We start from the raw sequence: 72,089 nt of genomic DNA on the forward strand, positions 1-72,089 counted from the left end.
TCGTTCATTTTAAAACAATCGAGTAAAAACGCAGTGGAATAATGAAAAGACAGTGACAAAAGAAAGCACACCAAGATTTACTTGGTTCGGAGCCTGTGACGACTCCTACTCCAAGGCCCGCACATGAGAGTGCTTTCGATGGGCAATCACTAATTAATCGAAGGTTACAACAAGATTTATAGTTGAAGTACAAGTAACTTTGAAATACAATAATACTAACGACTTGGAGAGTTGAATCCTTAGCGCAATCATCGTCGGGGCAGCTTTCGAGCACGAGGAGGTATTTTCTGAGTAGCTCGAAGAAGCGGAACTTGTTCAGAATGTTGATATTAAGATCCTGGTTGAAAGCTGCTTTTATAGGCTGTTTTGGGCGCCTACAACCACTCCGAGCACCTAGACCATGTGGTTCGACTAACCGAAGCGTTCCACATTAGCTTAAAGATAATTTTGGGTTCCAAGCGCACGGACCAGCTTTTTTTAGCCCCTTATTTTCTACAAAATAAAGTTAGTCCAGGCAAAAAATAATATATATAATATGAAATTTGACAGTCTCTGACTGTCCGGTTCTGACTTTGAGTTTTGTCGAAACTCTAGATCCAACCGACGCCTAGTATTCCCTCTTCGGGGAACGCGTCCTCACCTACTCCTCTCAAGAGAAGTTACTTGTTGCCAGACCGATCTTCCAGACCGACTGGACTTTTATTCAACGCCCTAGGCTTCCGGTCTTCATGCTGGGCGTCCACTCCATGACCTATCCAGACTTCCACCTGGTCCGCGACCATTAGGATTTCAACCTAGAGTCCCCGACTCTAGGATTTTGCCTGAAGCGCTCGACCCGCCAAGACTTTCTGCCTAAAGTTACCTCCCCCTAGGGCCTAGAGTTACCGCCCCCTAGAGTTTTCCACCTATCTAACCGTAGCTAGGAATTTTCATCACATAGGGTTACCACCCCTTAGGACCTAGGGTTATCACCCCCTAGGGTTTTCCACCTGCCTAGAATCCACTAGGACTTTTGCCTAAAAAACACTTAGGACTTTTCCTACAAGCTCAATCAACCTTGTTAGATCACAAGACAACTTAACTTTGGATCCTTTGACATAATCAAAACTCAGGTTCGATCGTCTATTGCTCCCTACACCAACAACATCCTTTGATACAAATGCACTAGAATAGGAAAAGGCAAGATAGTTTTTCACCGCTCTTCTCTGTTTATATAAGATAATGATACTATCATCACATAGATATAAACATTATTCTACATCATCTCGTCTATTGACTACTCTCTTCGTCTGACTTCAACGTTGGAGAGATCTCATCAAGATTCACGTTAGCTCCCTTCTAACTTTCTTCTTGTGAGAGCAGAACATCAACTATCAGGAGGTCATCCTAATCCCAGTGTGACAGTTCACCTCTTTCTCAGTGTTGACCCATTGTTCTACAAGTGCCATTGATTTGTCCAAGCTCTCCGCTTGTCATCAATCTTATGATTGTAAATGAATTGAACGTTCATGAACAAGTTTGGTGTTCGACTTGATAAAAATTTATTTATGTTTATTCAATATATACAAGATCAATTAAATGAACAAGCATGAACAATTCACTTAACTAAATGAATAAGTTTGAACACATATGTGTTCAACTTATTAATATTCATAAATAATGTTCGTGAATAATATTCATGAATCATGTTCATCAATAAAACTATTATTAACTTGCTAAATAAATAAAGAAACTTTTAAAACGAACCAATAAATTTATATTATCAAGCTCAATAATTAATCAAATAATTAACTTAACATGTAAAAATTTCAAACAATCAAATAAGGTTAAATTAAGAGCTCAATAACATCTAAACAAACTAAGTTCAAACTCATACAAATTAAGTCAAATTGAATAATCATTTAATGGCTTGATTCATTTTGAACTCGGCTTGACTCAATTATCTTATCAAATAAGTTTGAATATCTTAAAATTTAGCTTAACTTGTTTATAGCCCTAATCAATCCATCTCGATCAATATTGATTCATTTTTTAAAATGTTTTAAGAATGCAATTTAATAATTCTCCCATAATCTATTTTAGTTATCAATAATTACTAGAGCGAGGTCCTCTAACTTTTCATCAAAACTTAATCGTTAGTGGGAGGAGAAGAGGATAGGAAGCTTCTCTTTAATTACCACGTGATGACTACATTTCAAGTTGTAGTAGATTTGTCTTAAATATATGGTTGTGCTGGCGTTATTCAATTTTCGATGGTTAATTCGCGTTCATGCTTCTAGAAGGTCTATTTCAAGTGGGCTGCATTTATTAACAATAACGTATCAAATCACACACTTAAATTTCAATTTCAAAACTTAGAAACATATGTTTAATTTTATTATTTACTAAACACATATTTATTTTCTAAAATATAAAAAGAGTATTTTAGAAAATAAATATCAAATCAAATGCAAATACATAAAAGATGAGAAAGGGTGCATCTAGAAAGTCTATTTCAAACTGACAGCATTTATTTTCGTCTGCCGGGAGAAATTGACCGAACAAAATTCATAGGGGGTTTACCGGCGGACGTTGAGAACTGTAATTTTCAAAAAAGCTTACCATAATTTCATTTTTCTGAGACGCTCTTAATTTCAAAAATGTTTTTCCACCTTTCAATTCTAAATTAAAGTAAAATTTCAATTTTTTTAATTAATTTTAAGAATCATATTTTTATTTTTATTTTTATTTTATGAGTCGTAAAACTAAAAATTAATATTCTAAACTATGAGGATCAAATACAATGTTTTTGTTTTGTTTTGTTTTTTTATAACAACTTCCGCGTTTCTTCCAACAAGTTGTCAATTTTTAAATAATGGAATCGCTATAAATAATCATCCATCTCCTTGTTGCTTCACATCTCATCCTCTTCTTCTCCGCTCAGCTCTTCCTCCTCATCGCCTTCTTGCTCTTTCTCTTCTTTGTTCAAGGCTACTTCGACCCAAAGCTATCTATGGGTTACTTCAGGGAAGCCACCGGCATTAAAGGCCCCAGCGGATTCGGATCCGGCGCCACCGCCGAGCAGATCACCCAAGGCATTGACGCCTCCCGTCTCACCGTCATCATCACCGGTTTGCCCTCCGTCCCTTCGGTTATCTTTTCTTAATCTTCCGCATTCCATCCCTAAATTTTGAGGAGTTGGTCATGAGAAATGATTACTAGTTTAAACAGATAGCTTTTGTGAAAGTTTTATGTTTGCTGCAAGGATCTGAGTTTTTTATTTTTTTTTTCACACCAGATCTTGTTTCCGGAAATAAAAAATCGATCTTGATGCACAAAATACCATCTTGAACATAAACTTCAGCATTTATGAGATTCTTCTTGAAATCCAGGTGGAAGCAGTGGTATTGGAGCCGAGACTGCGAGGGTGTTGGCCCTCCGAGGAGCCCATGTCATCATCGGCGCAAGGAACTTAGAAGCTGCCAACAATGTGAAACAAAGCATTCTACAGGGCATCCCATCTGCTAGAATTGACATCATACAGATTGATGTTAGCTCACTCAGATCTGTCAGAACCTTCGCCGACAAATTCCTTGCAATGGATCTGCCTCTCAATGTCTTGATGTGAGTAGCTGCATGGATCTCCCGCTCTGTGTTACATGGCCTGTCAATCTTTTGTGCTAAATTTCACATATCCAATTTGTTTTCAGTAACAACGCTGGTATCATGTACTGCCCGTTCCAGCTCTCCGAGGATGGTGTGGAGATGCAGTTTGCCACTAATCATCTTGGTGTGGCTCTTCACACTTCCCAGATCAGCTTTTCTTCCTCCCAAGTATTCATCAGGATTTTGAGTTTAACATGGTCCTTCCAATTTCAGGTCACTTTTTGTTGACAAATCTTCTCCTCGAGAAAATGAAAACCACAGCGGCGAGGACGGGGATTGAAGGCCGCATCGTGAATCTATCCTCGGTAGCTCATATTGGACCTTATAGGGAAGGAATCAAGTTCGATAAACTCAATGACAAGAAGGCGTAAGTGAAAACTAGCAGTCAGGCATATGGATTATCATGACTACAAGATTTTAGTGCTCTCTTCCATTCAATCAATTGATGGTTTCCATCTGGTTTAATTTCCAGATACGATGATAAATCGGCATATGGGCAGTCCAAATTGGCAAACATCTTGCACTCCAATGAGCTCGCCCGGCGCTTGAAGGTACTACTAATGGTCTAGAACAGATGTAGCTTGTAAAAAGAGAGAAGAAATTTATCTCATAGCATATATATACAAATTCATGATTAACAGGCAGAAGGTGCAAATGTCACAGCAAATTCTGTTCATCCCGGTCTGGTTAGGACAAACTTGGGAAAACATTCTCCCGTCTTCATGGGTATGCTACTTAAACTTTCAAATTCATTGCTGATCTACTACTCCATAGTGATTCTCTTTGAACTCAGATTTCAAATTTGTTGCTTTTCCTTTCAGCTGTGTTGAAAACTGTCACCTGCGTCCTGTGGAAGAACATACCTCAGGTACGTCAAACTTGCTGAATAACCTTGTATACTTCAGAATATGTTCCCACAATGGTTGAGCACCAACACTCTGCGTCTTCACAATTACAGGGAGCAGCAACCTCATGTTATGTGGCGGTGCATCCTAGCCTGAAGGGCGTGAGTGGTAAGTACTTCGCCGACTCGAACGAGGAAAAGCCGAGCGACATGGCCAGGGATGCAGCGTTAGCAGCGAAGCTTTGGGACTTCAGCGAGCAACTTGTGAATTCAAAATAAGAGAGACGAGTGTTGTTTGATTCCTACGGTTTTATGCGGCTATTACTCCTCTTCGTAGTTGTTTTCTAGCTGTGTGGCTTGAGAATATGTATTGTTATTGTTGTTTGCAAAATAAAGCCTGTGCTGCTATATTTTAAATATGAAACGAAGTGACCTGATAGTTTGAAGCAATCCTTACTACTTTCCTTTTCCCTTCAATTTCTCCGTGAAAAAAGTGGTCTACCTGCAACTTAATTCGTTTGAAATTCCACTTCTAAGAATTAATTTTCCCATACGGACGCTGCTCTGGACTTATCTGAGTTAGGCATAATGGCTGACCAGATTTTTGTGAAAATAAGTTTGCAGTTGGATCAAAATCTCAATTTGATACTTAGATTATGCTCCATCAATCTCGATGGAGTTCCTGATGGAAGTTAGTCATCAGTGTAAATCTAAATCCGGTCCATTATCACGAATAGTATTCGTTCAAGCACCATAGTGTGTCGTTGGAGAAAAGTAAACTTTTATTGCTCTTACCATCGCACCGTGCTCCGCGGGCGGCGACGGAGTTCCTGATGAATCGTCAAAGTGTTTTATCGGAAAATGAAGTATTGCTAAAGAGACGTTTCTCCTGTTGCCATTCCTCTTTGCATATAAATTACAATTATTTTTATATAGTAAAGTAGTTGATTGGTATCATCAATTAGGGATAAGATTTTTAATGTTTTTTAATAATTTAGGTAACTAAGCTTATCCTCTTATTTATTTTTTAAAGTATTTTGTCCCTGTATTTAATGATACGGATAAGCTTTAATTTCCAATGCCAAAAAAAAACAACAAAAAATCACTTGATGTGGTAAGACTAGTCAAATCTTATAGAATAATATTTACTTATTGTGATGGCATATATCGATCGACCGAGTCAACCCCTCAAATCTAGCTCTTAATTTAAAGGTCAAATTTAGCACAACCAATCCCTTTGCCAAATGCTATATTACGTTTCATACTTTTACTTTTCAATATGACTGCAATTTTTTAAAAAGCTATATCAATACACTCATTGTTGAATAAGTGAATGGAGAAAAAAATAAAAGAGAAAAAAAAATATATTATGAATGAGACTTTAATTCTATATTAAAAAGTTTCAAGGTAATTTTGTTGATTTATATTGATTCACATATATTGAGGACATGAACAAATGCATGGGGAGAGGTTTTCTCTCACGCGTGGTGTGCAGAGGGTGCAAATCTAGGATTCGGATTGTACTAAACCAAGTTAACTCGTGTGCGCACACGAATACCAAACCGGTCGAGGCAAAATTTGCTCAAGCGACCGAATAATAATGAGTGAAACGGTGATTACATTAAATTTGAGATTAATGTAAAATAAAACCGATCGAATAATAATGAGTGAAACGGTGGTCGTTTCATTGCTCGGCTAATAATATGACCATTAAGATCATCAACTCTGGCCATTGATCCAGACTCCTATATAAGGAGGCTCCGATCATAGGCAGAGAAAAACACAACAAACAAAGCAATCTGTTGGAGGATCAGTGGTCGGCTTGAAGGGAGGGTTGGATAGACGGCACCCCCAAATCGTTAGCTTCCTACTCTATTGTTAGCTTGTGCAGCGGAATACAAATACAAACAAACAAGCTAAACTAAATACAAGACAAAGAAAGGAAATGCAAATTAAACCGCTAACATGTTCGATGTAACGTGGTTCGGAGATGATGCTCCTACTCCACGACGTGTCCGTAAGGTGGACGATCCCTCAATCCGTCGGTGGATTAGTCCCCGGAAACTCCGGCTAGCTCAACCTCCATGTGGGTGGAGAAACCTCACCACAACACTTACCAACAACACTTGGACACAGGGAACCTTGAGCACTTTGGTGACTACTAATTAGGCTTTAACCAAGTCTAATTTCGTCACCTTGGCCGGCCATACCAAGCTCCTTCTTATAGAGCTTAGAACAAATCAGAACCTGATTTGCCCGTTACCAGTCGACTGGTCCTTGCACCAGTCGACTGGTGCCAGCCCAACGGCTCTTTCAACGGCTATGCTACAGTGCATCAGTCGACTGATCCATCACCAGTCGACTGCTACAGTGCGCTACAGTACTGCTACAGTACGCTACAACAACTTCTACAGTGCGACTACAGTAAAACCCTAAAACTATGATTTTACTCCGAGTACAATCTCTCATGCACTCGTACCCTCACGACTCATTTGACTCTTCTTTTGCAGCCTTGACCTTTTGCCTTCAAGCTTACTTCCTTTGGCTCTCGTCCCTCGGATGCATCCAAGCCCGCGGCTCGTCCCCAATGCCATCCTTCGCGTATGCCTCGAAGTTGCTTCCCTCGGCCCTTGTCCTCACTGCCTTGTCCACGGTCCCTCGGATGCTCCATCCTTCACCAGACCCGAAGCCGTCAACATGAGTCACATGTGTCACCTGCAGTCCTGCACAACTCAAGTACACATATCAAATAACAAGGGTAAACCTAACTTAAACCCTTTGCCCAAACACCAAAACACAGGGTCCCACGAACCATTGGGATTGCTCCAACAATCTCCCCCTTTTTGGTGTTTGGCAATACGTTTAAGTTAGGGAAAACAAATAGCAAAACAATATGCTAAAACAAATGTACTTACGATGCCAAGGCTACACACTTGGACTTACACCGCCAAATAGACTTACATTGCCAAGGCTACACACTTGGCAACCGCCGAAACAATGCACCAAGCATTGGAACCTATCACAAGGCTCCCCTACACCTAAGCTCCCCATTGAGCTAGGATTTTCCCACAGGGCTTTTTAAGAACCTATCCCAAGGCTCCCCCTACTCAAAGGCACTTTCAGGTTTTCCCAACTAAACCTTACTTCTCCCCCTTTGCCTAACATCCAAAAAGTTCTCCAACAATATCCCAATTGTTGAAAACTTGTCATCTAAATTGACCCTAAACTCATGTATTAATCCCCTTTGGATCCCATACATCTAAGCAAGTTGACATGGTCACAAACCAATGCTGAAAACAATTTCAGACCGGTATCAGTCGACTGCCCTAAGTGCCAGTCGACTGTCCCCTTCGACACAACTTTACAGAACCATTCTGTGGTCGAAATATACTGTTACCAGTCGACTGGTGTCAGTACCAGTCGACTACCCTCGTCAAAATGAGCTTACAGAGACATTCTGTGCTCAAAAATACTGTTACCAGTCGACTGGTATCTGTATCAGTCGACTGGTACCTTATTTCTGAAAAAATCAGCCTTTTCAGGCCAACTTCAGAAATACACCAGAAATTCCCTAGACCTCCAAAAATCCTAAAATTTTGTGGAGAGGTCTATTGTACCCTTGTCTACTTGGGAAAAATACATTACAAAATGTATCTATCACCAATCCCAAGATTGACACAAAATCCAAAACTAGCTAAATGGTTCAATTGAACCTCGACCTAAAGTCCTAGTTTTGGCTTCTTCTTGATGTATTTGCCCATACCAACCCACAATGCATCCCTAGCATTGGTTTATATGGCATCTATACATCCAAAACCATTTATCATGTTATATTAACCCAAATGTCATATTTCTTGCATGAAACACAAACTATGTGTGCCAAATCCCTAGGTTTGAGACTCAAGTCTGTCTTCAAACCATTTGGCACACTCCATGGCTTCTCTAGACTCCCAAGTAATACCCACCTGAAATCCATTGACCATGGGTCCCAATTTGACTCTTTGAGCTCCCCCTAGAGCTCTTAACCTTAGCCATCTTCTTAGATGCTTTCTCCATTATGGCTAAACCACAGTGCTGCACCTTGGACACATCATCCTTGTCATAATCATATGCAACCCTAGCTTATTTCTTCTCATTGGCTTTAGATGACTCTCCCTTGCCCTTATCATGTGCCACCCTAACACATGGTCTCCTTTTGGCCTTGGAGGGACTAGATCGGTATCCCAAACTCGATCTATCATTGTTGGGTCTTTGACTACCCAACATCATATTTAATCCCTTAGATCCAACACAATCCACTTTTCTTCCTCCTCCTCTGTCGTGCATCTCCTACTCGGAGTGTCCGTGGTAGCATTCGGGTACCACTGGTGCTTGGTCAGATTCACGGTCGGTCGTTATATCCTAGGAAACAGACAATTCTTGTAAGCCTCGAAGCACAACCGGAGATAGGCGAATCTGTTTCAAGGAAACTGCGATTCGCATGCCTCAGTCAGCTCGCCCGGTCGGTCTCTTTATCAGACCGACAGACTTCTCTGCCCGCTCGGGATCTTCGCCCGGCTTGCCAGCTTGACCTGTCTACTTCACTCGATCTATCTGCTCGACCCGGCCGGCCTCTTTGATAGCCCGACCTGTCTGTCATCCGGTCTGTCTGCTCGACCCGGCCGGCCTCTTTGACAGCCCGACCTGTCTCTCACCCGGTCTGTCTGCTCGACCCGGCCGACCTCTCTAACAGCTCGACCTGTCTGTCGCCCGATCTATCTGCTCGACCTAGGCCACCTCTCTGACAGCCCGACCTGTCTGCATTGCTCGGTCAGTCTACTCGACCGCTCGACTTTAAATCCTGATCAGTCGATCTACCTGCTCTGCTGATCTTCCTGCACAAACTGTCTGCTCGGCTGACCTGCCTGTCCTGCCGCTCAGTCCGCTCTATCAACCCGGTGTAACCTGCCTTCATCACTTGCTAGAAACTAGCCCCTGCTGACAGCCTGAGATTATTAGATCAGGTCATCTCAGCTGTAAGTTAAATTTAATTCGAGTATTTAAATTCAACTAATATCCTGTATATCTTCGATATTTGTGTCCAATAGTAATCTCATATTAACGCTAAGTACTTCCTATTTTATTTTTTACTCGATCATGTGACCTTGAAATTATACACGATAATAATTTTATCATTTCAAGGAGAAAAATGAATTATTGCAAAAGGAGGCGTATCTCCTATTGCTAATCCTATTTGCATTTAGATCACAATATTTTTATATAGAAAAGTAGTTGATTGATACCATCAATTAGGGATAAGATCCTCAATTTTTTTAATAATTTAGATGTTTAAACTTCATCCTCCAATTAATTCTGAAACTAAATGATTTTTCTCTCATTCATTTGCCGAATAAATCTAGAGCCTAATTTATAATTTCATCACTACATGACACATCAGTTCCTTTCTCATTTATTTAATGATAATGATAGGCCTCAATTTTCAATACCAAAAAAAAAAAACTTAAATCGCTCGATGTGGCTAAGACGTCGTAGTCAAATCTTATACATTAATATTGACGTATTGTGATGAAATATCTTGATCAACCGAGTCAGACCCTCAAATCTAGCTCTTAATTTCAAAGTCAAATTTTGGACAACCAATCCATTTGCTAAATGCTATATTACGTTTCATGCTTTTACTTTTCAAATGTGGCTGCAATTTTTTATAAAGAAAAAATAATATTCGTACTACAGAAAATTAAATATCTGAATATCGCTTTCTAATTGACAGACTGTTTCAAATAAAAATTCAATATTTTGAAAGAAACAGTGTCAGGTATTTTAATGTAACTGGAACGTGACCTAGTCACATGAACACTGTTAAGAGTTGAATTGGGATGAAGACAAATTAGAAAGTTATATGAAGGTAGCAGGATAAGCATGAATGCTACCATTCCGTGACCAGTGACCAGTGACCAGTGACCATTGACCATTGACCATTGACCCAAGCAATAATCGATGTATTTTAATCAAATCATACCGTTTTATCTCTATAAAATAAAATATTTTTTTTTATCATCAAATTTTGTTTACATAGACGAAAATGCCACTGTTTTTGTCTTCTAATGCTAAAGTTTGAGCTTTCAAACTTTAAAATAACAACGCAAACATTTTCCTAACTTTCACTTTTTAAATCAAAATTGCATGAGATATCGAATCAACTTCGAATGATAGACTAGAAAGACTTTGTATATGCAAGAGTATAAAGAATTTAAATTTGGACATTGGTTGAATTTAGTTTACAAAAATAATCCTCGTTGTAGGATATGCGTCATTTTTACGGTAGTAGATTTTTATTTTTTTATCTTTTTTTACTGTAACACCATCCCGTTAAATTTAAAATATTAAGTGTATTATAACAATTATGACTATATACATGTTATAATATTAAATCTCTATTATAGTAATTATGGACTCATAGCTATTGTAATATGATTGATTAAAATAATGATCACATTATAATAACTATGGATCCATAGTTGTTACAATACAAACTTAATATTATAGTAGCTCGTACTTGCAACAATATAAGCAAACAAATCATGACCATATTTTAGCAGCTACGAATTTGTAATTACTACAACATAAGTAAACAAATCATAAATACATTGTAGCAGTTACAATTTTGTAACTACAAGATAGACTTAATATTGTAGCAGTTACAGTTCTGTAGTTACTACAACATAGACTTAACATTATAACAACTACTAGTCCGTAGCTACTATAACACAGACTTACATCATTGCAGTTATGACAAACATAGACTTAATATTTAAATCTAACTGGGTAATTGCTATAGTAAGAAAAAAAAATTACTATTATGATAAATCATGCATAGTCGCACAACGTGAGTTGTCTAGTGTATAATCTCTCTCTCTCTCTCTCTCTCTCTCTATATATATATATATATATATACACACACACACAACACACAATTTATACTAACGATCTAATTTAGGTTTTGATGAATGACAAGTGAGTTAAGTTAGATGTTGTTGTGATCTAAGTGCTTTAGTAAGTGTGCAGAGTTGATAGGTCTGGAGGACCTGACACCAGGCTAAAACCCAGCTAGGTCCATGGGACCGGATAGCTAGTGCGAAGTCCAGATAGGTCAACGAGCCGACTTGATATTGTTGGATCGTGAAGAGTCGATAGAGGGGAGTGAATATCGATTCAAAATTAACGAACACGCAGCAGAAAAAAGTAAAGTAAAGAGAGATGACACAAGTAATTTTTACTTGGTTCGAAGCCTGTGTCAATTCCTACTCCAAGGCCCGCACACAAGGGTACTTTCGGTGGGCAATCACTAATAATCCGAAATGAGAATTACAACGAAAGTACAGGAATTATTAGAAAAAAAAGCCGACAATTATGAAAACTAAAACAGAGAGAAAAAGAAACTTGTCGGTGAGCTTTTGGTAGCATCGCAGGAGCACTGAAGATCTGATTGTCGATTGTTGTCAGAGCTCCCGCCTTTGACCCTCCTTATATAGGAGGCTCGGGGCGCCTGGAACCTTCAGGGTGCCTCGACCATGACGTAGTCGACCCAACCAGGAGGCTCCACTTGGCGACGATGCGAAGATGATAGAATTTGCCTCCGGGCGCCTGGGTACCTCCTGGGTGCCCGGACCCAAGTTTTCCACAGACTCCTTTCTGCAAGAAAAACTTTAGTCCGAGGCAATTATACCCTGCAACACAGATTCTTATCACAGTTTTATAGATAAGAAAAATAGTGATTAGATTCTGTCTCTCCGAGACCGGAATCTAGTCAAGATCTCGAGTTAGAGTTCCGAGATGGCTCTATGCCGGATCGGCGCCTAAGTTCCCTTCCCGGGAACGCGTCCTCACAGTCACTCCCCTCCAGTGACTTACCTCCACTTACCTGTCAGACGTCCGGTCAACCCTTCGACCCGTCTGGACTTCGTGCCAGCTATCCGGTCAACCTGTCGACCTAGCTGGACTTCGTGCCAAACGTTCAGTCAGCCTGTCGATCCATTTGGACTTTGTGCCAGCTATCCGGTCGGCCCGTCGACCTAGCTGGGTTTCATGCCAGACATTCGGTCAGCCCGTCGACCTGTCCGGGCTTCTCCTGCACACTCAATCAGAGTGTTAGATCAACAACAAAACTAACTTAACCTATTTTGTCATTCATCAAAACCTGGGTTCAACCATTAGTGCTAACCGCACCAACAATCTCCCCCTTTTTGATGGAATGACAACTTGGTTAAGTTAGTGTAAAATGCAAGTTAAAACAAGCATTGACAGGTTTTTAAGTTAGTTTTTATTTCAAATTTATTTTAGCTAACCTAACCACCTAACCCTCCCCCTTTGGCATTCATCAAACACAAACATATTAAAAACACAAAAAAAAATTCAATAAAGAATATGGACAATTGAAAAAAAATAAGTCAGATTGACTCGGGGGAGTTAAATAATTAGAAATTTTGCTTTAAAAAGTATCTCTTATCCTTTTCAAAATGGCTAAGTTATAAGAAAGATAACTTAGAAAGAGTAATTTTTAATAACTTTTTCAAAATAGCTAAGTTTTGAAAAATGACTAAGTTAGAAAGATAACTAATTTAGTAACATATCTTAATAGTAAGTTTGCAGATTAATTTTCAAAAGATAATTATTACAATCATAAATTTATAAAAGCTAATTTTTTAAGTATAAGTTAAAAAAAAATCTAAAAATTCAAATATAAGTTTATATGTTCTAAAATTTTCAAAATAAACTTGAACTTGAAACATTTTTAAAAGATAATTTTACAAAAGTAAAATTTTCAAAAAACAGGTAAAATTCAAAAATCTAATTTGTTAAGTTTGTGAAATCTAATTTGCAAAACTAAGTTTCTATTTTCTTAAATTAATTTTCAACATTAAGTTTGAAAAATCATAGTTTCAAGAACTAAGTTTATAACATACAAAAAAAAAATTAATATAAAACTTGGTTTTACAAAGGTTAGGTTTCTAAAACATTTTTAGAAGAATATTTTCCAAAACCTAATTTCAAGAAAATATTTAAAAAAAAGTGTGAAAATAATTATTGCTCCCCCTCAACCTGACATTGTTAAATCTGTCTAACCAGTTAGCTACTCACTGACTATTAGAGGATAGCAGCTTTCACTTGGTTAGTCAAGTTAAGTCTAAGCATCAGTTAGTGTTTAATTAAACTGAATGACTTAATTTGATTAATGTCTGTTTAGCATTTAATGCCCAGACTTACATCGATGCACTGACATAAGCATCTTAAGTCCAGGCAATCTGCCTATGCATCTCACCCCTTTCTATGTTTGGCAATCACAAACAAGGGAATCCTAGGGTGTTGGTGAGATGCTCAAATACTAGCCCTAGGGGAACATGATTTCTAAAAAAAATTTCTAGTCTAAGGCTAAAACTGTTTTGAAATTCTAAAAATAGGAAATTTTGAAAACATAAAAATATTTTACCTTAGAATTTGAAAGTGCTTATTTTTGAAAATAATTTTAAAATTCCTAATCTATTAGGCACAACAGACTAAATCATTTTCAAAGTTAATATACACCTAAGTAAATGTAGTCCAGAATATCATAACTCAAAGTCAAAGTCAAGGTACAATGATCATGATGAAATGCACATAGTGGTCGGGATGTCTATCAAGATGAGGAGGAGGGGTGTGATCCGGGTGGTCCGGCTCTGAAAGAACGGAACATCTCGATCAGCTCAGTGTGACGAGCCCGGGCATCCTCGCGGGAATTGGATAGATCACGTCGAAGGTCTGAAATATCCTGTCTCACGTCGCGTCTCAGGTCGGAGACCTCCTGTCGAAGACTCGTCATGGATAGCTCGAGTCTAGTAACTCGATCGCCTAGAGTGTGATGTGCAGGACGAGGTGCTCGGCCTGGAGGTGGAGGTGGTACCGGAGCCGAAGCATCCTCGCCGAATAGCGCAACCATAAACTCATCATGCTCTGCCGCCTCCTAGGCATCTCGGTCTGGCCGGTGTTGTGGCCCCCTCTGCCAAGACATGACGCCATCATCATCATCTATGTGGGCACCTGCTAATGAGAAACTCCTAGGTCCTATGACATTAAACTCAGTCATGGCCCGAACATTACCTCGGGTGACGTCAATATGTAGGTGGGCGAAATATGTCGTCAGAATATGACAATACGACATATGAACTCGAGCGCTGGTGGCATATCCAGCTGCGTAGATAATGGTCTGAAATATATGTAGACTAATATCTATATCTAATCTATGGGAAAGTGCGTACAAAAGAAAGGAATGGAATAGACGCATCATCGCTATGTCCCGAGTGGATAGTGGTAATATGCAGTAAACTAAGACCCTATAGATGTTGGTTGCTACTCGAAAAACCTAATGGTTCCACTGTACAAAATTTTATACAAAGGTCTGAACCTTTTCCTAGCTACCATGTGTTCTTTTAAATTAAACTTGGATCGTCTGCGGAACTTAACACATTTGATCCTAAGTTTAATTTATTTGTTCTTTTAGGTTTAGACTTGGATCTCCTGCAGAACTTAACACTTTCGATCCAAATCACCTAGGTTATTAATTCTATTAAATATTAATTTCCAAAATTGGCTTCCAGTACTGACGTGGCGAGGCACATGGCCTTCTTGGATATGGGAGCAACCACCACCGACTAGACAAAGCCTTTTAAGGAAAGCTAATATTTAATTTCCTTAAATAACTTTAGGTCAACCAAAAAGAACAATCAAATCACAAGGAAAAGAAAAAAACAAAAGAACACAACATCGAAAACAAATTCGAAATACTAGAATCGCATGCCTCTTGTATTTGGTATTTTTACAAAGAAATAAAACTAGCATGATGCGGAAAAACATTACTAGTTATACCTTTCTTTTTGAAGACAAAGATCTCTTGATCTTCTACCGTATTCCTCTTCTAACCTCGGACGTTGTGTGGGCAACGATCTTCCGAGATGAGAACCACCTTTCCACCTTCCTTCTTTCTTCTAGATTTCGGCCACCACCAATGCTCCAAGGGATGCTAGAGACGAGGCTTGCTTTCTCTTCTTCTTCTCCTTCCTTGATTCGGCCATAAACAAGAGCTCCACCATGAAGATAGGTTTCGGCCAACAAGAGGAGAGGAGAGAAATAGGGCCGTCCACCAAAACCAAAGAAGAGAAAGAGGAAAAGAATAGAGGTTGTTCCTCATGAAGGCACCCCAACCCCCTCTTTTATATTCCTTAGCTTTGGTAAATAAGGAAATTTAATTACAATAAAATTTTCTTAACTTTCTTTGACATGAATTAATTAAGAAAAATTAAACAAAATTTCTTAAAACTCCATGTCTTGGCCGGCCACATCAACAAGGGCAAACAAAGCAATTTCAATCAACAATTAAAATTCCTTATTTGTCTTCGGAAATTTTAAAAAATAAAATTCCCCTTTAAAATCACTTCATGGTTGATAAAAAGAAATTTCTATAATTTTAATTTTTCAACATGTGAATAATTTACAAAGAGAAAAAATAAAATATCTTTCCTATCTACAAATAAGGAAAGAGATCTAATCTCTTTTCTTAATCTTTTGTAAAAGAGATATTTTAATTTTAATTCTCTCCAATAAATTATATCTTCCACATAAGAAAAATTCAAAATTAAAATTCTTTTAAATTTAATGGGGGCCGACCACCCATGAATCAAGGCTTGGCCGGCCCTAGCTTGAACCACAAGCTAGCTTGGCCGACCCCTACATCATGGGTACGAAGGTGGGTATAGGTGGGTAGAATGCTCTATAAATAAGAGGTTACGATAGAGACCGAGAGGAGGAATTGGTTTTGGTCTCCCGATAAAATTAAGCATCCCGTGTTCGCCCCGAACACACAACTTAATTTTAAAAATAATAATTCATTCCACTAGAGAATTATTATTGAACTACCGCACCAATCCCAAATTACATTTTTGGGCTCCTTCTTATTATGAGTGTGTTAGTCTCCCTGTGTTTAAGATGTCAAATGTCCACTAATTAAGTGAGTTACTGACAACTCATTTAATTAATATCTTAATCCAAGAATAGTACCACTCAACCTTATCGTCATGTCGGACTAAGTCCACCTGCAGGGTTTAACATGACAATCCTTATGAGCTCCTCTTGGGGACATTCTCAACCTAGATCACTAGGACACAGTTTCCTTCTATAATCAACAACACACACTATAAGTGATATCATTTCCCAACTTATCGGGCTTATTGATTTATCGAACTAAATCTCACCCATTGATAAATTAAAGAAATAAATATCAAATATATGTGCTTGTTATTATATTAGGATTAAGAGCACACACTTCCATAATAACTGAGGTTTTTGTTCCTTCATAAAGTCAGTATAAAAGGAACGACCTTAAATGGTCCTACTCAATACACTCTAAGTGTACTAGTGTAATTATATAGTTAAGATAAACTAATACCTAATTACATTCCTTTCCATCTTGGTCGTGAGTTACTGTTTATAATTTATAAGGAACCGATAACATGATCTTCTGTGTGTGACACCACACACCATGTTATCTACAATATAAATTAATTGAGCAACTACATTTATCGTAAATGTAGACATTTGACCAATGTGATTCTTATTTCTAGATAAATGTTTATACCAAAAGCTAGACTTTTAGTATACATCCTAACAATAGAGTGCATAATCATGAACTCAAAGGCCAACTGACCTAAACATAGTGACGATGGGTACACGCTCCCCTCCGAAAAAATACGAATAAATCGTATCCAGGGTGATGTGTGAGTAGGGATCACCAAATGGTAGATCCCTAGGGGGGTAACACTGAAAACGACACGTAGATGGTCGTAATCCTAAGAAGTCCTGGATAATGGTAGGAGATAGTGTCATATCTATACCAGCTACCCTAGTAACATAAGTGAGATCATCTACCCTAACTAAGTTATTATAGAATTCAACACATAAATATATGTTTACTGAATTGGTATAGTAAACAAGGTTCCGTAAGTTATAGTGGCTAATAACCTCTATAACTGGAACACAAGAACGTAAGAAAAACTCTCTATCTAGACACTTAGTCCTAATAGCTACATAAATAGTTGACTCAAACTTAATCCTAAGTTCATCAGTAGGGAACGTAGGGTCTATACTAGCAGTCGAGGGCCCAGCACCAGATCTAGAACATTTTCTACAATAATAATTAAGAATAAACTATAATAGGCATAACTCAATGAAATATTTAAGAGATTAGGAGGAAAGGTTTTACCGAGGCATCGTGACAAGAATTTTTAGAGATGACGACCTTGGTTGATTCGCAGCAACGGAATAACCGTAGAATAAAATTTTAGATTTGATCACTCTCGCGGTAAATCTCAAAACAAGCCTTAACAAGAGCGAAGGGAGGTGGTGCAAAAGCTTAGGGCGCCCCTGCCCCCTTATTTATAGAGGGCTCCGGGCGCCCGGACCGTTCCCGGGTGCCCGGGGTTGGCTGGGGCGGGGCGCCCGGAGTCCCTTCCGAGCGCCTCGGAAGAGAATACCAGGGTCGCCCGCCCCTGGTTTCGGACTCCGATTTTTTTTATAAATAAATTTAATTTTAAAATAAATTTTTAAAAAATAAGTTTAATTTTAAAATGAATTTTTAAGTTTTTTAAAAAATAAGTTTAATTATAAAATGAATTTTTAAGTTTAAAAAATGAATTTTTAAGTTTTTAAAAAATAAGTTTAATCTTAAAATGAATTTTTAAGTTAAAACGAATTTAAGTTTTAATTTTAAAATAAATTTTGAAGTTAAAAAGAATTTAAGTTTTAATAAATTTTTAAGTTAAAAAGAATTTAAGTTTTAATTTTAAAATATATTTTTAAGTTAAAAAGAATTTAAGTTTTAATTTTGATGAAATAAATTTTTAAGTTAAAAAGAATTTAAGTTTTAATTTTAAAATAAATTTAAATTTTTTAATTTTGATTTTAAATTTAATTTTAATTGATTCCTTAGTCATCTCGCCCGATCTACGTTTTCAATCAGGGAATCCTATGATTTTATGAGATGAATTAGGTTCAAATTCAGGGTTTGGTTTAAACTTTGTGTTAGATTCAGGTTTAGCTTTGGGTTCAACAAATAAGCATTCTCTAGATAAACTTCTGGGCTATGGTGAGTCACTTGGACATTATTAGAGTAACCATGCCTTCGAGGTTTTCCAAATAGTCCTATCCACTGGACTTAGTACAAAATCTTGGTCTAACTGGTTAGGATCTATAAAGGGTAGCTTCGATCAGTTTCACTTAGCCAAATGCACCAGGTCGAAGTCATATCTTCCTAAACATGCATAGACTAAGCTTCCCTGACGTTCTATCATCCAAAACTTCACCAGTACCATTTTTCAAGTTAAACTTTAACCTTTTCTAATTATTCTTTATTACCCTGCCGGGTAGATTGGTTTTGGAGGTGTCAGCTATTCTGGAGCCTCCCTTGAATTATTGCCCTTTATTTTTGGTTTTTAATTCTTGGTTTATGTCTATTTCTTTAACTTCATGATATTCCGAATTTTGGTGGGTTTTAAAATGTTTAGTTTTTGAATTTGTTGATTAAATTTGTATTTAGATTTTTGATTTAAATTATCTGGTTTTAGATAGTATATTTTTTCTTTAGGTATGTAATATTGGTTAAGTCCTACTTGCGTGGTTAAGCACGCTTTCGAAACCTAAGCTTTTCTTGTTGATTTGTGTTGGGTTATTAATGAATTAAATGTTTTATTTGAACTTGACTTATAGCCAAGTCCGGTTTTGTTATAAATTACTTTTTGATTATTTAAGATTAGATCTAAGTTCTTAGATCTTGTTGTAAATTCTTTTAACATATCTTTTAATTTGTTAATTTCTAATTTTAGTGTCAAATTTTCCTCCTCAAGTCTTAGATCTTGAGTTGGATTATTATTTATAATTTGTTCCTTGAGGTTTGATTCTCCTCAAGGAGCATTTTGTTTTCATTTTCTAATTTAACTAATTTATTATTCAAACACGAAATAATTTTAAAGAATTTTTGATTTAAGTTAAGATATACCTCTTCGGGACCTTCGGAAATGAGTACGGACTCGTGGCTCGATTCGGGTTCGGACCCGTCTTCTGATTCGCCTTCCGACTCAACTTCGTAGGCCATTAGCGCAAGATGACTCTGGTGCTTCTGATCTTCGACCTCTGATTCGTCCGAGGAGGTGTCGTCCCACGTCGCTTTGAGGGCCTTCTTTTTGGTCCTCTTTGGTTTATCGTTCTTCAATCTCGGGCACTCATTCTTGTAATGGCCCTTCTTGTTGCATCCAAAGCACGTCACATTCCTTGATTCTGTTGGAGAATTGATCTTCTGAAGGTCCTTCTTGTTGAAGCTCCTCTTCCTCCTGGTGAACATCTTCCTTACCAGGTTCACCAGGTGCTCTTCATCTTCAGAGTTCTGGTCAGAATCTTCTTCAGGTTCAGGCTTGTTCTTCTTTACTTTGGAGGAACCTACAAACAAGGCTATACCTTTCTTGGATCTAGCGTTAGTTTTTTGTGCAGTTCTAATTCACAAAAAAGTTCATCTAATTTTAGTTTAGATAAATTTTTAGAAATTTTGTAGGCATCCACGATGGATGCCCACAAACTATTGCGTGGAAATGCGTTTAACGCGTACCTTATCAGATCTCTGTTTTCCATCTGGTCGCCTATCGCGTGAAGCCCATTGAGGATATCTTTGATCCTCGCGTGAAGATGACTTGCCGTTTCTCCTCCTACATTTTTATGTTAAATATTTTATTTAATAATAAATCATGTTTTGTTACCTTAGTGTTGCTGGTTCCTTCGTGCAGCTCGATTAGCTTGTCCCAGAGTTCTTTCGCGTTCTGATGCGGTCCTACTCGGTTCAGCTCTTCCCTCGTTAGTCCACATTGTAGCATGTTGATCGTCTTGTTCTTCGTCGACGCTTTCTTCTTTATGTCTGACGTCCATTGTTCTGGATCAAGAAGATTTCTGGAGTTGTCAACTGGTGGTCTGTAGGCTTTTGTGACGCTGAGCCATTGGTCCAAGTCCGTCTTTAGGTAGACCTCCATCCTTTTCTTCCAGTACGGAAAATCATCCCCGTTGAATAGGGGAGGACACACCGTACTAAAGCCTTCGATCTGAAACATCCTGCACACAAGAGAGTAGATAGACAAGCAAAGTCCCAAGACTTGATCTTGGATTAGTAGTGTGGGAGGAACTAGAAATAATAGAGAAAAAAACTAAATTGATGTTGCACCAATTTAGATTAACTGCAACGAGAAAATATTTCCAAAAAAGGTAATAATATCAGTTTGGAATTATGTGAAAAACTGAAAAATCGAAAAATAAAAATAAAAAATGTCACCCCCTTGTCTGACTGGTGGTTGCACCAAATCAAAGCGGTACCTGCTCTAATACTACCACTTGTTGGATCGTGAAAGAGTCGATAGAGGGGGGTGAATATCAATTCAAAATTAACGAGTACGCAGCAGAAAAAAGTAAAGTAAAGAAAGATGACACAAGTAATTTTTACTTGGTTTGGAGCCTGTGTCAACTTCTACTCCAAGGCCCGCACACAAGGGTGCTTTCGATGGGCAATCACTAATAATCCGAAATGAGAATTACAACGAAAGTACAGGAATTATTAGAAAAAAAATCGACAATTATGAAAACTAAAATAGAGAGAAAAAGAAACTTGTCGGTGAGCTTTTGGCAGCATCGCAGGAGCACTGAAGATCTGATTGTCGATTGTTGTCAGAGCTCCGCCTTTGACCCTCCTTATATAGGAGGCTCGGGGCGCCTGGAACCTTTAGGGTGTCTCGACCATGACGTAGCCGACCCAACTAGGAAGCTCCACGTGACGGCGACGCAAAGATGATAGAATTTGCCTCTGAGCGCCTGGGTACCTCCCGAGCGCCTGGACCCAAGTTTTCCAGCAGACTCCTTCCTGCAAGAAAAACTTTAGTCCAAGGCAATTATACCCTGCAACACATATTCTTAGCACAGTTTTATAGATAAGAAAAATAGTAATTAGATTCCGTCTCTCCGAGACCGGAATCTAGTCAAGATCTCAACTTAGAGTTCCGAGATGGCTCTATGTCGGATCGGCGCCTAAGTTCCCTTCCCGAGAACGCGTCCTCACAGTCACTCCCCTCCAGTGACTTACCTCCACTTACCTGTCAGACGTCCGGTCAGCCCTTCGACCCGTCTGAACTTCGTGCCAGCTATCCGGTCAGCCCGTCGACCTAGCTGGATTTCGTGCCAAACGTCCAGTCAACCTGTCGACCCATTTGGACTTCATGCCAGCTATCCGGTCGGCCCGTCGACCTAACTGGGCTTCGTGCCAGACATCCGGTCAGCCCGTCGACCTGTCTGGGCTTCTCCTGCACACTCGATCAGAGTTTTAGATCAACAGCAAAACTAACTTAACTTATTTTGTCATTCATCAAAACCTGAGTTCGACCGTTAGTGCTAACCGCACCAAGAGATATCTGACAGAAAGTCCAATTGGGTCCACAGGACCTGACAGTCAACAGAAGTCCAGTTGGGTCTACGGACTTGACAACTAGCATGATGACATGGTGGGCAAGTTGGAAAGTAAAGGTAAGTCATTGGAAGAGAGTGACTCAGTGAAAATACATCCCGGTTGAGGGGCAATAGGCATTAGTCCAGTTTAGGTCCATTTCAGATCCCTAAACTGAGACCTTAACTAGATCCTGGTCTCGAAAAGATAAGATCTAATTATTACTCAGTAATTATTATGCTAACACTTGTCTTGCAAGTTATTATTTAGTTTATTGGACTAATATGCTTTGCAGGGCAAGAAAAGCACAAAAAGCCTTAGGTGAATAGTACCCAAGGCGCCTTCCAGGGAATAGAAGACGCCTTCAAGCATTGAAAGTACCTCGGGATTGTTCATAGAAGGCGCCTTCAATGCATGGACAACGCCTTCCGTAAGATAAAGTTCAGATTTCGTCAAAGATAAGGACCAAGTTGTTCGGGATCAAACTTGCTACATTGGAGGCACCTTCAAGGCCTTTAAAGGCGCTTTCCATGCTCAATAAAGGAAGTGCTTGCCCAAGCCATGAAAAAACTCACTTATACGAACATATGCGCTTCTGATTGGACTTCCAAATGCTCTGGCTTCCTACTACAACTCTACTGCTATGCTCGTCTACTGCTAAGGAGCTACCCAAACACTGAGCTTAAGCCGACCATCTCTAGAAGAGTGTTTGGTAATTCTCATTTGTGTACTTAATTATTGCAAAAGCACAAGTGCAGTGTGTTGCACCTGTTTCAAATTTCTTTGTACTCAATTCACTCTTTCGGAGATACCGGAAGAGGTATTTTAGTGGATTACCCATCGATAAGTACGCGGGACTTAGGTCTTGGAGTAGGAGTCGTCGAAGGCTCCGAACCAAGTAAAATCAACCGTGTTTTCTGTCTTCTTATTTACTCTGTTTAATTTCTATGTTTCCGCTACACACTTTGTTTTTAAAATGAAAAATATTTATTTTTCAAAATTACGTGATTCACCCTCCCATATATATATATATACACACACACACATTGACGTAGAGTTTTTGTTTTCTTTTTATTTTTTTTTAAAAAATACAACATTTCCTTAAATCTTAAACTCTAAATATATATGATATACCGCGTGAGTATTTAAAATTTTTTAGTGTTCATTTTTTTTATCTTGAATACTATAACCCAATCCCTAAACCCTAGAGGTAAATTTAATTGTCTTAACTTCGGAGCTAAAAAAATATTTTAAAAGTACTATTATGGGCTTAAAATATATACCGTGTGAGCATCTAAAATTTTTTAGTGCTAAATTTTTTTTAGCTTGAACACTATAATCTAACGCCTAAACTCTAAAGATAAAATCTAAATGACTTAACCCCGAAGCTATAAATAAATAAAAAAAAATATTGATCGAATTAACGCGGCTGAATTTGATCCAAGCACTCTAGTCGCCTAGGAATGAAGCATGTAGCATATCAAATTCTTTTATATATATATATATAGAGAGAGAGAGAGAGAGAGAGAGAGAGAGAAATGTTACCCTACACACTCTTGGACGACCCTCACAGGTCCGAGCGCTCGAATACCCACCCGGGTGTCCTGATTCACTTTTGAGAATTCAGGTGCCTCAGCGGACATCCGAGCAGCCGGACTTGTGAGGGTCATCCAGGAGTGTGTAGGGTCTTAGAGTGAGATAGGTCGATTCGCCATCATAGCGGATTAGAAAATCTCTAATCTAATACAATCTAACACGAATTGCGGATTAGACGGGTCAACCTACGAATTACGAGTATATATATATATATATATATATATATATATTGAAAATTTTATATTTGGATAGTGGATTAAGTGAGTCAAGGCCGCAAGTCTATTGAGTTTCCATTTTAATTTTAAATTTTAGAAGAATTTTTTATCTTGACCCACAAACCAACCCAAGCCTACCATAGGCCGACCTATACGGGTCGTAGGCCAAGGCAAGTCGGCCGGCATAGACCCATTAATAAAATCTTGACTCAATTCACTTAAATTATTTAATAGGACAGATCAACCTAACGAACCAAATCCAAATTGATGGTTGTAACCCAATTCTTCCACTTCCCCTTCTACTTTAAACAACGCTTACCAATCTTTTAATGACTCTTGACCCCCAAAAAATTATAATTTCCATATTTTTTTTATAATTTAAATATCCAACTCATCCGACTAATTTTGAAGATAACAAGTTTAACACTATAAAAAATTTTCACTAGCTACTTGAATAAATCAAAAACTATAAATAAATCTTAACAAACGGTCAACCCATAAGTAACCTGAACTCCCAAGTCCTATAATATTTTTTAATAATTCAGATATCCAAGTCGGACGATCCTATTAATTCGGAGATGATTGAATTAACGTCATGAATGTTTTTCATCGGCTATCAAAATACATCGAGAAATATCAATGAATTGGTATTTCTCTTAACATACTATCTAACATCACAAGTAATTCAAACTCCCAATGTAATGTACATGGATGAAATTTGAATCCTCACCCCGGGACGTAATATTATAATTTCCCTTGAAATGCTTGTTCTCGATCAATCGTGTACAAAGTCCATAGATTGACCAACGCAACTATAATCCTTGATGATTTCAACTTTACTCGATTCAAATTCAATGGTCTTTTTAAGTCGACATGTTTCACGTTGATAGATGATGACTCACCGTATTAGCTCCATCTCAGCATAATGAACTTTCTCCCTCGCCATGAATCTGAGAAATATTCAACAGAAATATTTGAAACATAGCCTGTTTGATGCATTCATTGATAGGAAAGGCAATGTCGAATTATTCGACCACACCAACAACAATGGGCACATCCAATGAGAAACCTTTGGAATTGGAAATCTGATGAAATTGACTTCAGTCATAAACATCAAAGAAAAGGAGAAAAGATCTCTTATAGATCAAATAGAAACAACTGAAATAATACTGAATTTGCCATGATTCTTACACAGATAAACATTTCGTATCCACATCTTTCCAGAAATTAAAGTATCAATAAAAGCGTCACAAATTTGAGTATGGAACAAAATTCTCACTATGCTGTTTGAGAATCATAGCAGGACAAGTAGTTGATGGGAGGGCGACTCTGCCTTTGGTCATTGCAATGAATCTTAACTATAATGTTCTTAATTGGAGATTAATACCATGCCAGTGGAATTCAAGCAGCAGCACTGGATATCAGAAAGAGGATGCAAGACTCTCCCACAAAATAACAATGTAATAGATTAAGAAAGGCAGATAATTTCAGATGTCTAACTCTTTGATTTTATGAAGTCTAGAATGTTACCAAGCAGACCCTTATTATATGGATTAGTGAACCTGGTCTCCCCAAAAGGACTTCCTAAGAAATGACAGAAGAATTCAATCATCATCTAGTAAACAGATATAGTAGCAAATTATGTATGAGATAAAACAAAAATAAGAGCATATGGGGAACCTGGTTGAGGTTCAATCATAAGTTGGAATTCAGGATATCTCTTCCAATTAATCTACAGTAGATTTGCCTCAGTTAGGATGAGCAAAGTTATTGGTTGGAAGGAAAGCACTCTGAGATTGGAGAGAATTTACCCACTCCTCTGTTTTGATGTTGAAACAAATGCAGTAAATATGCCATATCAGGAACACAACCTAGTAATCAATTGAAACAATTTTCTGAGAAATACATAGAATGAATATTCCCAAAGATTTATTAAACACACAAAATCAACTAAGTTGGAAGATGAGCAGTAAACTGTACAAGAAACTTGAGGCAGAAGCATCCAATAGTGTAGAAGCAAAACACCAAAAACGCTTGAATATCAAATATATCCTCATTATCAATTAATTTTCTTTGTTCTCTCTTAATTGATCTTCTCAAAACATACTGAAATGGCAGTTGGATTGAAATCACTTTAAGATCTTGTTTGATTTTATTTTTCTGATGTTAGTAAATCAGAATGCAAACACCAGATATTATTGCAATTTCCATACCCTTCATTCTATCTTTTGCTGCACTTTTGAAATAAGACAACATGCTGATGCTAAATAGGACCAATGCATTCAATGAGATGGTATAGGAAAGTTTCTAAAAGCTTTTTAGTTTCTAAGAAAATAGAATTGAAAGTTGAAAAAGATAAATAAAATAAATATTCAAAATCGGCTTTTTTAACACATTTGAATTTATTAGAGGTGATGATGTAATAAATGTTTTTTTTCCAATTTTTAATGATGTTTATACCTTTAAACTGAAAATGGCAAAACTTTTATGAACCAAACATGGCCTTAATGATGAAGAGTACATGATATACACAAACAACAATTCAGACAAACATGACTTGATGATGGAGATGACAATGACGATTTTATATGTTGAAGCAAATAGATATTAACCCAAATAGATGTTAAATGGAAAAAAAAACTAGACTGAGATGGTATAAAAATATTCAAATGCAACCATGAGCTACTTATCAGTTATGTTAGAGTGAAGGTGTAACGGGTAGCTAGAAATCAAAGAAAGCATTGGTCATTACAATAAAAGGTTTAATTGATGTGAATCAAACTAGTGATATGGCCGTGTAAAAATCTCATTGGAGAGATGAGATTGGAGTAGCTGACCCCAAATATTTGAGACAAATAGCTCGATGATGACTATTATCTTGAGTATCTTCTCATTCTAGTTCTGACGCAAGAGAATTGATTGGCACTAAACAATTCTGTCAAGATTTTCTTGGTTATGCCACCAAAATTGTAACAAAATATGGGTAGTTGAAGAGCAGAAGCATGCCAATGTCATACAGATTCATAGGAAGTGCTAAGCTAAACAATTGAACTTTCACATTGCAATTGGTCCTTGGTAGAATCTCCAGGAAAATAATGCAATTTCAGTAAGGGTTAGGAGATGCCCTCTAATGTTCAAATATTCCATAATGTTAGAATTTAGGATGCTCCTCACTCATTAGTTTTAGATGGACAAGTGCGATAGTCTATTATGTCTAATAAATTAACAGGGTATCCCAGTGACTATCATTTTAAGATGGAATGATGTTCAATTCTAATTCAACACGCTATCAGACCTACATTGATATCTTTGAAATAAGATAGGCATGAAGGGGCATGTTAAGCTAAAATCTCACATTTTCATTTGTCCCACATGGACATGTACAATGGTCCATTATGTATATCTACTAGAAGGATATCCCCTCTCAAATGACTAGTCATTTTGGGATGGAATGAACTCAACCCCAATTGAAGATATACTTAGGTTCTTATACAATCCCAACAAGTCCACATGATACACCCATCATAATGGAACACATGACAGATGATTAAGGACAGTCATGTAGAGGCAATTCAGTTCATGAGGTTACTCAAATTCACTATGAAAAAAAGTCATAAACAGACTTGTAATCTGTGAGATTAGATTTCCACATAATTCAGAAAGAATGTTTTGTTGGTTGCTTGCAAGATAGGAAGTCACACGGAATTAAAATATAAAGATTAAAAAAATGATTATATCCAAGAAGCTAGCTTTGCAGAAAATAAACGGTAAAACAAATATCAAACTTGCCTCAGAGACAAACAAAATAAGGATGATGCCAACTGTGATTTGAGTTGGTGAACGCACAAGGACAACAATTACAAAACTAGGAACATTTAATCATCAGCAGAATCTTGACAAATGTTGTGAAGTATGGAATACATTGATGTCTATCTAATCGTGTTATGGAAGCAATAAGAAATATTTTAAAACAAGCCAGTGATAATATGCGGCATCAAACCTGCCATAGCACTTGGAGGATACAGAAAAGCATTGTACTGATGACCAAGCTGCTAGCAAGGATGTTCTGTAGAAATATAAACTTGATTACAAATAAGATATAATTGTTATAGTTGTTTTTACAGTAAGTGTAAATCAAATAAAAAAAGAACAATATAAAGCTCACATAATGATAAGGTAAGAGTATTCTTTCACATGTACATATATGCATCCCATTGTGGGTAAGATGACATTAAGTGGCATTCAACATTTTGCCTTTTTTCTTCATGCCATTGCATCAGAACAATACGTTTGAACAGGATGATTCCATGCGTTCAGAAAAATTGTGTACAAGCCAGCTACAAGTGGCTATGTTTGAATCAATGCAAACAAATACAGAAAAATCATGATCCAAGAGATACCTTTTGTCGGCATTAAAATAGAAAAGAGATAAGACCAGTTTTTTTCTAGCTATACTATCCATGGCAATGTACCAATAGGGGTCAAACCAAAGAGAATTTATACTATGTAACCACAGGATCCAGATTGTAGAAACAATGAAATATAGAAACAAGTAGATATAGAAAAGAAAGAATAGGAAAAGAAATAAAGAGAAGACAATTGCTTCATTATAATTGATAATTGTCATAGACTAACAAACCTATTTATACAGATTGTCAGAATAATATATGGAAACTACTATGATAAATATGGTAATAACAAATATGAAAATAAAGATACATATGGTTGAGATTGTAGTTCAAATATGGTAAGTCATCAATAATTTGAAATCAATTTCTTATTCTTATCTGGACTACCATCTTTATCCTCATTACCATCCTTATCCTCATTACCCTCGACAAATTCAACAGGCTGATATTGAACGCTGAGTTTGGCTTAGGGTTTAGGGTTGTGTGCTTAGCAAAACTCAGAAAAAAGTTTGTTGTGTGTTGTTCTCTGGTGACAACTATCGCCGATGCGGAGGGTGAGATTTGAGAAGGTGCAAACGAAAGGAAGCAAGCCGGAAATAGCCCAAAACCACGATCTAGATTCCAAGGTCTTTCTTCAATAATCTTGATTTCCCTCTAATGAAGGCGGTGGAAGAGGCCAACGAGGAGAACAAGACGGCGCAAAGCGCGAAGGCCATGAAGAAGGTGCATGCACAGATAGATGCAAACACAAGAAGGACATGAAGGTATGCAAGCAGATAGACGCGAACACCAAGCAAAGGCCAAGGCGGTGAAAGTCAAGCCGAAGGTGCTAGAGAAGTCAAATGTGCAACACCGACTGGTGTCCAACTACAGGCTAGAAGCCAAGCTGGAGGACGATGATCGATGAAGGAGGCATCATTGTGGAACCCCAAGTGAAAGAGTACTGATGTATAGAACATGATGGCATTAATGCTGGTGAATTGCTAGAAGATCTAGAAATGGATCTCCATGACGAGCGACGGACGCCTTGATCTCCACATCTATTCTCGATAGGAGAGCTAGTGAGCGGCGAACACCTTGATCTCCGCATCTATTCTCGATAGGAGAGTTAGTCAGCAGCAAGCACCTTGACTTCCGCATTATAAAAAAAAGGAGGTGAGAGATTTAGATGAGGATCTCAATGAGGAGCGGCGGTAACTAAGAAGCAGAAATAAAAAATAATATGGTAAACCAATAATCCCTCATCTAGTAGCAGTCCCGTTAGAAGAAAGGACCACATCCTAAACAAAGTGGGAGTGGTCGGTGAGGCGATGTCGAGCATACTATAGGAAGAACCCCCTCCGACACCCTCAAGGGTAGCGGGGGGGCGTCCTTGGTGAGATGCCAGATGAGGATGGTGTTGTCCCGAGAAGAGGACACGAGCTAACAGTTGTCAATGGAGGCAACGGTCCCATGGTGCACCTCCTTTGAAAAAAAAAGATGATCTCGAACAACATCCGATAGTCGACATGCTTGTTAAGGTACTCGCCTATGGCGCCAAAATTGTAGTGCTCCCCGATGTTGATGAAGAAGGAGAGCAAGGAGATGGCAAGCAGAGGATCTGCTTTTGGTCCTCGTGGAGTGTTGAGATTGTAGATAGCCCTTACGCAAAGTGAAGGGAGAAAGAGGGGTTGGGTTCCTCATGGAGAGCATAAAGTAGCAGTAGAGCTTCCTCCTATATTCATCATATATCATCTCGTACCCACCATGCAAGAACAACTTCCTTCAGCCAAGCTTGTCAACGGCGAAGATGGAGACAAAGATGCATAGTAGCCCAAGAAGATTGCATTCGGCTAGCAAGAAGAGCGAGTTCCTGATGTCGACTGAGTAGCCATAGTCGACCTTGGCCAGGTTCGGATTTTGCACCAAGTAAAGAGACCTGAAGGATCTGATGATCGCTACGAGCTTACCGATCGCTGCCAAGATCTCGTGGCATGTCAAGCGAAGGCGCGCCAGGAAGATCTCCACCAATAAGATGAAGGTGGTGCTCACCAGGTGCATTATATGGCGGTGCAAGAAGAGTCAAAAGGTGTTGAACGACATAATCGGCTCCACCTTCCCCAGCTCCTTGATCTCCGTCTGCAAAACCTTCAATATGTCCACTACTGCCTCCTTCACGTTCTTCGCCACCAACAGGGCGTAGCCCAAATTTAAAACAACCTGAGCTAGCCACTGACTATAATTGATACAATAAATTAATTAATTCAAATATATAAATAAAATAAAAAAGTATGTGAATATTAATTGTTCAAAAATATGGAATAAAAAAAATATTATTCAATACATTCAAAAACATGTTACAAAAATACTATTAAAATTGTACTCTTCGATTCTTTTTAAAATACATCAACACCCAAGCCTTATCCCACTAGATGAGGTCGGCTATATTGTTCCTTTTACACCATTGAGCTCTATCTCCTACTATATTATTGTCTATACTTAAATAAATTTTATCTTATTTTATTATTGCTAATAAAAATTTTTTGGTATTCCTCTTCTTCGTTTGATATGTGTGTTGTCATAATTTCACATCACCTAACTAGAGCATTTATTGGTAGCCTAAGTACACACTCGTACCATCTTAAACGTGTCTCTCGGAGTTTTCTCTCGATGCAACTCCGACTTTTTCCATAATGCTCTCATTTCTTATTCTGTTCATCCTCGTATATGCTCATCTCTGCAACTACCATCTTTTGCTCATGTGCTTGAGTTATAGTCCAACATTCAACTCCATATAACATAGCAATCTAACTGTGATTTTGTAGAACTTGCCTTTAAATTTTAGAGATACCTTATGATCACATAAAACACTCAACACTCTAGTCCATTTCAACCATCCTGCTTATATTCTATATAAGACATCTCTCTTAATCCTCTATCATTTTGTAAAAATAATCCAAAATATTTAAAACTCTCAGTTCCAGGCAACTCATCATCTCCTATCTTAATAATTATCTCATTACGTCTAATATTGCTAAATTTAAATTCAATATATTCTATCTTTATTCTACTAAGGCTAAAACTTTTTCCTTCTAGTGTTTCCCGCCAAGATTCTAGTTTAACATTTACTCCTTCACGTGTTTCATCTACCAAAATAATATCTATAAACAACATGCACCACAATACTGTGTCTTGAATGTATGTAGTGAGTTCGTCCATAATTAGTATAAAAAGATAGGAACTTCGAGATAATTTTTTATGTAATTCTATTTTTATTGAAATACTTCAGTTACTCCGTTTGAAGTCTTTACTCTGGTCATGACATTCTCGTACATATCTTTAATTAGTTCAATATATGTTACACTAACACCTAATTTCTCTTGAAACTCTATCATAAGCTTTTTCTAAGTCAATGAATACCATGTGTAGATCTTGTTTTTGCTCCCAATATTTTTCAATTAGTTGTCTAAGATGTATTACTTATATTGTCGACCTTTCATATATGAACCCAAATTAATTTTTAATCACCATGGTCTCCTTAATTTTTTCTATTACTTTTTCTCAAAGTTTCATGTTATCACTCATTAGTTTAATACCCCTATAGTTTGCACAATTTTGTACGTCTTCCTTATTCTTATATAAGGGAACTAAAGTACTTACCCTTCATTGATCGGACATTTTTTTCGTTTTCAATATCTTGTTAACTAATTTTGTAAGTCATTCAATACCTTGTTTCCTTAGGCACGTCTATTTCTCTATTGGAATATCATCTAGTCCAACAGTTTTTCCATTGTGCATCCCATTTAAAGTTTGTTCTACTTCTGAAGTTTAAATTATACGATAAAAATTTAAATTTCTATACTCATTTGATCTACTTAAATTACCTAAGTTATACCTCTTCCACTGCTCTTTTATTTCTCCATCATTACTAGTACCCTATTACATTCATCTTTAATACATTTTATTTGAATAAGATCTCTTATCTTCCTTTTTCTCACTTTAGCTATTCTATAAATATCTATTTCCCCTTCCTTTGTATAATCGTTCAAAAGTTTCATTTTTTGCTTCATTCACTATATTTTTAGCCTCTTTCTTGGCTATTATATATTTTTTAAATTTTCCTCGTTCTTACAAATATATAATTCCTTATAAGCTATTCGTTTTTCATTCACTATCTCTTATACTTTCTCATTTCACCACCAAAATTCCTTATTTAATGGTGCATGTCCCTTTGACTCACCGAGTACACTCTTAGTTATTATTTCCAACTTTAATATCATCTTATCCTATGTCATATTAGAGTCACCATATATTTCACCTAATACTTGTACTCCTACCTTCTCCTTAAATATATTTTGTTTTCCATCCTTTAACTTTCACCACTTAATTTTAGGAGTCGTATATATTTTCTTTCTATTGATATTATGCTTGAGACGTATATCCAACTAACCTATGTTGGGTAGTTAAGCTTTCTCTAGGGATGACCTTACAATCTTTACAAATCTTTCTATCCTTCTTTCTAACTATAAGAAAGTCAATTTGTAATTTATTATTTCCACTTTTGAACGTGACTAACTGTTCTTCTCTTTTCTTAAAACATGCATTAGCTAATATAAGGTCATATACTATTGCAAAATCTAATATAGTTTTCCTTTCTTCATTTCTTGTTCCAAAATCATAACCCCCATATACCCTCTTATATTTCTTATTTTTCACTCTAACATGACTATTTAGATCACCTCCTATTAAATCATTTCATTTAGTGGAATGTTTTGTAATACTTCATCTAAGTCGTCCCAAAACCTTAATTTGGTAGCTTCATCTAATCCTACTTGCAGTGCATATACGCTTTTTAAAATAAAACTCATTAATTATTATATCATTATCAATTTTTTTAACCAACTCTCATTTAATAGAGATGACCATAGAATCTTTTAAAAACTCTTCTTCTGTCTTTTTATAAAGAGTTGCTTTAATAAGTTTTATAGCTAAAATGCTCGTTCCATTGTTGCAAAACAAGAAGAATTAAAATAAGATGAATCAACTTGCCAATTATATAAGTAAATGATAGGTATAATGTATAAACTATAATAAATGAGAAAAAATGTCAATCAAATTATAGGTTCTGACTTACTTGTTTTCAACTAATCTTAGGCATAATTAAAAAATAATTGATAAGTTCTAAAAATTTTCATGAACAACAACATCAAGTTTATCGTGATCCAATTGCATTCTCAAGTGGTGCAAATCTTATGCATCGAAATCAAGAGGATAAAATTTCTTAGCAACTCGATAGATGTGATCGACATTAAGAAACTTTAAGTTTTCTTTAGGTTCCAAAGCACAACTAAGCTTAAGAAGTTTGACTGCCTCATCCTTGATCTACTAGTAAGCTCTTTAACTTTAAAATCCATTATAGTAGCACATATCAAATCGATAGTAGTGCTCAACTGTGATTAAGTCATTTTGTTGACAAGAACAACTTGTAACAAATTTATAACAGCTAGTGTACTTTAGAATGTCCAATTTTTTGCTACTTATTAACATATCTAAATTGATCGAGCCAAATAATGTTAAGCATATCTAGTTGAGTAAGTTTACCCAAACAATTTATATTATATTTTTTTCCTATTATTTGCAATTTAAACATAGTTTTAAAAAAAACCTATTAGATTAGAATAATTATTTTTTTTATTTTAGACTTTATCAATTTCACTGTGAAGGAATAAATTATTCCTTCCATCAAATCACTAATGAAACGCGACATTAGAAAAGTGTAAAGAAATATTTTGAAAAAAATAGGTAGGATTGGAGCCCACCCTAGCCTAAGAGTGGCTCCGCCCCTAGCCACTAGTATCATGTACTGTGTCGTTTCCAGCATCCTCATCCGCTAGTAGTAGGTGAGCGCGATTGGCAACGTGCAGAACATAAAAATGATACATCAGACGTAGTTGACCTCGGGCAACGTCGAGCTTACCAGGTCGGCTGATTACGGAGGAGCTTGGAACCGGTTCTTGAAAGTGGCAAAGACGATGATACCCAAGCCCTGCATGGTGAAGACGATGGCTATGAAGGCACCGCAGGTCTTCTTGTTTGCGTACTCCCGCGTGATGGTGGTAGAAAAAGGGTAGCCACGGTCGATACCAAAGTCATGCCAGAAGCGGATGAAGTAGAGAGAAGTTATGACTCCCAAGGCACCGAACGAGAGCCCAGAGGCGATGGAGCAGAGGACCATGATCATCCAAAGCGGTTGGAAAAATGGGATCTCGTTCTTCATGTTATGGCCGCAATAGAAGGTTCACTGGGTAGTCCACCACACCTTGAACGGGAAGATACTCATGAAGCGAATGTCGAGGAAGCGGTCTAGAGACACCACATGGTCGCTCCCTCTCTTGGCGGTGTTACTAGAGAAGCAAACAAAGCAACCACTACCACCAGAAGGCAGAACGCAAAGGGCAGAGGGCAGAGGCCAACACGAGGGTGACGTTAGTAAGGACATCAAGGAGGAAAGTGTGGCCATGAATGGCGAAGTTGCGCTCCTTGAGGTTGAAAGCAGAGGCCTGCTAGCTCTCATAGGCGACGAGGACTTCAACGGCTATGACAGAGCCCAACTTGCTCAAATTGCGGCAATCTGTGGGTTGATGGTAATTGCTGGAAAAGGGAAGCACTTTGTGGAAGGAAAGTTGTTGTGATTGCTGCAAAGAAAAGGGAAGTTGCTGGTAAAACAAGAAAAAGAGAGGGTTGTTGCCACTAGCAAGAAGAAGAATGAGATGGGGAATAAAAGGTGAAGGAAGAGATCTTGAGGGGGTTGTTTGCATGTGTGGAAGAGAAAAACACAAGGGAAAGAAAAAAAAAGAAGAGAGAAACGGTGGAATTAAGGTTTTGAGAAGCTTGATTAGATTGGCGAAATGAATAATAATAGAGAAAGAATTTTAAAAAAGAGAGAAAAAATGAATGATGAATAAAATAAAATTAGAATAAAAGAAGAAATTCATGGCTTTGATACCATGTAGAAACATTGTAATATAGAAACACATAGTAGACATACAAAAGATAGAATAGGGAAAAAAAATAAAGAAAAGACAATTGCTTCATTATTATTGATAATTGTCATAGAATAACAAACCTATTTATACAGATTGTCAAAGTAATATAGGGAAAATACTATGATAAATATGGTAATAACAAATATGGAAATAATGATAAATATGGTTGAGATAGTAGTCCAAATATGGTAGGTCATCAATAATTTGAAATCAATTATTTTTCTTATCTGGACAACAATCTTTATCCTCATTACATTTTATATAGTGATAAGAGAATTGGCATGATTAATTAACATTCACAATGGATGAAACTAACTGCAGATGCATATCAAAGAATGCACAAGAATCAGATTTACCATGTAAGGTAAGCAACAAATTGTATAAACAATGTAAAGCAAACATTATTATGCAGATGATACCTCCATCCTCTGTGCATCAGCAGATTTGGTGAGAACTGTAAATGGAAAAAAGCAAAAACAAATTATCAAACTCAAAAGGAGAAATTTCGAGCAATGAGAGCTGACAATTCCAGAAGAAAGACAGCACAACAAAAAAATATCAGATACATCTCTACAAGCACCAAAAAAAAAACACAAACTAAACAGTCTGGAATTATTTCATAGCTTTCCCAACTAAATTAAGATATAAGAATCCTGAATTTTAATAAGCTACAAAATTTACATGAATCTAAGTAGAATTAGATTTAAAGAAGTTGATAAGAATATTAGATTTAGGGTTTCTAAAGACATAATGATTGCTAATTCAATAAAGACAATGTAACAGTACATTATAAATGCTTAGCCTGGCTTATCAGTTTTTTTGTTTTTAAGTTTGACAGTAGAAAGTTCTCCCAATTTAAATTAAGCTATAAGAATCCTGAATTTTAATGGGCTAAAATTTACATGCATCTAAGCATAATTACATTTAAAGAAGTTGATAAGAATGTTAGTCCAAATAGGAAACCCTATAAGAAATAACAATTGCTAAACCTATAAAGACAAGAGATACATTATAAATGCTGAGCATGGGCCTAGCAGTTTCTTGTAGATGTTTGATAGTAAAAATACCAACATTGTAACAATTTATAGAATCCAGAAGAAGCGCTTGATCTTCTGAAATAAGGTGGTAACAATCAAATTTATGAACATGAAAGTTAATTGCCATATGTAATCTTTAATATCAAACAAAACTTTCTTATTTATTTCCTTTGTATATGGAAGTTGAAAGAAAATATTTGATTGTATAACATATGGTGATTTGGCAAAATTGCAGGGATTCTTGTAGTTTAACCTATGACCAGACAGATTAATTGATGGTTTGGAAGCTGTGGTAAATGTCAAAGAGAATTTGGTATGGCATTATTTAGCCTTATTTGTTGCACAATTAATATAACTTGGTCAAATATGTTATATTCACTTCAACGGAACCCAATGCCTTAAAAAGCCTTAATAAAAGAATTTATTAACTCATCTTCTAATGCAGGATCAACATAGGAGGACCCAATCTTCTAGAAGACATAACTTTTAACTTAAGACTCAGAATCAGGCTCTGTCGCGACCACACATGCAGAATTCAAAAATCTACATTTGTTGTGAGGAACTCGAAACCACCAATTTTCGGGCCCAAATTCCACATTTAACCCTTTCAAAGCCTTTTTATTATTTTTAGTAATTTATAATTTTATGGTATTTTGGGTATTTTTTTGGTATGTTTGGTATTTAAGGGTTAGGGATTGTTTATATCAACGTCCTATTTTATTATTTTCTGTCAATTACAAAATTTCCTTTTGTGGTAACGTTTCCTTCCTTTCTTTACAAAATTGGAATTGAGGTCTAAAATTTAGGATTTCTTTCTTTTTTGAGTCTTAGAGTCCAAAGTCTATATAATACCTATCAGTTGTATGAAGAATTATCCTCTCGTATTAACAAAGTATCTTTTATTCAAGTTTCTCTTTGTTCTTGGTGATTTCTCTTCTTGTCTTCTCCTCAATTCTGTTTTCTTACCAACCCACAGGAAAATCACTGCCATGTCCGACGTCATTTTCTAATAAACATCTCGTGATACCCCAACAATACTCCCATGATTCCGTGGTGACACTCAAAGATGAGGACAAATTTGTCAACTGTACCAAAACTAATTTATGCTAACTGTCTCACCTAAAATAAAAAGCTAACAGCAAGTCATAGGCTCCCTGCTTGCACACTGACTGGGCATGTTCATAGTAGTTGGTGCTATTTTTGAACATTGAGGGGATCTATTCAACATAAGGGTAAACCAAAAGGAAGTCCTTGCAATTTAGTCAAAAATTTATATAAATGTAAAGACAATCTCTTATAATTGTTTTACAATAGCAAATAGTAACTAGTCAAAGAACTCAATGCATATAGGATATCAATTATCTAGAGGGACAACAAATTTAAACATAAAAGGCCATTAAAGTAATGCGTTGACATACACTTGGTCGAACTCATTGTATAGGAAGATTCAGCAATAAGAAATCCAGCTAAAAGAATAATAAATAAACGATGATTTTTGTGCCCTGCAGAAAATAGCAATTTATCTCAGAATGGTAGATGTACAAGAAGAGAAGACCCTAACCAACCAGTTGAATCTGTTAAATACCTATGCAATTCCCAAAAGCAGGACAATGGTGGTCAAATCCCTTAATACCAGTCTTACAGTTTTTACAATATCTAACCCTTGAAAGTGTTGGGGAGTTCTGCTGAGAAAAAACTTCAAGATTAATTTCGAAAAAAAATAAAATGTAATTGACACTAAGAAGTTACCTAATTGCCTAACTATTTTGAATGTAATATATCAATGTCCCAAATAATTGCAGTCACTGTCTGTTACTAGATAGTATAGTACTTAGTCTAGTAGCAATAATTGCAATTCTGCATAAGAGGGAAACAAAACAATAAAAGAATTAATATGAACCTCGAATTGAACATTTAGAGTATCAAATTCATTCTGACCGGACTCAACAGTGGAAGAGCTAAATGAAACTGCTCCAGGATCACTAGAGAATATTCTGCAACATAGAGAAGGAAATTAGTTAGCGATGTTATCAATCTACATGCTAGGTATTGAAGCCTAGCACTGAACAATAAACAATTATGTTTTGCCTTCCAACTATCACTATGAAACTCAACAAAAAATCACAATTATTATTATTATTTTGTATCTGGTTACTATTTCCTGGTAGTTACACGACTATATGAACACAATATATTAATTAGCCCACCCTCACAATACATATTGCACATTATTCAGCTCACAACATTGGTATATATCTTGTTTGATTTTTTGATATTAGTATATCGTCACAAACAATGATTGGTGACCAGTAATAAGAATGAGTTGGAGAAAAACTAATGGCTAAATCTCTTAAATAAGAAGAAAAGAAATTATCATATATTCTATTGAATTCCCAATTAGCATTGAGAAGGGGAGCTTTGGCGCAACGGTAAAGTTGTTGTCATGTGACCAAAAAGGTCACGGGTTCGAATCCTGGAAACAACCTCTTGCAAAAAAGCAGGGTAAGGCTGCGTACAATGGATCCTCTCCGAGATCCCGCATGGCAGGAGCTTCGTGCACCGGGCTGCCCTTCCCAATTAGCATTGAATAGGATAGCTTCACGTCATAAAAAATAGACAAATTATTAAGTTGAAATTATAATAAATTATTGACTAAAAGTTGCCTGCTAATAGGGACTAACTAATCTTGCAAGAAAGGAAACAAAAAGGTGTTTGATGAAATTGAGAAAGTTTTATTTTGCTCCTCATAATGTCTATTTTTTTCATCTTTCCCCTATAATTTAGGGCATTATGTTTTACCCTACACTTTGTAAAACACAAACAAAATGTCTCCACTGTCAATGTTAACAGAGATGAGATTGTGCATACACATGCAACACACGTGACAAAGCCAGGTGAGAGTTTGAAACGTAAACTTGTTATTTCACCTTATATGTGTTGCATTATTCAAACATAAATATTAAATCTTTCTACTTTCCTCCTCCTTCTCATACTATTTTAGAGTTCATTGTCATCTCTTCTTAAATGAGCTTGCATCTAAAAAAATATTTGTTCCTCACGCATAGATACGTTTAAATGGCTCCTTACCCCGTCTTTTTCTTCCACTTGTCATGATTTAGTTGTCTGCTTCTAAATTCCATGAGGAACATAATAGTATAACCAATTTTACTTTCTTTTCATATGATGATAATGCAAGATATTAGGTAAAAGGAGAGAGTCCTCGATGCAACAAAAGCCTAAACTCATTTTACCCAATCAATCCAACCATCGATTTTTCAAATATACCTTCAGCTTATTATCATGCGTGTAGAGCATGCGATGGAGAAATCATTGTATGCACAGGAGAAGAATCAGAAATAAGACCAGTTATCTTGATTCTATTTTTGCAAGCTATAGGTGGTAAAACTTAGCATCCTAACAATATCAGACAAATTGAAAAATTAGGTAAACCATGGGCCTAAAATGAAATATTCACAATGAAATTAGCAGGAGAGCTGCAAAACAAGATCAAAGAATTTCTTAAAATAGCAATTAAGGTCAAGGAATACCAAAAGTAGAGAAACACATGGGTGAAGTCTACCTATAAAGACCATACAATAGCAAAGCACACTCAGCATTGAGAACAGCATCCAGTAACGAGGGGACGGCTGCAACAAAATAAAGGTCAAAGAAATTATATATCAAACTGAAAGAGATAAATGGCATATCTCGAAGCAGATCCATCAAATATTTTTAAGAACCTTTTCTAATGACAGTAATATAAACTCCCCACATGAACAGTAGATTGAAGAGGACGAGAGCCGGAGCAGATGCAGAAACATCAAATAGACGCCTCCAAAATCTCCCCAAGAGAATCGTCACCGCCATAACCAAAGCTGTAAGACATAACAGAAATTGAAGTGAAGTTCCCATTTTGTCATCATCTTAAGGAAGGCAAGATAGAGACTGACCTGCAATCGGGAGCATAGCAAGGAGGGAGATGGAAGGAAAAAGCCAGGGGACCGATGCGAGAGCGAATTGAGAGATTAGAACGAGAGCGCAAGAGAAGAGAGCAGATCGGAGTAGCTCCCATGGAGACCTCTTTGGCCTGGGAAACCTCAGGCCCAACATTATTGCTCTCCTCTGGATCCGACCGGCCAAAAAGACACCCTTCTACCTCTTGCTTCTATCGTTGTGTATATCAAAAACAAAGTAAAATCGAACAAGCAGTCCACTACAGAGATCGAATCAGGCAATCGATCCAACTCGCTACTTAAGATCGCCTCGCTTGCCTCAACAAATGAGTGAGAATTCACCAGAGGCAGAGTCTGCAAGGGGCGAGATTTAGGTCTGAGCTGCATAGCCTGCATTTAGAAATAAAGAGGTAGAAGAGGGGAGGGGCAGAAGACTAACGAGGTCGACCTTGTTGATGTTGTGGACGATGAAGGCGCCGACGAGGAGAGAAGCGACGACACACGCCAAGGCGAGGGAAGGCGCGCCGGTCAGTGCCCTGCCTCCCCCAAACTTTTTGCTGATGCTGCTTCTGCTTCTGCTTCATTATTATGTTTGACGAAGGCTGCGGCCTCGTTCGTGGCACGATACGCGAGACTGTAAAGAGCAGTGCGGATACACTTAAACCGCGCTAAAAAGGTGTTGTGTGGTTTATTTTTTTTTTAACTTACGGCAAAAATTGAATTAAAATTTTATTTCAAATAAAAATATCTATCATATGAAAGTTCCTCAGTTTCTAACAGGTTTAAATTAAGGATATTTAATTTACCTTTGGTAGTCAATAATCTTCGAAAAGCTAAATGACTTTAGTTGATTTTTTTTCCCGAGTATCACAGTTATACCCGACAACATCAGCTATCACTTCTATATATTATACATTATAGAAGATTTTCTTCCTAATAGATAGCTATCTGATAACATTAATTGTCACAATAAATTTTTATATATATTTTTTCGATTTACTTAGATGATCGATATAAAATTTTCATGGAATTGGGGTGTCACTTCGAGATTAGTCGAACCAAAGGTTTTGCATACTGGTGTCAACTAAAAAAATAATAAATAAATAATTTTTTTCTAAGAAGGTGATAGGGGCGTAACCAAGATTTAAAATTACCTGGGATTGATCACCAGTATTTGTGTTTCGGCGATGGTGGTTGCAACCGAGTCGTGACAATAGGGCGGAGTCGACATCGTTTGTGGCAGGGAGAGCAATGAATGTGATGTTGTGTGTTGGGTTTTTCGGGCCGCGAAAACCGCTTTTTCGCGTCGCGGAAACCTCGAATCTCTCATGCCATTGGATCTCGTGCGAAGAAAACTTTTCAAAAACGATACGAGTACGAGTTTACAACTTAGATCTACTCCTAGATCTACATGAAGAAGAATTATACCTTCGATGCGTGCCCTTTTTCGTATCCCGCTCGTCCAAGATTCGTCGGATCTCGAAAGTATCAAGGATAGATACTTCTCTATATGTATCCACACGAACACACTAGGTGGAGATGACCAAAACAAGGTGTGCTAGCACCTTTGGATGGTTCGGCCAAGAGAGGAGAGGGAGAGCAAAATTGGAGCAAGGAAGAAGATGAAGGAATGAATGAGATTAATTCCAAAATGAAAACTCATCCCTCCCATTCATGTGGCCGGCCACATTAAAAGCATGAGTAACTCCCATGGAATGCCAAGAGTCACAACTCTTGGTAACCCCCATGAGGTGGCATTCCACATAAGCAACCATGATGATGTGGAGCATTATCATTGGTCCACATGTTGCCCACTCACCAATGAGGTAACATAAAGTCAAGTCAAACTTGACTCTTCATCTTCCTCTCAAGTCAAGTCAAACTTGACTTAATCTCTCTCATGGTTGATCTAATCCAACCATTTAATTCAAGCCAATTTAATATAATGAATCTAATTCATTTAATTAAATTGATTTAATGAGTCATAATCCAAATTAGGCTCATTAAACACATGAATCAACTTGAGTCTAACTCAATTAGCCCAATTTGGATTACTCTTAATCCAATTTGATTCATCAAATGAATATAATCCTCTTGGTTCATCATATGAACCTAATCTCCATCTAAATGTCCTTAGTGTGTGACCCTATAGGTTTTTGTAACGTTGGCAATGCCCCTAAACCCATTTAGAAGCATAAGTAATGAGCGGTATCTAGCAACACATCATTACTACCCAATGTTATAAGAATGTTGAGATCCAACATCACCTTGTGACTACTAATTGTAACTCCTCACAATATATGACAAGTGTCCTTCTATCCTAGACATCTAGATTGGTCAACGTGAGGCATAGACCGTGTCATCCTCTGACCAATCTAAATCTTGAACTCCAAGTAGACTCACTAAATCAAATGAGCTCAATATCCTATATTGACTCATTTGGGCATAGCCATGCACTTCGTGGTCTCACTCTATCAAGAATACCGATGTCACTCCCGTCATATAGGAGGGATAGATCCCATCTACATCACTCACATCCCTCCGCATAATTTGTTACATACCCAGTAATCGCCTTTATAGTCCACCCAGTTACGGGTGACGTTTGACGAAACCAAAGTACATAACTCCTTATGTAGGGATCTATGGTGACTTCAGGTCTAAGGACTAGTAGTCATACTAATAGCCACATGAGAAAGTATATGACACTCATATAACGATCCATGATACTTTCTCATGGCGGGTCATTCAGTATACATTCTCTAATGTATACCCATGTGTCAACTTGATATCTTTATATCCATGACTTGTGAGATCAAGTCATCGAGTTGACCTACATGCTAGTCTTATTGCATTAACATTGTCCCTGAATGTTAATACTCGACTAGGAATGATTAAGAGTAGTGTTCCCTATATCATCTCACTATCGGTTCAACTAACCGATTGATATAGGTGAGAACCGTCTACTCAAGGACATTATTATACTTAATTTATTTGGCACCAATACAAGTAAGTATAATAACCAAAATCAAAAAATGCCTTTATATATATAGAATATGATACAATAAGTCCAATATACAATCATCAAATGATTGGCTCTAGGGCTCTAGCTAACATTGTGGTGGTCAGGGAGGAAGGTAGCGACGACAGGGATGGGGGTTGTGGCTGCAGTTGCCCCAATGAATCATTGAAACTCTAGGTCAGACCAAAGAATAGAATACTTGAATCGCTTGTTGTGCCAACATAAATGGTTCGTATCTCTTATAAAATCTCTTATGATTTATTTCAATCAAATTATAATGTAGATATACCTTTATCCCTCTGACAGGATCAACCTAGAAACACATAAATAAGATAATTCACATTTTTGGCCTTGAGTATTCTACCTCTATAATTTCATCCAGCAAACTATAAAAATCATTGCTTGCACCTCTATGATGACTGAACACACACCTTAATATTCATGGTATTCTTTCCCATTCCATATTCTTGAGTATGAAAATTATATCCATTTATGAATATGTTGGTCATGTGCATACAAATGCTTTTGGATCCCATGACAAATAGAAGAGTCATTCTTGCTCAAGGTGAGCTTAATTATCATGAACGTAAGGTAAAATACACCAATTGTTAAAACTTTGCATATGTGTAAACCAAATATAGGTTATCTACTTACATATAATTTGAACCATGCTGTAAATTTTTCTTCGCAAAATCAATCAAACTCTTGTGTCGACAATTCAGAATATAAGTTTTGGAAAATCCTACTCAAAAAACATATTATAACCCAAATAATTTATGACATTACAAAAAAAAGATATACTAACTCGTGATATGATGATATTTCTGGACAATTCAATAAAATATACGTCTGGGTTGTCCGTCATTCTTTACTAGTTAAGTATCTTTGCTTACATTGTCTACTTGGTTGACCAAGGTAATTAAAAATTGAAAAAAATTCATATTTGGATCAATAGGACTTTCATCATTTCTTCCCCGCTCTTCGCCTTTTGCTGTGAACACGATATTCAAAATAATATGACCCAAAAGTTATTACTTTCTCCATAATATATGCATTAACAATAGAGGCTTCAACTCATGCTTTATTTTTCACTTTTTTCTTCAAATGATATAAGAATCTACTGGTAATAAAACAAATTGTATTAAATATTAATATATAATAAAATAGTCATTTTCTATACATTCAAATTGTCAAAGTATAGAAAATGAAATTTTTACCTTTCAAATATATATATCCATAAAAAATGGGCAGGTCCTCCAACTTTGCCATCGTATGGTAAATGAACTAAAAGATGTTTCATATAATAAAAAAAGAGGGTCCTTTCCAAATTACACAAAATGATGGGAATGCCTCTCTCTTACTTTTCCATGTATGTATGAATGTCTCAAAACTTTTGAGTAAATATCATGTAGAAAAATACTTAATTCTGCAATTGCACCCCATACAAAATGTGGTAAGAGTTCCTTAAAAGAAATAGGAATAAGTCTTTGTATTATTATATAGCAAATATGACTTCTCAAACCAATTAATTTACATTCTTTCATATCGACACATCTTCCAAGATTAGAGACATATCCATCTAGAAATTTTAAAGATTTCAACCATTTATAAAGAACACATCTTTAATCCACATATATTTTCTTGCATTCAAATTATCTTTGATTTTTTTCATTGATATCCATCACTGTATTTATCATATTATCAAAAACATTTTTCTCAATATACATTACATCAAGATTATGATATATCAAATGACTAAACCAATATGAAAATTAAAATCCCAAAATACTTCATTTAGTCTATTTATGTGTACTTCCATATTTATATATTGTACCATGTGGCTCTTCAATAACAGATGGAAAGTGAAGCACTCTGTATCAAATATCTAGACCTGTTAATCTCAATGGCGAAGGTGTTCTTTCAATTATATTCTTAGTGAATTCATCTTTATTCTTTCTGAAATTATGATTTAGTGGTAAAAATGATCTATGATAATCAAAATAACTCAACTTTTTCTTGTGTTTCAATCTAATTGACTTTGATCTCTCCATACATATTAGGTATCCAAAGATCCCAGCAATACTTCAACTCAATAGCATACCATAAGCTGGAAGGTCGTCTATGGTCCACAGAAGAGCAACCTTCATTACAAGCATCTGATTAGTATGAACATCGTATATAGGAAAACCTTCGTCCCATAGTTGTTTCAGTTTTACAATCAGGGGTTACATATAAATATCTATTAACTTCTTCAGATTTTATGGGTTAGGCACAACCAATGTTAAAAACATATAAGGTGTTTATATGCACATCCCAGGTGAAATATTATATAGAGTTAAGATAACTGGCCAACAAGAATTATTTTTTCTTGATTTACCCAATGGAGCAAATCCATCAATATAGAGACAATCTAATATTTTGAGTCTCCTTTGAAAATTTTGGATATGTTCTATAAATTTTTTTCCATATATCTGCATCTGATGGATGACACATTAGCCCCTCTTCTATTTGATGAGTTGCATGCCAAGTTATGTGTTCAGTAGTTGCCTTTGATGCATAAAGTCATTATAACCTAGGAGTTAAAGGGAAATAAAATATTTGACTATATGATTTACGTCGCTGTTAATTCCTTATTGTGCTCTTGTACCTAGCTTGATTACAGAATTTACAAACATCTGCATCATCTCCCTAATATAACATATAATCATCTCTGCAAACATCAATTCTTTTCACCAAAAGACCTAATTTTTTCACCAATTTTTGTAAAAATCAGGAGGCAATATGTGATCATGTGGCAATGCCTCTTCAAAAGCTTGAACAAAATTATTAAAACAATCTTACGACATATTTTACTCGGCCTTGACATTCAACAATCTTGCAGTGAGAGATAATTTAGTGTGATTGTCATAACTGACCCATAATGGTTCATCTGTGACACTCAATACTTTTTGAAATTTGCAATATGTTTTATCAACACCTGGTACTTCTAAATCGTCCAACGGTGATGTATAAGTAGTAAACATTTGTTTAACTATTGGAGGAAAACTAGAACTTGCACCATGCATTTCAAGAATGAAATTCTGACCTATTACATCAATTTTCATTCGCTAATATGGATTTAATTGGTTATAATAATTCTGATCACCACTAACTAAGACTTGTATATTTCATTTATAATCCTCATCAGATATAAACGATTTACCATGAGATGTCTAATTATAGTAATTAAAGGTAAAATTAAATCTACAAAGGTGTTCTTCAACTTTATCGAAGAATAGAAATTTACTATTATAACATTTTCTACACGGACACCTTATCTTATTGTCATCCATATACTCAACATTACTAGTTGTAAAATTTAAAAATTGGTTTAACCCAGTTATAAACTCATCAATTAGACCCCAACATTCAAGTAAATTCTTTTTATACATCCAACTTCTTTCATTCTATATTTTGCCTATATTTATTTATTAAACATTATTAAAAACTACTACACATAAATCTAGATTGAAGACAGAGTAACAAAGAGCACCTTGTCAAATTGAAGAAACACACATATGTATAATATATTATTAGAATTAACGTAGAATCAAGCACAAGCACATTATGTTTGGTAGATGAAATTTTAAGATGAATCATGTCAGTACTAGCATGCTACAGGGAAAATCAATAGGAACTCTTATGTAAACTTTAGAACTATTACAATTAGTCAATAATAACATAATTAATTGCTATTAAATTTATATAATGATAAGTAATTGTATAGTAATGAATCTAGAAATACTGAAAACATGTGAACAAATATTAGTATCTCCAACTACACTTAGCTCATGGCAAAATAAGAACTACATATACGACATTATGAATTTAGACAGTACCTTATGATAATAATTTAAAAATGAAACAATAATATAAAAATCAAATCAGGCATCTAAGGCATTATAGTTACGAACATCTAAGGCATTATAGGTAATCACACTTTGTGCATTATAGTTAATCATCGGGGGTAGCTATAGCCACTAGGGGTAGCCATGGCCACCGGAGGTAACCGTGGCCATCGGGGGCAGCTGCAGCCATCGGGGCCAATCGCGGCCATCGGGGCCAATTATGGTCACCGGGGCCAGCCGAGCCAGCCACGGCCACGACCAGCCACCAGGGTCACCCCGTGACCAAGGCCGACTACCTAGGCTAGCCGCGACCACGGTCGACCACTAGGGGTCAGGCACAACCACGCCCGTCAACCAGGGACCAACAGCGGCCACAAGCAACCACCAAGGGCTAGGTGTAGCCACGACCGCCCCACCAGGGGTCAATCGCGCCCACGACCGCCCATCAAGGGCCAGCCACGACCAACCACCAGGGGGCAATCGCAGCCACGATTGGCCATCAGGGACCAATAGCGGCCAACCACATGCAACTGCATTTGGCCTAGACAGGAGCAGTCGAGGCATATCAACCCTAATAATGACATATCAACCCTAATAATTGTCTACAATAAATTAAGTTTGATCCATTAAGCTCTATGACGACCTTGGGCTCCTCGAGTCAAATCGGGTTGCACTTTCATATTTGACTCTCTGCTCTCAGTTTTCTATGGGTTGGAGGGTTAAGTTCTCCTTTTGGTTCATCCCCAAACCCTCATGGAATATATATCTCATGCTTTTGGCATCGAGATCATGTTAAAATAGTAGATCCGGACCATAAACACATATTTCATCGAACAAGTAACATACAAACCTATGAATCAAATGAAAAGATGTTCACATACCTACATCCTAGAATTAAGTGAACTACTCCATAACAAAAGAATTACAAAACCAAAGACATAAATAAAAGTATTCTTATAGTCAAAATGTGAGAGAGAGAAGAAGAAATGCTTATCGAGAAGATTCCTGATGTCTTCAGAGTGGTTCCCTTACGTTGGAGGTGGACAGATCACCGGAGTGGATGAAGATGATGGCTCTAGTGTTTCCCCTAAAGGGAAAAACCCTCTCCCATGAAAGAGGACGAAGTCCTTTGATATAAGAGTGGTCAAGAAAGGGTTTGCTTGGCCCTTTTATACCTCCTCTCAAGCTCTCCAGATATTCAGAATTACTTGGCTCCACTAAAATCAGTGTTTAGACCCTTAAATCTAGTTTTCTCGAGTTTGACCCTGAATAAAAGTTATATATTTTAAAATTATATATATTTTCATATATGGTTAAACACCTAGGTCTAACCAAGATCAAAGTTATGATCATTCAAAGTTTGATCTACAGTTTGGGTCGAGCGGGGTAGATATCCGATTTACAAGGCTCCACCAAATCATCTTGTTTGACCATTAGATCTAGTTTTCTTTAGCTGGACCCTAAAAAAAGTTATAGATCTTGAAGTTATCTACATTTTTATATTTTGTTTGACCTGTAACTCTAATTGAGTGAAAAGTTATGATTGATCAAAATTCAGTCTGTAGTGCACCCAACACAAGCCATGCTAGTTCCCATGGGCACCCATGGGGAAATGGCTGATTTGGCAACCGGACGTGGTCAGCTACATAGGTGCCTGTGGTGGGCATTGTTGGGAAGTGTTTTGGGGTTATTTTGAGCTCAATTTCTTCTGTATGAACCAATTTGAGTTATGGGATATTACTAAAGCGTGTTCTTTGATTAAAACTTCATTTTGATAGTCTTTTTAATCTGTTTTCTTCGTGGAACTTCGTGTGTTCAGCTTGATAATGAGGCTCGATGTTTAATGTCACGCTCGAGCAGAGTCTCTGCCAGAAGAAATTTCGACAGCATCTCCCTTGTACGGGTGACAATCTGAGACATATCTACAATGCCCTCAGGGCCACATATACCTCGGCCAACGCGGGCAGAATAATAACAATAAAATAACTAAACAACCACGTAATTATATATGTAGCAGCCCACTCGGCTGTACTAAAACCAAAACACAGCGGAAAATGATAGAAAACCAAATACAAACCAAAATACAAGACTGCTAGCCGGCTAGGCTTACACCACACAACAACACAACACTCCGGAAACAAAACCAGAACACAAGCCAAATACACACATATCATATACCAAGATAAAAATAAACAAAATGCGGAGACTGGTCTTCTAATGTGACGTGGGGACCGACAAACAAGATACTCCAAGTGACTCCATAAACAACCTGGTACCTGAAAAAAATAGTATCCACGGGGGTGAGTTGAACAACTCAGCAGATACCTAGTTGATATATATAGTAAACTATAACAAATGGTAATAACTATGGAGTACAGTCTCCTGGATAAAAGCTGGAAGATGCACAATAGAAAATGCTGAAGAGAACTGTACTCACCAGGACCTCCTATCAGAATAGACAGGTCGTCAGACCGAGAGTATCATAAATCATGTATGCATGTCAAACATATGCATCCATCCAAATGCAGCATATAAATGCAACAAACACAATCAGTAAATGCATAAATGCATATGATGTCAATGACATGGTCACCCCTGACGCCAGTCAACAATCTCACACACAATGGTGAGACCGAGTGGGTAAGGTTGTGACAACCGTGCACTCTGACGTCACTGCTCCTGATGAGTGACCGAGTGGACGGGATGTTGTCGGAGTACACCTATCCTCCTACCCCAAATCATAAATGGAGAAGCTTAATGCTCTCATCTCCCGGTACACTATGACGGGGAGGAATCTCTGCCGGCTACCATGCTGCGTCACAATACCCATGAGCGGACCAACGGAGCCAAACAAAGTCCAACCGCCTACCGGCTACCACGCTGCTACACTAAAACCAGCAGAGCCAAACTGAGCAGAACTGTATGCCGGCTACCACACTGAGTCACCAGACCAACGGAGCCAAACAGCAGAACTGTCACACACCTGTCTGATATACCACTAACCCATGAGTGGTGATGTGTGCAGATACATGTAACTGGCGATGTATTCGACAATAATGGAGCAGACTATCGCACAACATGCAATCATGCGAGATGATGCATGACACTAAACATGACAATATCCTGAACAACATAGGAATATCTATCTATATATATATATAATGTGTACCATAAGGCAATGAACCAAATCAAAGGTACACAAATCAGATAAGGTATAAAGCCTAGATCCTGAACATAATAAACACATGATCATGTCACTACCCCAATGAGCATGCATAATCAGGTAGGTACTATCATGAAGTGCATAATAAGTAAACAAAACAAGCATGTAACAGGTATCGGGTAGTGACCAATCGAAGCAAAGACGAGCATAATCATTACTAAAGGTTATAACCTGCTAAACATATCAACATGACATTATCAAAGATAAGTCAAGGTACCCACTTAAAATAGCAGGTCCAATCCAGTCAAATCCAACGTCGAGATGCTCGTCTCGAATTAGAGTCCTGTAATACATGATATATATAGATTTAGCTAATTACATATAAATAAATTAGCTAAATCAAATCCTTGAGAAGCTAATATAAATCCAGATCCAATTATAAACCTTAATTGGATCATCTAACTCCTCGATCGACTTTAACTAATCCATACGAATTAAAACTTGCAATAAGCATAATCCATCACAACAACTTAATCTAAACCAAGTTCATAAGAACTCACCCAAATCTAGGATGGTCGCTGATGGCATACGGTCAAAGGGTTTCCTTGCCCAAAATAGAATGCCCGGTGCTGTGGATCGCCAGTGAACAATGCTGGCCAAGCTACAAAAATTGGTAGACATACAACCACATCTCCAACTATAAATTAAACTCGCATCACTACCAATCTGATATCATACTTCTTACCTAAATTCACAGTCATTCTCGCTGCTGGAAGTAGGGTAGTTTGCTGTTGGAATCTACTTGCCGTCGGAGATCAAACAGTGCTGCGGGAAAACATTCACTACCATAGTGATCAACCAAATTCGTTCAGCACAAGACCCCAAATCACAATCCAAATACCTAACATGCCTTACCTACTCGATACCCCCTTGTTTCCTCTCTGCTGGCGACTGGTGGCGAAGAAGGAAGACTCGTCAGTGGAGTCTAAGGCACGGCAGATGGTTGCTGGACTTTGGCGTCGACAGTGGACATTGGGGCAGAGGGTAGAGGAAGAAGAAGGTGGCATCCGCGCTAGGGCAGAGGAAGAGCGGCATCAGCAATTAGTGGCGTCGGCGACTGGGATCTCCCCAGCGAGTGGCGACGGCGTCGGCAAGGCACAGTGGCGGCAGACGGCGCTGCTTAGCGGAGTGGAGTTCGCGTCGACTGTGGCGACCGGGGTCGACGCGAGAGGGCGATCGACGCGGTGAGAACCTCCGCGACCAGGAGATGCTGTTAGGGTTTCAGCGTTTGGGTTTTTCGGGCGAGGATCGGGGAAGACGAAGACTCGGCACCGTGTGGAGGAGAGGATCGGGATGGGCTCGGCGATGGCTTTACTTGCGAGGCGTGCGGCGGTTTTATGGCTCAGAGAGGAATGTTAGGGCAAGCGTGTGGGGGTCGGAAGGAGAAACGACAAGGGAAAGAGGAAAAGCACGCGGGGAAAAGAAATAAAAAGAAAAAGAAAAATCAACATTTCCTCGCTTAAATGGGTTATCCTAAACAGGCTTTCCCGGGGCCCCATTTTTATCCCCGTAACCTAAGTCATACGAGCTCCGAAAAATCTCTAAAAATTCTGAAAAAATTTCTTATCATTATTTACCATTTTTCAGGATTTTACATTCTCCCCCACTAATAAAAATTTGGTCCCCTAAATTTCGTTATCTACCATCAGTAAATACTAATAACAGGTAAAGAGTATAAATATTGAACGGTAAATTAAATCACATACCTCAAGTGAAAATATGAGGGGTATCGAGCTCGGATAGTATCCTCGAGCTCTAGGTAGCCTCCTCGTCTGAATGATGCTGCCATCCGACTTTAACCAGCCGGATAGTCTTGTTCCGCAACTGACACTCTTTCCGGTCCAGAATCCGTACCGGAACCTCCTCATAAGTGATGTCAGGCTGAACGGGAACTGAGATATCTGTTAGCACATGTGTTGGGTCGGATATGTATCTTCTCAGCATAGATACGTGGAATACGTTGTGAACGCCTGCTAGGGACGGTGGTAGTGCCAGCCGATAAGCTACTACTCCAATCCTCTCCAGGATCTGGAAAGGGCCAATGTATCGCGGAGTGATCTTACCCCTGAGGTCAAATCTCTTCACCCCTTTCGTGGGTGAAACTCGCAGAAATACCTGGTCGCCTGTAGAGAACTCTAGGGGTCTGCGTCTCCGATTAGCATAACTCTTCTGGAGATCCTGCGCCTCTGACATCCTCCGTCTGATAATACGGATCAACTCTGCCTCCTGCTGAGCTCTATGAGGCCCCAACAGTTGGGCCTCCCCAACCTCATCCCAGAGGGTGGGTGTCCAACAAGGCCTACCATACAACGCTTCAAACGGTGTCATTTGGATAGCCGAATGAAAGCCGTTGTTGTAGGCGAATGCTACCAATGGCAAATGATCCTCCCAACTGCCTCCCAAAATCCAATACATAAGATCTCAGCAAGTCCTCTAGAGTCTGAATGGTCCGCTCCAACTGTCCATCTGTTTGCGGATGGAAAGCTATACTGAAATGGAGCTGAGTGCCCAAGGCCTGCTGCAGACTCTGTCAGAATCGAGACGTGAACCGCGGGTCTCTATCCGAAATAATAGTCAAAGGGACACCATGTAATCTGATGATCTCCCGACAATACAGATCTGCCAATCGATCCAGAGAATCTTTCCTCCGGATCGCTAAGAAGTGCGCGGATTTGGTTAATCGATCAACGATTACCCAAATCGCATCATGGCCTCGTCGTGTCCTCGGCAAACCCACCACAAAGTCCATGGTAATGTGTTCCCATTTCCACTCGGGAATAGGAATCTGCTGAAGTAAACCGGCAGGTCTCTGGTGCTCAACCTTCACCTGCTGACAGACAAGACATCTAGCTACAAATTCCACGATGTCTTTCTTCATACCGTTCCACCAGTAGGAATGCCTTAAATCTCGATACATACAAGTCCCGCCTGGGTGGATCGTAAATCAAGAGCGATAAGCCTCCTGAAGTAGCTCCTGTAAGACCGGATGAGACTGAGATTTGTATAATCTGCCTCAGAAGTATATAATACCCTCCTCGTCTCGTGTGAACTCGGTCTGCTGCCTGGAAGCTATCTGGCTGCCTATAAATTGCAAATGCTGATCACCATCCTGGGCCTCTAGGATCCTCGTCCTGATCAACGACTGAGAAACCATGTTAACAAGAATATCCTGCTCTGTTTGTCCCTGCTCCTGAAGGCCTAACTCGGAGAAACCCTGAACCAAGTCTGTGACTGAAACTCAATGGCAAGCCAAAGTCCCTCTGGACTTCCCGCTGAGTGCATCGACAACCACATTAGCTTTCCCCGGGTGATAGCTAATGGTATAATCATAATCCTTCAGGAACTCCATCCATCTCCTCTATCGGAGATTAAGTTCCTTTTGTGTGAAAATATATTTGAGACTCTTATGATCAGTGAGAATCTCAAATGTAATGCCGTATAAATGATGTCGCCAAATCTTTAAAGAAAAGATGATGGCAGCTAACTCTAGATCATGAACTGGGTAGTTCTTCTCATGCTCCCTCACTGTCAAGAAGCATAGGAGACTACCCTGCCGTGCTGCATCAGAACAGCACCCAAACCCTGAAGAGACGCATCGGTATAGAGCATGAATCCGTCCTCTCCAGAAGGTAAAACCAAAACTGGAGTCGGCACTAATCTCCGCTTCAGCTCCTGAAAGCTAGTCTCGCAATCCTCGGACCACGTGAACTTCACGCCTTTCTTGGTCAGGCGTGTCAGTGACATAGCTATACGGGAGAAACCCTTGACGAAAGGTCTGTAATATCCTGCTAGTCCCAAGGACTGCGAATCTCCTGCACTGATTTCGGCTGCTCTCAACTGGTGACAGTCTCGATCTTCTGAGGAACCACGGTATACTCCTACTGGTGACCGTGTGTCTCAAACATCTCACAGAAGACAACCAAAATACGCACTACTGATCTTCACATATAGATATTTCCGTCGAAACATCTCTAGAACTATGCAAAGATGGTGTACGTGACTCACCCTAGATCCGAAATAGACCAGATCCGAAATAGACGACAACATCGTCAACAAAGACAATGGAAACCGATCCAAACATCCTAGAAATACCAAAAATCATCGAGTCCCTGAAAACATCTAAAGTTCCACAAGCTTTAATGGTAAAATCAAGAACTCACAATGTCCGTACTAAAGACATTCCTAACCATAAGATCTCTGACAATAACTCTGAAATCTAATCACCAACAATATAAATCACCATAGAATAGATCCTCCAGTGTGAGAGCAACGCTCCATCACAGGAAATACCACATATGTGGGAGCAACGCTCTACCACAAGAAATCCTCAATATATGGGGGCAACGCTCCACCATAACCAAATCCGTAATATGCATTTACAATATATATATGGGGGCAATACTCCGCTACAAGCAATCCACAATAGGTGGGAGCAACGCTCCACCACAAACAATCTAAAATATGTGGGAGCAACGCTCCACCACAACAATCCAAAATATGTGGGAGCAATACTCCACCACAAACATCTCATAAGTGACCAAGACACCTAACTATCCAACTAGAAACTGCACGAGATCACTCTACCACATATCACTGTGGCAGCCAAGGGTATCACAATCCAGTAAGCATATCAAATCCATCGTCAACTCTATCAACATCGTAGTGGGTCACCCACTAATAGTAGAATTAGTTGTCAGAGCAATACTACAAATGACATATTGTAAACACTCAACATAGGTAGAATCATCATAATGCTACTCACAATACACCTGGCACATGTGCACACACAACATAGGCATGATCGACATAATCCTCCAATTAGTACACACCAAACATACTCATAACATAGATATAAATCAACGTGATACCTCCAAAAATACATTCTCCAAAAATACATTCCGAACCCGTGTGCATATATTAACGTAGGTATAATCGACAATACACCTCAAACAACATTCGCCTAACATATATATACACCTATGCCAATAGCATAATCAACGTAATACTTTCAACGAATCATAATAGTCACAAGTGTATACACAAAACAAATATAATCAATAAGATACCTCCCATAATACCAAACACGTGTACACATACGATAACACAGATTTAATCGACATGATACCTTCAATAATACAATCAGACACGTACACCGAACTACATAGCTATAATCCACAAGGAACCTACAATAATCATATCGGAACATGTATACAAATACTACTTGCAAATGGACAGTCTATCACAGGACTCCTACAACACATAACAATTCATATGTGCATGCAACATAGATATGTATAATCAACATATATATAACCCAATCAATCTGACATTCCCTATGTTACCTTCTAGGTTATCCAACTAGGTATATACAGTCTAAAATTAAAGTACCCATGGAATAGGATACATCGATCCTCTATAGACTGATCAAATCGACGATGGTATACAGCTAATTCAGTCTTTTCCACGTCAGTACAAGCCATGTACTCAAATGTGCTCTAGATACCTAACTAAGCACAAATAACCCAAAGATTCGAACCTTTAAAAATAGAGTATGATGGTCCCCTACTAATCAGACCAACAAAAATAAATCGGTCATCTACTAACTAATCAAGAATACCTTAATCCTCTATAAGCAACTAAGGTATATCGATCCACGACTACCCAAGTCGACAAACGTAAATCAGTCTTCTACTGACCGATCTAACAAGAGTAAATCAATTATCTACTAACGAAATTAACTAAGATAACATGATATTCTACTGGCTAAGTCAACATGAATTCATAGATACTATCCACTATCCAGCTAATAATAGCAGAGGTTGATATGTGCCTCCATCTCCTAACCAACTAGTGGTAACAGAAGCTAAAACTACTGGTGGTATGCTATGAAAAATCACTAGAAACTGTAGTCCTTAATCTATATTAGGGTCGACAAAGATCAGTGGCTAACCCATCACATGTAATATGTGCTACAATAACCAGACAGGTACTAAATACAAAATGCTAATACATGTCATAACTATCATAGTCAACAGTGCATACTAACAAAAAGGTAGGATAACAATATACCAACATACCTCCTATAGCTTGGAGATGTCCTGCCGCTGCCAGGTCCCAAACTCCAAAAAGTCACATCGAGAAAACTAAAATACGAAATCCAAAACACGGGATATAAGACTCGTAACCCGTGCTCTGATACTAATAAATTGATATCAGATAAATCTCGAAAATCCAGAACACATAGCAAGTATCGTATACCTGCTCTAATACCACTAAATTGTCACGCCCCAGAAGAGTCATTGCCAGAAGAAATTTCGGCAGCAACTCCCCTGTATGGGTGACAATCTGAGACATATCTACAATGCTCTCAGGGCTACATATACCTCAGCCAACACTGCCAGAATAATAACAATAAAATAACTAAACAACCACGCAATTATATATGTAGCAGCCCACTCAGCTGTACTAAAACCAAAATACAGCGGAAAGTGATAGAAAATCAAATACAAACCAAAATACAAGACTGCTAGTCGGCTAGGCTTACACCACACAACAACACAACACTTCGAAAACAAAACCAGAACACAAGCCAAATACACACATATCATATACCAAGATAAAAATAAACAAAATGCGGAGACTGGTCTTCTAATGTAATGTGGGGACCGGCAAACAAGATACTCCAAGTGACTCCATAAACAACCTGGTACCTGAAAAAAATAGTGTCCACGGGGATGAGTTCAACAACTCAGCAGATACCCAGTTGATATGTATAGTAAACTATAACAAATGGTAATAACTATGGAGTACAGTCTCCTGGACAAAAGCTGGAAGATGCACAATAGAAAAGGCTGAAGAGAACTGTACTCACCAGGGCCTCCTATCAAAATAGTCTGGTCGTCAGACCGAGAGTATCATAAATCCTGTATGCATGTCAAACATATGCATCCATCCAAATGTAGCATATAAATGCAACAAACACAATTAGTAAATGCATATGATGCCAATGACATGGTCACCCCTGACGCCAATCATCCATCTCACACACAATGGTGAGACCGAGTGGGTAGGGCTGTGACAACCGTGCACTCTGACGTTACTGCTCCTGATGAGTGACCGAGTGGACGGGATGCTGTCAGAGTACACCTATCCTCCTACCCCAAATCATAAATGGGGGAGCTCAATGCTCTCATCTCCCGGTACACGATGACGGGGAGGAATCTATGTCGGCTACCACGCTGCGTCACACTACCCATGAGCGGACCAACGGAGCCAAACAAAGTCCAACCGCCTGCCGACTACCACGCTGCTACACTAAAACTAACAGAGCCAAACATAGCAGAACTGTCTGCTGGCTACCACGCTGAGTCACCAGACCAACGGAGCCAAACAGCAAAACTGCCACACACCTATCTGATATACCACTAATCCATGAGTGGTGATGTATGCAGATACATGTAACTGGCGATGCGCTTGACAATAATGGAGCAGACTATCGCACAGCATGCAATCATGCGAGATGATGCATGACACTAAACATGACAATATTCTGAATAGCATAGCAATATCCATATATAAATATAAAATGTGTGTCATAGGACAATGAACTAAATCAAAGGTACACAAATCAGATAAGGTATAAAAACCTAGATCCTGAACATAATAACACATGGTTGTGTCACTACCCCAATAAGTATGTATAATCAGGTAGGTACTATCATGAAGTGCATAATAAGTAAACGAAACAAGCATGTAACAGGTATAGGGTAGTGACCAACCGAAGCAAAGACGAGCATAATCATTACTAAAGGTTATAACCTACTAAACATATCAACATGACATTTTCAAAGATAAGTCAAGGTACCCGCCTCAAATAGCAGGTCCAATCCAGTCAAATCCAACGTCGAGATGCTCGTCTCGAATTAAAGTCCTGTAATACATGATATATATAGATTTAGCTAATTACATATAAATAAATTAGCTAAATCAAATCCTTGAGAAGCTAATATAAATCCAGATCTAATTATAAACCTTAATTGGATCATCTAACTCCTCAATCGACTTTAACTAATCCATACGAATTAAAACTTGCAATAAGCATAATCCATCACAACAACTTAATCTAAACCAAGTTCATAAGAACTCACCCAAATCTAGGATGGTTGCTGATGGCACACGGTCAAAGGGTTTCCCTGCCCAAAATAGAATGCCCGGTGCTGTGGATCGCCAGTGAACAATGCTGGCCAAGCTACAAAAATTGGTAGACAAACAACCACAACCTCCAACTATAAATTAAACTCGCATCACTACCAATCTGATATCATACTTCTTACCTAAATTCACAGTCGTTCTCACTGCTAGAAGTAGGGTAGTTTGCTGCTGGAATCTACCTGCTGTCGGAGATCAAACAGTGCTGTGGGAAAACATTCACTACCACAGTGATCAGCCAAATTCGTTCAGCACAAGACCCCGAATCACAATCCAAATACCTAACATGCCTTACCTACTCGATACACCCTTGTTTCCTCTTCCTTGGCGACTGGTGGCGAAGAAGGAAGACCCGTCAGTGGAGTCTAAGGCACGACAGATGGTTGCTGGACTTTGGCGTCGGCAGTGGACATTGGGGCAGAGGGTAGAGGAAGAAGAAGGTGGCGTCGGCGCTAGGTCAGAGGAAGAGCGTCATCGGCAATCAGTGGCGTCGGCGACTAGGATTTCCCCGACAAGTGGCGACGGCGTCGGCAAGGCACAGTGGTGGCAGACTGGGATCTCCCCGGCGGAGTGGAGTTCGCATTGACTGTGGCGATCGGGGTCGACGCGAGTGGGCGATCGACGCGGCGAGAACCTTCGCGACCAGGAGATGCTGCTAGGGTTTCGACGTTTGGGTTTTTCGGGCGAGGATCGGGGAAGACGAAGACTCAGCGCCGTGTGGAGGAGAGGATCGGGATGGGCTCGGCGATGGCTTTACTTGCGAGGCGTGCGACGGTTTTGTGGCTCGGAGAGGAATGGTTAGGGCACGCGTGTGGGGGTCGGGAGGAGAAACGACGAGGGAAAGAGGAAAAGCATGCGGGGAAAGGAAATAAAAAGAAAAAGAAAAATCAACATTTCCTCGCTTAAATGAGTTAGCCTAAACAGGCTTTCCCCGGGCCCCATTTTTATCCCCGTAACCTAAGTCATACGAGCTCCGAAAAATTCTCGAAAAATCTCTAAAAATTCTGAAAAATTTTCTTATCATTATTCACCATTTTTCGGTATTTTACATTTAATGCTCCATTTTATCTTCAAATTCACATCCTATCAATGTAAACAAGTAAAGAGTAGTTTTCTGATTAAAAGTAACAAAATGAAGCACACAAAGATGAAAATATCAAATATATGCATATAAAATGGGATAGGGTGTGTGTTAAACTACGATAAAAATCTATATGAAATGCACACATCAAAATTCCCCATACTTGAACCTTTTCTTGTCTTCAAGCAAACATCAATATCAAAAATGCATGTGATTTCATATCTCCCAAATTTTAATAAGTGCATCTTATCCTATCAACTAGTATCATCTTTAAGCAAAGGTATTCAATTAGTTTCAACAAGCCTAACGAGCTAGCTTAAGTGCATAGTGCATATTTTATTCCTAAGGTTCAAGTTCCTTCCTAGTCAAATCGTCATTCCATTGTGTTCTTGTAGTTTCCAGCCTTAGGCAGTTACCTGCCATACGCAAGGTTTATCCCCTTTTTCTAGCACAAAGTCTCAAACGTATGCTCGGTGTTGAGAGAAATGGATAAATATTTTCTCAATAAATTAACTCAGTCTCAAAGAGTCATATCATCCTTTTCACCCATGACAACTATTTTCTATCCCATTATTTCCATTATTTTCATTTTCATTTTTTTTGCTCAAATTTTATTACATCTCAAATATTTTCTTTTCTTTTCCTTTCCTCTCACTTGGGATTTTAATTTTTTCAAATGAGCTATCACAAATCGAGCATGATCCAGTGACTAAAATATTGGAAATGGGTCACTTATGGTCACCATAGTACTAATCCAATAAAATGAATCATGATTATATTGTACTAAATCAACCTTTTGGAAATAAATTAAAAGTAAAGTATAATGGGCAAACTATCAAGTAGACATATAGTGAAACAAAAATCAACTAAACATTGCTTCTATAAAATTTTACTATTAGATAGGAAAATATGAATCACCAAAAATGAGAGAATGCATCTATATGATAACACTAATACTAAACACATCAAAATATTGCTTAATGGACAAGACATGCATGGGTGCTTCTATTTGATACAATGTTTATTACGTAATGAGAAACATGACAAAACTAACTAACAACCCAAAGTATGTACATTTCCCCGTACTTAAATTTTTTAATGTCTCAAATAAATTATAACTATAATTTGGAGGAAATTTAGAGTGAGGAGAGTTATCAAGTGATGCACGCCAAACGTTTGAATCATTTATGTGTTGAAGACACCCCTCTATCCAATGTTCACATTCCTCCTTAACATTGAATCCTTAAAAAGAAAATTAAACAAGAAAAATCAAGTAGGGGTTAGGGTTAGGAAAAAGGGAAGAAGTGAGATTAAGGAAGGCATGGCCCATGCTTGATCTTAATGAAATTTAGCACGAAAGAGATCAAGCTCTCCTTTTTTTTAGCACTCGACACGACCCATGCTAATTGGAAGCTGGACACAGCTAGTTCCCAATGGCACGGGCACCCATGGTAGGGATCCCGAGCGAAGCACGACCCGTGCCCAATGGGCACAGGCAACTGTGGTGAGCTCCTAGAAACTCTCCTTTCACCCTTTCAAAGAAAATTAACATGAGTCGCTCTCTAAAATCATACTCCTTGCCCTGAAATTAAACAAAAAAATAGTTAAAACTATGAAACAAGAGAAAAGCATAAATGAAAACTAGAAAGAAACTTGGGTTGTCTCCCAAGAAATGCTTGTTTACAGTCATAAGCTCAATCCCTTATTATGTTCATCTAAATCTTGCTCTTGGAGGAGTGAGATATTTGAGAACCCTCTTGCTAAGGGTTCTTAGCCTTGCATTTATCATAAACGTTGCCCGTGGAGGAGCAAGGTACTTGCTTGCTCCAAGCCTTAGTCCATCATTAAATATGCTTATCTTTAAACGGTTGTCATGAAATCGTCCATGTGGTTGCTGTGAGAAGTATGTCCTATCACAAGCATGCTCAAGAAAAGATTGATTAGTAACCTTAGATATATCAAATGAAAATTTGCCTATATCAATTATCAAAGTGATTAAATCATCATGGTTTCATATGTGGTTAGGCTAGGTTCAAGCTCTGGTGGGTGAGTGACTAAAGGAGGTGATTCTTGGAACTTGGTATCCACTACGCAAGTCCTTATACTTGATCATCAAAAATTTCTAAACTTGTAGCATCCATAGTGTGCAGTGGTTGTGCGACCGAAAGAAGTGATTATTGGGGCATTACTTCCATAATACAAGTCTCTACACTTTCATCCACAACATCATCATAGGTAGGATAGAATATATCAAGATTAACATCAACAATAGGAGTAACAATAATATTAGTAAATACAACTAAATCTTTTTCTTCAAGTGTTATCTTCATGGCTTTATTTCTTTGTTTTGAGTTGTAATAAAATTTTCAAGCATGATTTGTAAGTTGTTAGACCTACTACAATTATTAGTTGTATGTCCTATTGTTTCACACACCTCACAATATTGTTGTGTATTTTCATACTCAATGATCCATCCATCCATAGTCTAATGTATTTGAAATTGTTTTGTTCATAACTTGTTGCCGATGAAATTTCTCATTCGCTTCGAATTCGACTACTATAAATTTCTCCATCATCATCTTCAAATTAGACTTTTGTGGTTATTATGGCCTTTAAAGGTAATCAGGTAGGATTCCCATTTTTATCCATACACTCCATGTGAAAGATCAAAAATCATCGAGCAATCATCTGTATCATGTCAATCTACACCACAAAGCTGACAATAGAGAGTAGAAAATTTCACAACATTAAATTGATTAAACCATTGATTATGAACATCCATTTTTCTTTATCAAAGAAAAACATGAAAATGAAACAAAGGAAAATAAAGAAAAGAAATCTAGATTAACCACAATGTTATCCAACTAATATTAATTGATACAATCCCCAGTAACGACGCCAAAAACTTGATGTGTGGTAAATCATCAAGTGCATGGGGATATCATCAAGTAATAAAAGATATCGATCTCATAAGGGTTGTGAATCAAATACTAGTTATAATTGTAAAATAGGTTATCTAGGCAATCAAGGGTTTGTGTGTATCACTAGAACAAGTGAGAAAGAGAGAAGGAAAGTTGAGAGAGAGTGAGTGAGAGAACTAAGTATGAGAGAATTGAGGGAGAGGTAGAGAAGAGAGCTGAGTCAGAAGAGTGAGTGAAAGGTAAAGTGATTCTAGGACTTTGGTTTCACCCAAATGATTGTAAATACCTAATCTATGTTTGGTTTCATATCTTCAATGGGTGTTTATATAGGTAGACTATCCTATGGTATTCGATGTGAACGTTTGCTTCTACAATGTCGTATCAACCCTAATCATTATTTATAATGAATTAGGTTTGATCCATTAAGATCTATGATGGCCTAGGGCTCCTCGCGGCAAACCGGGGTGTTCTTTAGTATCCGACTCTCCATGTCTCAATTTTCTACGAGTCAGAGGGTCGAATTATCCTTTTGATTCATCCCCAAACCCTCATGGAATATGTATCTCGTGCTTTTGGCATTGAGATCATGTTAAAACAGTAGATCTGTACCATAAACACACATTTCATCGAACAGGTAATATGCAAACATATGAATCAAATGAAAAGATGTTCACATATCAAAAGGGATACTCCCTACATTCTAGAATTAAGAGAACTACTACATAACAAAGTAATTACAAACCAAAGACACAAATAAAAGCATTCTTACAATCAAAATGTGAGAGAAAGAAGAAGAAATGCTTATCAAGAGATTCTCGGTGTCTTCGGAGTGGTTCCCTTACATCAAAGGTGGACAGATCACCGGAGTGGATAAAGATGATGGCTCTAGGCCCCTAAAGAAAGAAACCCTCTCCCAAGGAGGCGGACGTGTTGGAGCAATCCTAATGGTCCGTGTGACCATGTATTTTGGTGTTTGGGCAAAGGTTTAAGTTAGAATTACCCTCGTTATTTGATATGTGTATATGAGTGTGTAGGTTTGCAGGATACACATACGACTCAGCTTGATGGCTTCGGGTCCAGTGAAGGATGGAGCATCTGAGGGACCATGGACAAGATAGCAAGGACAAGAGCCGAGAGAAGAGCACTTTGAGGCATACACGAAGGATGACATTAAGACAAGCCGTGGGCTTGAATGCATTCGAGAGACGAGAGCCAAAGGAAGAATGCTTGAAGGTAAGAGCCATGGGAAGTGACTTCGAGACATACGCGAAGGATGACATTGAGACGAGTCACAGGCTTGGATGCATCCGAGGGATGAAAGCTAAAGGAAGTAAGTGTTGGCGCAGCGGAGATCGGCAAGAGAGGGGTGAATTGCTGAAAACAAAAATAAAAATACCCTCCTCGGATTTCAACTCAGAATAAACGCAGTAATAAAATAATAAAGACAGAAAATTAAAAACAGAAATAGAAATTTAACCTGGTTACAACCAAGGAGGTTGTTAATCCAGGGCAGTGAAAAGGGCACTAAGAAAATTCTCCTTCTCTAAAGGCGGAGAAGCCTTTTACACTCTAATTGCTCAGAACTACTGCTAGGAATTGCTTACAGATTGATTGCTTGAGTTGTTATTAAATTCCTAGCTCCAGGGGCCTTTTTATAGCTCCTGGAAAGTCTATCCCGAGGGTCCAAGGCGCCTCCAATAAGGTTCAAGGCGCCTCCAGCTCGGTCAGCGGATAAAACTTTATCCGCACGCAAACGGTCAATTCTGACCTGTTGAGGGCGCCTTCAAGGGCACCTTCAAGGGCGCCTTCAAGGGCACCTTCAAGGGCGCCTCCAATCCTGCTGGAGGCGACTCCAAGCTGGCAGCCTCATTTCCAGCTTGGTTTCTTCAGCTTCCGACGCTCCGTTCTTTTGGGTGATTGCGGCCAACCGGAATAGGGCTCACCCGAACCCAATTCTTGGCCTTCTCCTCGAGCAACCTTCCGTCCCGGCTTTACATCCCTCGAACTCCGTGCACGCTCTTCACACCCACCGGAGTACTCTTCCGCAGCTCTCTCGTCCTTCGGACGCACCGAGCCCGTCGGCTCCCTTTCTGTGTCGTCCTTCTCGCTAGCTGCGTCTTCCGCTCGACTTCCTGTGTTCCTAAGCTCCTCCTGCACACTCAGACACAGGGATCAAACACAACATGACCTAACAAACTTGGTTGATCACATCAAAACTACCACGGGGTCCAACAATCTCCCCCTTTTTGATGTGCATCAACCCAAGTTCAAGTTAGGGTAAAAATAGACATAAACAGTAATTTTAAAGAAAAAATTACTAAACTAACAAGTTAAGAATAATTTTTGCAATTAGTAAAATTACAACACTTTTTATAAAAATAATAACAGAAAATTTTAAAATTTTCTAACTCCCCCTTAAACATTTATAAAAATAATAAAAGAAATTTTAAAATTTTCTAACTCCCCCTAAACTTGTACTTTTCTCTCTCCCTTTGATCACAGCAAAAATGGGGTCTTAAGTAAAATATTTTCAAGTAAGATTAAATCATTAAACAATTTCTAAGTAAAAATGATTTTTTTTTAAAAAAAACAAGTTAAATTGAATTAAAACAAATTTCTAAGTCTAAACTGAAAAATTTCTAAGAATAAAATAATTTTTAAGTTAGAATTTTTTAAAAAAAAATTAAGGAATTTTTGTTTATTTTAAAAAATATTTGATAAACTTTCAAAGCATTATTTAATTCTTGTTTAATGCTTTTTCAGAAAGTTAATTAAACATTTTCTTTCAATATTTTAGCTTCCAGGTAGTGGCGAGACACTAGGCCTTCTTGGTTATTGAAGCAACAACCACTTCCTTAGACAAAGCTTCCATAAAGAATTTCAATGTTTAATTTTCTCACTGTAAGCTTTTTAATTTTTGAAAAATTAATTAAGCATAAATTTTGGAACCCAATAGAGGTTCCTTCCTATAGGAATAACGATAATTTATTATTATGAAGATAAGCATAGCTAGGAGACGTACTACCCGAGCAGACGAGACAGTAACTCCACCAGATCTGACTCAAGTAGTTACCGACCTCCAACGACAGATCACGGAACAACAACAGCTGATCACGACTTTAATGGGTCAACAAGGAACTCCTGCCACCCCGCCAGAAAATCAGAATGCAGTGCCCGTCGTGCCAATAATTGCACCAGTACCACCGGTAGCCCCTGCCCCAGTGGTTCGACAGGAGACCTACTTGATACAGTGGCTGAGGCTGAAGCCGGAGAACTTCTCAGGTACTTGCGAGCCATGGGATGCCCAGGCCTGGTTCAAGACAGTAGAAAGAATAGTGGAACTACTGGACTGGCCCGAATCGGAGAAGATCAAATGCGTATCTTTCTGCTTTTCCGGAGACGCGAGAATGTGGTGGGAAAGAGTTAAAGCTAAGAGACAGATTAATCTGATGAATTGGACGGACTTCGAGACAGAGTTCTTCGAAGAGTTCTTCCATATGCAAGTGACGAACCGGCATTACGACGAGTTCACCAAGTTTCGGCAAGGTGACTTATCAGTGAACGAAGCAGTAAAGAGCTTCAACCGTCTAGCACGCCTTTGTCCAGAGTTAGTTTGCACAGAAATAGAAAGGGTCAGACTGATGCTGAAGATGCTTCGACCCGAGATAGCACTGAACGTGGCCGGCGGAGTTAATAGACCGCAGACTACAGAGGAACTGGTCAGCAGTGCCCTAATTACATAACACTATCAGAAAGCAATGAACGAGAATAAGAATCAGGCACGAGCAGAAGGACAGAGACCTCAGAGTACCAAAACAGGCTGGAAAGGAACCCCTACCGGGAAAAGGAAGCAATGGGACAATGCTAAAGGTGGTCCAGTGAATAAGCAACTGAAGTACCCTCAGTGTACTATTTGTGGGAAGCTGCATTCCGGATTATGTCACAAAGGTACAAGAAAATGCTATAATTGCGGACGGGAAGGACATTTGGCCAAAGACTGTCCTACTCAGTTTCAGGTACCACCCCAGCAGAATAACCAGAACAGGAGTGCCCCTCCACAGCTACACCAGATGCAAACTGCTATAGAGGGGACTTCGATCAGCCAAGGGAGATTAGAAGCTCCGCCAACTACAACGAACGCCAGGATTTTTTCGCTTACTAAAGAAGAAGTGGCGAACGCCTCTACCGTCGTTACAGGTCAGCTGCCTATTTTCAGTCAGTATGCATTAGTATTATTTGATACTGGGGTGACACACTCGTTCGTCTCAACACCATTTACAAAGAAATTAGGCATACCACCCCAAGCACTAAATGGCACGTTCTTAACAACCTTACCATCCGGGGAAGTTATGCCATCGGATCATATGCTATGGGCCGTACCTATCCGAATAACAGACAGAGAACTCTACTGCAATCTGATGGTACTGGACATGTGGGATTATGACATTATACTGGGCATAGACTTCCTGAGCAAGTACGGCGCCTCAATTGAGTGCCGCGATAGGAAGGTAGTCTTCCGACCTGAAGCTGAACCGATGTTTGAATTTATTGGGGAATCTGGGAAAGAAACTGAAAGATTCTTATCAGCTGTAAAGGCACAGAGTATGTTAGACAAAGGATGTAATGGATTTCTAGCGCACGTGGTTGATACAAGACAAACCGGGAGCCAGAAGCTAGAAGAGGTCAGGGTAATATGCAACTATCCAGAAGTATTTCCTAATGAACTACCAGGATTAACACCCGATAGAGAAATAGAATTTACGATTGAATTAGTTCCGGGTACTAAACCAATCTCTAAAGCACCGTACTGGATGGCGCCGACTGAGTTGAAGGAACTTCAAGAACAGCTATGGGAGTTACTCGACAAGGGACTTATCCGCCCTAGTCACTCTCCATGGGGAGCTCCAGTACTATTTGTGAAAAAGAAGGATGGGTCTATGCAAATGTGTATAGATTACCGAGCACTGAACAACGCGACAATCAAGAACAAATATCCCCTTCCACGGATCGATGATCTGTTCGATCAATTGAAGGGAGCAACTGTTTTCTCCAAGATTGACCTCAGGTCCGGCTACCATCAAGTAAAAGTGAAACAGGATGATATTCCGAAGACGACATTTCGAACAAGATACAGACACTATGAATTTGTAGTTATGCCTTTTGGAGTAACCAATGCTCCTGCTGTATTCATGGATCTGATGAATCGGGTATTTACGGCTTATCTTGACAAATTTGTGATCGTCTTCATTGACGATATCCTCATCTATTCGAGAACCCAAGAAGAGCATGCCGAACACCTGAAAACAGTATTGCAGATCCTTCGAGAGAAACGGCTATATGCAAAGTTCTCCAAATGTGAGTTCTGGCTCGATCAAATATCATTCTTGGGTCATATTATCTCCAAGGACGGAGTAATGGTAGATCCAAATAAGATTGAAGCTGTAAGCAACTGGAATAGGCCAAAGAATGCCAGTGAAGTCAGAAGTTTTCTCGGGCTAGCAGGCTACTACAGGAAGTTTGTAGAGGACTTCTCCAAAATAGCAGCCCCGATGACAGTCCTCACCAAGAAGAACAAAAAGTATGAATGGACGGACGACTGCGAGAAGAGTTTTACGGAACTGAAACGGAGACTGACCAGTGCTCCGATTCTTACTCTTTCGAAAAGTAACAAAAACTTTGATATGTATAGCGATGCTTCCTTATTAGGACTTGGAGCTGTACTTATGCAAGATGGCAAGGTCATTGCCTATGCCTCTAGACAACTCAAGGAGCATGAAAGGAATTACCCCGTTCATGATTTAGAGCTAGCAGCTGTGGTCTTCACTAAAAACATGGAGGCATTACTTATATGGGGCCCAGTGCAGGATTTATACAGACCACCAGAGTCTAAAATATTTCTTTATGCAGAAGGACCTAAATATGAGACAACACAGATGGCTCGAGCTAGTCAAAGACTATAATTGTGAAATCTTTTATCACCCCGGTAAAGCGAACAAGGTGGCCGATGCACTCAGCAGGAAGTCCGGTGCCACCTGACGTCGCTGTTTTAAGTTCGAGGACGAACTTTCTATGAGGTATGGGGTACTATAACACCCATGAAATTTTAGGATAAGTATATGGATAGTATTTTCTTTAGAGCATGAAAGTAAGAGGAATCAAAAAGAAATAATAGAAATAAAAAGAGGTGAGGTCAAGGATTGAACCTTGAACCTCCCACAAATAATGAAGATAAATTGATGTATGATAACCACTAGGATAATGAATAATACATGGATAGGAAGGAATGAAAAATTTATTTAAAGGAGAGGAGAAAATAAAAGAAAACTAAGAAAAGAGCAAGAGAAAACCAAGTGACTTACCTCCTCTTCCTCTTGGTTAAGAGAAGAAGCAAGCAAAAGGTGAATTGCCTTCCTCTCCTCTCTCCCTTCTCATTTTCGTGGGAATTAAAGTGAAGTAAAGGGGGGGATGAATGGGGACAAGAATCCTTCCCATGTTGAATAAAAGGGATTAGAGGAGAAAAGAGAAAGAGAAATTCTAAAATTTTCTTCTTCCTCATCCTCCTTCCTTTCTCCACCGAGAACTAGAGCCCTCCTCCCTCATCTCCAAAAGCCAAGTTTAGGTTTTCTCTCTAAGGGAAAACAAATACTAGCAAGGAGTCTCAAGGTCTACCTCATACAAGAAGAAGAAAAACAAAAAGGGAGATAAGGAAGAGAAACTTCTCCTCCCTCCTCACAAGGGTACCACTTCCTTAAGGATCGACAAGCGAAAACTATATAAGCTTCCCCTCACCTGTGATACAATAGCTCATGTGGTTTTCATGAAGATAGATTGCTTAAAAAAAAACCTAGGGTTGCTTCATAAAGATTTCGGCCAAGACAAAAAGAAGGATCTAAGGAATTTTAAGACCTAACTAGATATGCTCATCATATTTCTTGTGACATGTATCTTATGGTAGGAGGTTAACCTAATGTTTCTATGCTAGAATGTTTAGTTAGAACTTAAATTCATGATCCTAGACTCTCGGCCAAACATGAACAAAAGAACTAGGTAAGCTTAAGACTCAAACTAAACATGTTCCCCTTTGTTCTTATGATATGTACCCTATGGTGTTGTTAACATTTTCTCCTACTTGTATGTTGATTAGAACTTCATTTTCATGCTCATGAACATTCGTCCATGGTAGATCTAAGGGCCTAAAAGAGTTTTAAACCTAAAACTAAGCATGTCATGATTTCCCTAAGATAAGATATGAAGCTAATATGATATGCCCAGGTTTATATGTTGATTTGAACTCTATTCCATGCTTATGAAGATTCGGCCATGTTAAGATTTGAGGCCTAAGAAAGTTTAAAACAAGTCTAAGATGCTCATGACCCTCTTGATGAAATGATATGAAACTAACTTGATGTTCTTATGCTTGTTGGTTGCATAGAAATTTGGTTACATGCTCTATAACATTCGGCCACACAAGGTTTTAAGACCTAGGATGCTTAGAACTTAAACTAAGTTTGCTCATGTTGTTCCTTGTAATAAATGCCATGCAATTTGTGTAGGGTTTCCATGTTTTTTTTTATGTCACATGAAAACTAGTCTATGTCTTACATGTTTTGGCCACCATTAGTTTAAGGGCTTAGAGAACTTAGAACCCAACTTAGATATGCTCATGATGTTTCTTGTAATAAATGCTATGAAGGTTGTTGATGGTTTCCATGCTTAACAAGTTTCGGCCACCTTAGATTTAAGGGCTTAGGAAGTTTGGAACTTAAACTAAATGTGCTTATGATGTTCCTCATGATATGTGTTATGATATTGATTTAAGGTTCAACACTTTCATGCTACTTGTAACCTAGAATCATGCTTGCTAGGGTTCGGCCATGATAAGGTTAAAAGCTTAGAGAACTTAGAACCCAAACTAAACATGTTTAAATTGTTCCTTATGATATATGATATGACATTAGTTAGGGGTTTACATGTTTGTATGTTGCTTATAACCTAATTTGATGCTTGATGAGTTTCGACCATGATATAAGTAAAAGACCTGGGAAGCTTAGAACCCAAACTGAACATGCTCAAGGTGTTCCTTTTGATATTTGATAAGATAATGGTTTAGGGTTTACATGCTTTTATGTTGCTTGCTAACCTAGGCTACAACTACATGTTTCGGCCAATACATGATATTAGGGTTAGAGACCAAATTTATGATATGCTATGTGCCCAAATTTATGATATGCTATGTGCCCAATTTATGATATGCTATGTGCCCAAATTTATGATATGCTATGTGCCCAAATTTATGATATGCTATGTGCCCAATTGATGATATGCTATGTGCCCAAGTTTATGATATGCTATGTGCCCAAGTTCATGATGTGTTGTGTGCCCAATTATGCATGTGATCATGATGTGCTGTGTGCCCAAATTCATGATGTGCTGTGTGCCCAATTTCACATGCTTTATGTTATGCCTAAGAGTTGCTTCCCTATCAGTTAGGGCTAGGAGCACTCTTCATGATATGAATATGACATGAATGATAGGTTAAGAATTATGATATGTATGACATGCTACTTTACTTTTAAGGCTTGTACCAAGGGTGGGCTCCATAAGCGCCCTGGGGTCGATGGACTAAGAAACGGGCCTCGTTAGGGATGGGCTCCTAAGTGCCCCTAGGTCGATGGACTAAGAAACGAGCCTAGTATGTATGCCTTGTAGGGTTCAAGACTTGCTACCTTGGACCTACATAGGACGCGCGAATTTATGTATGTGGTACAAGCCGGGACCCCCCTTATGTTGAGATTATGTTTAAGTATGTATATTATAAGTTTTTCAAAAGACATGTTGCATATGTTTTCATGATACATGTTTAGAAATTTACCTTGCATATACCTTATGATTGTGCCATGATATTTATGATGATGATATGATATGTCAGGGTGTATTTGATGATCATGTTATGTTATGTCATGATACTTTACGATTATGTTACGATATGCCACGATATGCTGCATGATATGATGAATTTGCCTCCATGCGTTATGTCTTGTAATTTTGATGTGCTATATGTTTTTTTTTGTGAGTAGGAAAGGAACTTATTGAGCCATGAGTGCTCACAGCTTACTTTCTTGTACCACAGATAAAGGCAAGGAATGGATGGACTAGGGGAGCAGCAGGAGGGGTTAGAAGGATGTGTTTGGTAGTGACTTGGCTAAAGGAGAAAGACCTGCTTTTAGTTTGAAAAGAACCATGCCTAGTTTATGTTACTGCTTTATGACTCCATGACATTTAAATTATGTGTTTGGGTATTATGACTTAAAAATCATGTTAGGTATGCTATGTGGTTTTATATGTCCAGGTGATTAGTCATAGTGATTTTAAAGAAAAGAAAAGTTTTTAATTTCTATAAATAAGACTTCCGCTGTAGTAAGTAGTTATATATGTTAAAGTAACCCCCGTCGCCTTAGCAGGAGGGGCAGGGCGT

General features: G+C 38.2%; 2 protein-coding genes across 11 annotated transcripts; one reads left to right on the top strand and one right to left on the bottom strand.

Annotated features, from left to right (window-relative positions):
• The first annotated feature begins 2,885 nt into the window (after positions 1-2,885).
• Positions 2,886-4,939, top strand: LOC122051874 (short-chain dehydrogenase TIC 32 B, chloroplastic-like). Its single transcript, XM_042613187.1, has 8 exons — positions 2,886-3,110; positions 3,372-3,603; positions 3,690-3,769; positions 3,859-4,012; positions 4,118-4,196; positions 4,287-4,371; positions 4,467-4,513; positions 4,604-4,939. The coding sequence occupies exons 1-8, from the start codon at positions 2,993-2,995 to the stop codon at positions 4,766-4,768; spliced, it is 960 nt and encodes a 319-aa protein (XP_042469121.1). The 5' UTR covers positions 2,886-2,992; the 3' UTR covers positions 4,769-4,939.
• A 19,499-nt stretch (positions 4,940-24,438) lies between these two features.
• Positions 24,439-40,902, bottom strand: LOC122051875 (palmitoyltransferase ZDHHC12-like). 10 transcript variants are annotated; one of them, XM_042613188.1, is made up of 13 exons: positions 40,724-40,902; positions 40,273-40,629; positions 40,063-40,197; positions 39,903-39,969; positions 38,223-38,316; positions 37,908-38,007; positions 37,741-37,824; positions 35,705-35,739; positions 27,852-27,917; positions 25,663-25,722; positions 25,532-25,583; positions 25,382-25,435; positions 24,439-24,801 (listed from the first exon to the last, which is right to left on the bottom strand). In XM_042613188.1, the coding sequence occupies exons 2-13, from the start codon at positions 40,430-40,432 to the stop codon at positions 24,758-24,760; spliced, it is 951 nt and encodes a 316-aa protein (XP_042469122.1). In that variant the 5' UTR covers positions 40,433-40,629; positions 40,724-40,902; the 3' UTR covers positions 24,439-24,757. The 10 variants fall into 10 exon arrangements, 6 of the variants coding, with proteins under 6 accessions (XP_042469122.1, XP_042469124.1, XP_042469123.1 ...); XM_042613190.1 differs by having other exon boundaries at positions 37,908-38,004; positions 40,715-40,902; XM_042613189.1 differs by having other exon boundaries at positions 40,715-40,902.
• Between the last annotated feature and the right edge of the window lie 31,187 nt (positions 40,903-72,089).

This window comes from Zingiber officinale, chromosome 3A, assembly GCF_018446385.1.
Source record: "Zingiber officinale cultivar Zhangliang chromosome 3A, Zo_v1.1, whole genome shotgun sequence".
NCBI classification, from domain to species: domain Eukaryota; kingdom Viridiplantae; phylum Streptophyta; class Magnoliopsida; order Zingiberales; family Zingiberaceae; genus Zingiber; species Zingiber officinale.

Coding starts and splice junctions, on each gene's coding strand:
- LOC122051874 (XM_042613187.1), top strand. CDS start 2,993: ATGGGTTACTTCAGGGAAGCCACCGGCATTAAAGGCCCCAGCGGATTC. Junction 3,770..3,858: donor GTTTGCCACTAATCATCTTG/GTGTGGCTCTTC, acceptor TTCCAATTTCAG/GTCACTTTTTGTTGACAAAT. Junction 4,197..4,286: donor AGCTCGCCCGGCGCTTGAAG/GTACTACTAATG, acceptor CATGATTAACAG/GCAGAAGGTGCAAATGTCAC.
- LOC122051875 (XM_042613188.1), bottom strand. CDS start 40,432: ATGTTGGGCCTGAGGTTTCCCAGGCCAAAGAGGTCTCCATGGGAGCTA. Junction 37,825..37,907: donor TGCTTTTGGGAATTGCATAG/GTATTTAACAGA, acceptor TATTTTCTGCAG/GGCACAAAAATCATCGTTTA. Junction 24,802..25,381: donor ATATAATAAGGGTCTGCTTG/GTAACATTCTAG, acceptor AATATTTCTCAG/ATTCATGGCGAGGGAGAAAG.